The 72,089-nt window shown below is 45.3% G+C and overlaps 3 long non-coding RNA genes and 2 other non-coding genes across 5 annotated transcripts; 4 read left to right on the plus strand and 1 right to left on the minus strand.

Moving 5' to 3' along the window:
* The first annotated feature begins 2,822 nt into the window (after nt 1–2,822).
* On the plus strand, nt 2,823–43,310 carry LOC146184310 (uncharacterized). The gene is made up of 3 exons (XR_014708563.1): nt 2,823–2,917; nt 42,281–42,464; nt 43,176–43,310. It is a non-coding gene; the product is annotated as an uncharacterized LOC146184310 (long non-coding RNA).
* Nucleotides 12,298–12,369, minus strand: TRNAH-GUG (transfer RNA histidin (anticodon GUG)). Its single transcript has one exon. It is a non-coding gene; the product is annotated as a tRNA-His (tRNA).
* LOC146184312 (uncharacterized) lies at nt 20,450–21,901 on the plus strand. Its single transcript, XR_014708865.1, has 2 exons — nt 20,450–21,161; nt 21,267–21,901. It is a non-coding gene; the product is annotated as an uncharacterized LOC146184312 (long non-coding RNA).
* On the plus strand, nt 38,746–38,960 carry LOC146184313 (small nucleolar RNA U3). Its single transcript, XR_014708989.1, has one exon. It is a non-coding gene; the product is annotated as a small nucleolar RNA U3 (small nucleolar RNA).
* An 11,775-nt stretch (nt 43,311–55,085) lies between the features above and the next one.
* On the plus strand, nt 55,086–56,578 carry LOC146184314 (uncharacterized). Its single transcript, XR_014708564.1, has 2 exons — nt 55,086–55,187; nt 55,930–56,578. It is a non-coding gene; the product is annotated as an uncharacterized LOC146184314 (long non-coding RNA).
* Nucleotides 56,579–72,089: the final 15,511 nt, after the last annotated feature.

The raw sequence follows: 72,089 nt of genomic DNA on the forward strand, positions 1-72,089 counted from the left end.
AGGTGGGCTGGTTCAATAGAACCGGGAGATTCCCCACGTAGCAGAGTAACCGGGCGCGGAGACGGATTGTAGATGAGTAGCTTCGTGAAGCCACCGTGAACATCGAGAACAGCAGAGGGCAGCGGCAGGTGCTTGCGATGGATGAAGGATGCAGACGGCGTAAATAGAACACTAACGGCTGACACGGCAGGACACGAAAGAGGTACAAGGGCACAAGCCTCTGGAGCTACGTCGACATCTGCAGCGATGGTCAGCTTTTGAGGACACATTGAACGGTTGTCGTCGGGTAGTGCGTCGCACAGTGCAGAAAATTCCACTTCAGCTCGGGCGCAATCGATCACGGCGTTATTTTTAGACAAGAAGTTCCATCCAAGGATCACGTCGTGAGAACAAGACGACAAAACTACGAACTCGACACTGTACGAAAGACCTTCAATGACGACACGCGCTGTACATGCTGCTAAAGGTGCAATCCTCTCGTCGCTGGAAGTGCGGAGCGACAAACCGTTAAATGGCGTTGTAACTTTTCGTAATCGTCGGCAAAGTTGCTCATGAATCACAGACACTGCAGCACCCGTATCGACCAGCGCATATACATCATCGATAGAGATTACTATAACGTTCATGGGCAAAATATGAGGCCTTGAGCTTTTCGCAGAGCACGCAGTTCTCGCCTCATGAACCGCGGAACTTAGTTTCCCTCATCAGCAGGGGGTGGTCGCCGGCGCATTGGTGACAGTGACCTGCGACGTGGAGAAGGAGAACGATGGGTCGTATACGAACGCTGTTCGGCGGCGTATGCAGGCGAAGAAGGAGCAGAACGAAGCAGCGGTGGGGAGTAATCAGAAGACGAAGGCTCGGCCATGCGACGACAACATCGACGGGCCACATGTCCAGCGAAACCACAGTAGTAACAAATTGGCCGATTGTCCGAAGTGAGCCACGGGTTATAATTGCGCGCAGTCTCAGGATGAAGCGGAGCCGTTTGAGGAAGCGGTGCATGGCGTAGGACAGGCTGCATGGGTGGTAACGGCTCAGGCGGAGGCCGCGCAGCCACTGCCGCGTAGGTCAAAGGGGCTGGGACAGAAGGTTGGCTGTATTGTACTGGTGCTCCGACGTATGTCAAGGGAGCGACAGCAGGAGCTTCAGGAAGCGTGGGAAGTGCTTCTGCGACTTGTTCGCGGATGACTTGTTGCAACTTTGGCACCAAAGGAGAGGAAGCGTCAGGACGATGGGGAACGAGGGACAGTTGACGGGCAACTTCTTCTCGAATGAACTGCTTGATTTGTTGCAGCAAGGGGGACTGTTCTGCGTCAGCTGTTAAAGCTGCAAGAGGCTCTTGGTGTGAGAGCGAAAAACGAGTGATTTGACGGCGCTTGCGTAATTCCTCAAAGTTCTGGCATGCATTGATTACGTCGACCACGGTTGCTGGGTTTCTGGCCAGAAGCATCTGGAACGCGTCATCGTCGATTCCTTGTAAAATATGACCAACCTTGGCATGTTCTGTCATTGAAGCGTCCACGCGCTTGCACAGGTCTACAACATCTTCAATATAACTTGTAAAATTTTCACCGGGTAGCTGTGCATGGCCGCGTAAGCGTTGCTCAGCGCGCAGCTTGCGTACTGCAGGCCTGCCGAAGATATCGGAAAAAGTGGTCTGGAAAGCAGACCACGAAGAGATATCGGCCTCGTAGTTGTGGAACCACAGGTTGGCAACGTCCGTTAGGTAGAATATCACGTTATTTAATTTGAGACCGTCGTCCCATTTGTTGTGCGTACTGACCCGCTCATATGAGGACAGCCAATTTTCCACGTCGTGGTCGCCGGTTCCGCTGAATATAGGAGGGTCCCGTTGGCGCAAAGCTCCAGCGCAGAAGACGGGGGACGAGGAGGCGGTTGGACTAGGAGTGGTAGCATCGGTCATGGCTGTTGTCGGTAGTGTGCGGCTGCGAAGCTCCAGGGCGGACGGAAATCCTCACCTCCACCAAGTGAAATGGGTTCTACTGAGGGTTCAACAGGGACCATAAGTTGCACGGCGAACAGCACAGGAACACAGTCCGTCTAGGCACAAACCAGTGAGCTCGAGCAGCACAGCGGCACTTCGTTGTTCTCTTCGTGTTTCGTGACATCCGCGCTTCGTTCACTACAATATATATATATATATACGACGGCCGTACTGAAGCAGCTGCGGCGCGCGCCGTCGCTCGACTACGGCCATGAGGCGCCACAGGGAGCGCAGAGCGGTTCCTTCTCGAAACGGACCAACTCGTCGCGGTTCCTGCGTCGGCCGGTAAAACGTTTCCTTTCGGAGCGGTGGCCCCGCCCCGTCACGTAGCGAAAAACGCGGAGCCGCCTGCGGAAGTTTTGGGGGTCAGGCCGGACGGGACGTGGCAACCAATTAGGAGCGGCGAAAGGAACAAGTTCGTGAACGGAACCGTCGCTTGATCTGGCCCCACTGCAATAGCAGAACATCCTTTACGTAATGAAACGTCATTTTGACGTCATCATTAAATGTTAATACATGACGTATTTCCCGCCACACAACGTCAGCCAATCAGATTTCAGGAGTCGGCTCTTGAGAGTAGGCAGTTCCTTTCAGCCCATTCGTAATACAATTGTCAGTGCTTCCCTTTCTAACATATATACCTCTGTTTTCCCTCCACAATTACTTATAAATACCATACTGACACCATGAATAGCGTTGCTAAAAATCAGTTTTCACCTTGATATAATTTTTACGTCACCGCAAAAAGCCGTTTCAACAAACCGCAATTTCGCGCCACAAATTTGAAACACGTGACTTTTCTGACAACCAGTCAGAGAAACAACATGGCGCCGAACGGCGGTCATATGTGTCGAAGATAGGGCCCCAGGCTTCACTTGCTGGGATGCGTCTCCAGATCACGACTTGCAAAAGGTATGGCTCAAAGTATACGTGGCAGCAACTGCCGCTACCATTTAGCTGCTCTCGTTTACCGCGAGTTCGCATGATTGTTATTGCTATAGTGATGGCGGTCATTTTCTTTTTTTTTTTTTTACTAGTGCAAGATTTTTTCTCTGCGAGTTATGGATTTACGCCTTAATTCGGACCACGCCAGTTTTGTTTTCTCCCAACCATATTACTGAATAATGCCGTTTAGTGTAATGAGGTAGGGATTGAAACTGTCAACTATTTAAAACTATCTGTAGAGCAATATCCTTTGTAGCGAGCCTTACCGCGCTCAGCAGTGCGGTTTGCAACTGCAACTATTGTAGCAGAAACAAGGAAGAGCTTCCAACTTTATTTTGTCTAAAATAACCCAGCCCTACAAAACGTATGCATCACATTTTCTCCATGCCTATTGCTCGGTACATTCTACTACTTCCTTGAATTGCTGCTGGCAAATAATGTTTATTGTTTGCATAACGGCAAAAAAAACAACAACATAAAATCCCCATACATCACAGCTCAACACTGATGGCATTTGTGTTCTTTCAGGTGTTAACTGACTGCACTCCCCTAAATTTGGACTTTGCAAAATATGTTAGGCAGCTATAAAAAAAAATACATTCATAATTAGACAGCCCGTATGTTTTTGCTAATTTGCACAAAACAATTTCGTGCAGAATTTCGTTAGTGTCGAATATCGCAATAGAATGCAGTGCTATTAGTTTTTCTCATTCAAAATCTTCACAAGCAAAGAAAGCCATAAACCTCGTCCCCCCCCCCCCCCCCCCCCTAAAACAAAAAAAAAAAAAAAGCTCTTCTGAAGTGCTAGAAACTGGTACAGAGTCCCAATAGGCGCGGATAGTTGGTGACTGTCTCACTACTGAGCTCATCGAGATCATCGACAACAAATTTTTTTTTTTGAAATACTTCGATTCCGTCAAGAATCACGGAAAGAAAAATAAAAAAAAATTGCGTCATTGGAGAGGAGAATGACTTTGCTGCATAAACTGCGCATTGCTCAAAGCACTGCTCGAATACGCGTCCACAAAGGAACTTGGCAATGCGTCTGGGTATAAGGCAGAACTCTGCGATTTGACTTCGCAGACAGCAGTATCTGTTATATATTGATTTTCACGAACTAGAACCGCGACATGACAGCAACAGGAGCTACATATCTGAGGAGGATCAGGGCGCACGGAATCACGTCGCTAACCTGTAACGTTTCGCCAGCAAATTCACGTGGTTGGGGGTTTTAGCCAGTAACATATGAATATGGAATCTGCTATATAGGGCTGTTTACTCGCTAATGAGATACATCAGCGTCTTAACGTCCAGACAGAAGATGGGAACAGTAGTGCGCGCGCTGTAATGGGAATTGTGAAGCTCCATCGGAGCGCAGTGTTTATTAGGCATCAGTCCTATATTAAAAAAAAAAAAAGGAAACAACATTAATCGACTTCGTGTATACGTAGTACGTACAACGTACTATACGGAACGACAATGATCACAACCAAGCACCGGGCGAAGTAGCAAGTTGAGCCTTGCCCGTGCTGGACTCGAAAATATCCTGCGGCGCCTGATACAGCGTAATGACATCGCAGACATCTTTTACATCAGGAAGCAATATAAATATTTTTTTGCACTTTCATGGACGCGTATTGAAGCAGTGTGTAAAGGAATGCGTCGGAGCAGCACCGAAGGTTTTGCCATTTGTAGCTACGCTGGTGCAACCATTCGTAAGAAGTTTTGACAGTGCAGGATCGCTTCACAAAGTAAAATTGGAATGTAGGCAGCGTGGACAAGTCAATCGTCGATTATTCCCTCATTTTTTGCTCTGAATGCGAACAAATAACGTGGAAGCCACAGCACAAAGGAGACGCAACTAACTCGACGGCAGCAGCCGTAAGCGCAGCCGACTCACTCGACCCTTCAACATATGGCGTCGCGCTGCGATAGCCGGAGCCATAGAGCTAATACACAAACTCTAGAGGGAAAGCTGCCCGTTCAGCCAATGCATTCGAGTGGTGACCACGTGATTGCCGCCATCGTTATACTATTTAAAGGTTGCCAGATGATTTTACATGTCAAATCTGTCACATGAAGATGGTTTGAAGCTGGCAACGCAGATCGTGGGAAGATGGCGGCGTGCAGTTAACCGGCGGCTACTGTGGCTACTGTAGAGTAGGTGCTGTAAACAACGGCAGTATCGTTGCGTCTGGAGCATTTCTGGTGGTATGTTGCGTTGTGTACCTACTGTAACATCACATAGGTGTCCTGCTTCTTCTGAGTTTTTATCGTAAGGCCGGTTATCCCTGCGGTTGTTACGCGCTTTACATGCATTTCGTCCGTCGAGCACACATGCATCTGCTCTGTGCCCGATCACCTGAAAACACGTCACAAATTTGCTTTGTCGCAAGACAACAACCACAGTATATTAAAAAAAAAAAAAAAAAACTGACGAATTCCACAGCAACGGCTCTTCTTGGTCTTTCGGGGATGGCTAGTGCTGCATGCAGTAAATGTCAAAGGGTGATCGCGTGTGTTTACTGTTGATCTATATGTCTGCTCGCAAACAGGGTTTTCAATCGTTCTACATCGTTACTTTACGACCAAGAAGGTGCCTGAAAGATCATATAATAGGCTTGAAACTTGAAAACAATGTATAGAAATTCCCTACAGTTGTGTTATCTGCAGCAATTTTTAAAACGCTTGTTAAAGCCTTTGTTCATTTTTGACGCAGTGAGCAGAAACTGCGCTGACCACAGTGGTGAGTTTGGTGATGGCGGTGAACCAGTGGGAAGCGCGTTTCCCTGCTCAGCTTACCCTCTAAAGTTTGTGTATTAACTCTGTGGCAGGAGCCGATCGCGGCGGCCACGCGTCGCGTAGCGCGGTTCGCTGAAGTTGCGATAGATGGCAGCAATTTTCATAATCTGCCACGTAAGCACGATGCGGTGGCGTTTCTGTCGCCAGGCTAGGCGGACTGGGGTTGAAAATTAGATTCAGCGTCGTAAGGAACACATGGTACAGGAATATTTTAAACCAGTTTTTTTATTTAACGAGCAATCTATGATGCCATTATTCGGCACAGAGCAACCATAAACATCCTAGAACAGATCGTGAAAATATGAAATCTCATTACCGAGGCGAAGTATTTTTAAAACACCGCGAAACGTATGGGGGGTACGAGTTAGGAGGGTGACCAATATAAATGCATGTAAACACAACTTACCGCAACATTTTTCCCATTTCGCAGAGCACCAGAAGTGGCGGCCGGTCGTTGAACGTTGGCGAGCGCTTTGAAGAACTGTGTAACAAAGTATACGCTGCTTGAGTGAGTGAGAAGACTTTATTTACACCGACATGGGCCTCGGGGCAGGGGCTCAGCCAGGGGGAGGGTCTCCTTGCCGGCTTTCCTGCGCCGTGGCCGCAGAGAAGGTCTTCGAGTAAGCCTCCTCCGCTGCTTATACGCTGCTTCACTGCAGAGGCAAACTACTTTTAAAACGCATCATTGTCAAGAATCTGAGTTAGAAATGCACTGAGGTAGCGTGGCCCATACAAAATATTTGTAAAGAACGGTTCGCAAAGAAGCTAACTTAATTTGCGCCTGCGAAAGCAGTCGTTTGTTAAGAGCTGGTGCATTCTTTTAAGAGCATGAATATATATATATATGTGTGCAACAAGATTTCGCGCATGACATCTCTGTAAAGCATATTTATCAATCAATATGTGCTGCGCGTTCCCAGACAAACAAATATCCCCCCCCCCCCCCCCCCCCCCCCCCCGTCTAGGAGGCTAGTCGCTCAAGCGGCTTTTTTCTTTCTTTTTTTTTTTTTTTGTGAACGCCTTGTACCACGCCCCGACATCATGTTGCATGATGGCGGAAGTAAAGAAAAAACCATTCCAAGTGCTGGCGACGCGCATGAGTCGCGTAACGTAGTGTAATGATGCCGTCGAGACACGGTTCATTTCGTAAATTGAGAGAATAGAACACAAAATAACGGGCATGCCGTCATTCCGTTCTGAAAACATCGATCGTGGCTAAGTAGAGGCGGGAAGTATTAAAATGAATCCATGAAGTGCGTCGCGATACAGGCATGTGGTGAGCAAATCCTAAGCAAACATTCTGAGAGACTCTATATTCCGACGTACATGCACGCGTTGAATGGTCTGCGCAGTACGGAAAAAAAAAAAAAAGACGAGCTAGAAACCGCAACAGCAAGCGCAGAACGATATATGAGAGCCATATAGCGACCCCCCCCCCCCCCCCCAACCACGGAAAAAAAGAAAATAAACGAAAAAAATAGTTAACTAGCATATATGCCCGTTGATGACCTTGCACGCAACCACCTGATTCAAAAGAATTGTATGCCTCCAAGGACCTGTACGCTTGGACGGTCTCTGCGGTGAAGCGACTCGGAGAAAAATTCAAATGCACTACAATGTTTGCCCCAATGGTGGTAGAGCGCATGCGTCAGTCTGGAGGACTTCCCAATGTGTTTCAGGCATAGCAAATGGGTCCGGGTGCACAACGCCGTCAATTTACAGCTTCTCATTGTAGTGCTGTTTATCCGATTCCAACAAGTTTTTCGCGTAGTCCGACGTTGCTGCAGCGCACACTACGTTCCCTTGCAAGTACTGCAAGTCTGACGATTAACGGGACTGTTTACAACACGATAAAATTACCGCACACAGTTGCAGATGACCACCGGCGCCGTCGCTAGCAGACGCTCCGGAGCTGGAGGCGGCCGCGATGGGTAGCTTCGCCGTTGTCTGTTGCAATGCGCGATTTTCGTCCGGTCGTAAGTCATTTGACAACTGCTTTTTAAATGTAATTTTGTGTAGGATGTATCAATTGAGCGACAGTATTATAAAGCTAATTTATCCCATGCGGCAGCATATCAGACTGTAAACAAAACTGCGCGATTCGCTACATGAGCATTTTTGCGGTGTCCGGATTCACAGCATAGATTATTCGCGAGTTTCAAAACTAGACTGCCTCCGCAATGACGCGGCATACTTTGTCATCATCATCATCATCATCATCATCATCAGCCTGATTATACCCACTGCAGGGCGAAGGCCTCTCCCATATTTCTCCACTTAACCCGGTTCTGTGCTAGCTGCATCCACTTGACCCCTGCGAACTTCTTAATCTCATCCGCTCACCTAACTTTCTGCCGCCCCCTGCTACGCTTTCCTTCCCTTGGAATCCAGTTTGTTACCCTCAGCGACCATCGGTTATCCTCTCTACGCACTACATGTCCTGCCCATGTCCATTTCTTCTTCTTAATTTCCACTAGAATGTCGGTAACTTGAGTTATTTCTCTGACCCACTCTGCACGCTTTCTATCTCTTAATGTTACCCCTACCATTTTTCGTTCCATAGCCCTCTGGGTTGTCCTCAACTTAAGTAGAACTCTCTTGGTTAGCCTCCACGTTTCAGCCCCATAGGTGAGTACAGGCAAGATGCAACTGTTGTATACTTTCCTCTTGAGCGATACCGGTAAGCTGCTAGTCATAATCTGCGAGTGCCTGCCAAATGCGCTCCATCCCAATCTTATTCTTCTTGTTATTTCCTTTTCATGGTCCGGATCTGCCGTTACTACCTGTCCTAAGTAGACATATTCGCCTACTACTTCCAGTATTTCGCTACCTAATGTAAACTGCTTTGTCATACAGTTTTTCAAAGCGCTGACCAACGTTTAACGACCGGCCACCCCTTCTGGTGCTCTGCGAAACGAGAAAAATGTTACGGTAAGCTGTGTTTACACATGTGTTTTTATGGGTCGCCCTCCCAACCCGCACCCCCATATGTTTCGCGGTATTTTAAAGATACTTCGACTCGGTAATGATATTCCGTACTTTCACGCTCTGTTCTAGTATGCTCACGGTTATTCTGCGCCGAATAATGACATCATAGGTGCCCCATGAAATGAGAAAACTGCTTTGAAATATTTCGGTTCCATGCATTTCTAGGGGCGCGAACCCTACTTTTCACACCCAGTTGCCCCAGTCGGCTGCGGCGCCGCGAGCGCCCCCGTTGTTGGTCTATAAACACTGAGTACAATGCAACATTTCTAAACAAAGTAACTTATGTGTTGCGACGAGACGCGCACCTTTCAGGTGTCCACCCCGGTAAGCTTTCCGCTGGGGCATACAAAGTCACTAAAGGATACCATATACCCTGCACTTTTTGAGTCTGGCAACTGTGTTGGCTAATTTCCCAAGAATCATTGCGCGCAAGAGAGAGGAGGCAGCGGCGTCAGAGAAGGTTGGCTGGCGGAGGCTGCGCGCGCTCTCTCCTAGTTTTCTTTTTCCTCCATTGGGCATTGCGAACAGCCTCCGCAAGCCAACCTTCTCTGATGCCGCTGCTTTCTCTCTCTTGGACGCAATTTTTCTTGGGAAATTAGCCAACATTGTTGCCAGACTCAAAAAGAGCAGGTTACATGGTATCCTTTTAGTGGCCTTGTATGCCCCAGCAGAAAGGTACCGTATTGGACAACCGAAAGTTGAGTGGGCCGAAGAGATCGCCGACAGGACGCAACTGGCGGCCATCTGGCGTGGCCAACAATCCAACTGAACCCTCAGCTCTAGAAACCGATGAAAAAAGTTTTCCCATTCATCCATCCATCCTCTATGATAATGGTGACAGTAGCGACGACGATTACATCTGCAACAACGTTACTAGAACAAACTCAGTTTCACAGCTCCCCATACCGCCCAGCGGATGAGTGTCCCAAGTGGCGGTAGCGAGAACTAACGGCGCTGCAGTCAACTCTTAAGGCTGCTGTACGGTCACTATTTGGGCGCTGCGCCCATCCGCTCGAGGGCGCATCCGCCAGGTCCTAACTAAGCCTTAGTCCTAACAATGGGGCGGACGGAAGCATGCGTCCTCCACCCGGCTGCCGCATAGAGTTGGTCAACTTCAACTTTTGTCGCATGCGTTCTCGGAAGCGATTCGCAATCTCCTCCTACTTTTTCAAAGATGGCCGCCGACCGAGCGTAGGCGAAAGAAGGCCTAGGCGGACGGTGCCTGTCGATGAAAGATAGACTTCATGTCGCTATTGCTCGTTTATTACGATTATTCAAAGCGACTTGGAAGTTTGCCTTGCCATGTGCACAAGCATCGAGTGACAGTTCCCCCAGTTGAGTTGGCCTGTACCGAGTTGACAAGTGGCCGACAAACCTACGGAAGATGTACTACCGCTACATAGTTGCAGTGCCTTGAAGTGTTTATTTGGTTTCACGGACAGTTTCATAGCAGCGACAATTAGTGGGAGCGAAGCGAAAGTGATACGTTCGGAACGATTGCTGTTTTGCCAAGTTGGTGAAATCGCCTGCAAGTATCTATTACGAGCGAAAAGCTCACTGCGTACGCTTTGTTTTCCGAACGTTGATATGAATTGGGAGCTTTGCTAGTCGCATTCATTCGTCTATGTGCAGCGATCGTGAGCATAAGATGTTGTTCGTGTTACGTGCCGATCACTGATATCAATCGTGTTTCGTGTATGTGCTGTGCTTCAGAACTGCCGTGGGTGTGAAGTGTCCTTTCTGAAAACTGTGTTTTACGCGCGCGAAACAATTTTAGCTGTACGGAGAAGCGTCGGGAAGTCGGCACCAAGCTGCTGCTTGATGCTTCGTGAAGTATGTTTGCGATGGTTGCTTGTTATCGTTGCTTCGTGTGATGTCTTGACTGATGCGTTTATTGGGATTAATCGTTGTACTCCGAATGCTCTCATTACAACCGTGCGCGGACGGCATTGTTGTTAGTATTCTTGAGTTGTGGGCACACAACCACGGCGGGCTCGTAACCAAGTTTTAGTGCCGAGAAAAAAAAGACACATTCTTGTTCTGTGAATGGTACGATTACCGTAGAAATGGCTGAGAAAGCTAAGAAGGTCTATGCGATGTTTTTGGACAAGTGTAGTAGATTGGGCAGTGTTATACGCCATGCGCAGCGCCTATAGGGGCGCCACTGAAAGCCGCGTAGCGGCGGCCATTGGAACCCGAGGCGGGCCCCATGCGGCAAGCGGGGCCGTGGTGCGCGCGAGCGATCAGCCGTTTGTGCGCGTCTCGCGGGCTCTTCCGCAGTGAAAGCATGCGCAAGGGGATCGCACTGTATAATAGTGCATATGTGTTCGATATCACGGCCGTCTGGGACTACATCGCCTCCATATGCATCAAGTGTCTGCTGAAGACTAGCGTCAACAAGGTTGCGTACGAAGTGGAGCTCATTTTGAGTTCCCCGCTTTCATTACATCGCCTCGCCAATTCGTTCATTCCTTCACCTATGAAACAATGTTCTTTCTTTGCTTAATGATACACGTTTGCTTCGTTTACATGCAATATATCGCTACAGTAAACTAGGCAGCATCGTCGAAACTGCGAGTGGTTTCGTACCAGTGCGACCGCAGGAAAAGCCAGCGAGCCTGCAAACCAGCATTCTGAGCATCACAAAAATAGCGCATATTGTGCTCCTGTAGAAAGAGTTCAGATTTTTCATGCTTGTGCTTTATCATGGCCTGTACAGCATGGATTTCTCGTCCGTCGTCAAAAAGGCAGAGCGGGTAGATACATTCAAGGGGGAGTGAGATATCAGCAGAGGAATTATCTGAAAAGCTGCATCACAGGTTAGTCAAGGGCATATTACAGTTAAATTTTATATCCTATTTATTATTGTAGTATCATCTTATCATACTATATACTGTGTGTGTGTGTGTGTCTGTGTCTGTGTCTGTGTGTGTGTGTGTGTGTGTGTGTGTGTGTGTGTGTGTGTGTGTGTGTGTGTGTGTGTGTGTGTGTGTGTGTGTGTGTGTGTGTGTGTGTGTGTGTGTGTGTGTGTGTGTGTGTGTGCGTGCGTGCGTGCGTGCGTGCGCGCGTGCGCGCGCGCGCGCGCGTAAGCCCGGAAAGAAAAGAACGAAAGCAACACAAATTGCGAACGTACGGAATCGGCGCTCACACTACATTCCCGCGCAGCTGCCCTTTTGACTGAGCTACGAGCCTCTCTCAAAGAAAAAAACAAGGTAAAAAACCACGAAACACGGGCCTACAAAAATATTCTCCCGACCTGCGGCCACATAGCACACGTAGTTATCACAAGTGGCGTACGATATTGGTTCCTGTAAAATTTTGCTCAACAATGTAACGAATTTCTGAGGCGGGCAACTGGTATGATCAGAGCTAGAAGCCAATCTGGTTAGGCATATTCAGGAGAAAAATGGGCAACATATATACCATACGACCATCTCCGAGGGCGATGCTCCGAGCTATCTAACGAGTCTAGGAATTCCTCTATTACACATGTGATTACAGATATTGATCGCAAATAGACGTGTTCCTCCTCCTACATAAGAAAATGAAAAAAATTATGCCGTGACCAGGATTCGAACCTGGGTTATTGCGGCCACAACGCAAGGTACTAACCACTATACGATCACGGCACCAAAGAATAAAAACTGGTTCTTCAGATTGCATTGACTGGTTGTTGCTATTGGCCTCGGATGGATGGATGGATGGATGGATGGATGGATGGATGGATGGATGGATGGATGGATGGATGGATGGATGGATGGATGGATGGATGGATGGATGGATGGATGGATGGATGGATGGATGGATGGATGGATGGATGGATGGATGGATGGACGGACGGACGGACGGACGGACGGACGGACGGACGGACGGACGGACGGACGGACGGACGGACGGACGGACGGACGGACGGACGGACGGACGGATGGATGGAATATAGGAGCGTCCCCTTTGAAACGGGGTGGTAGCAGTAGCTATCATGCTCATTTTTCTCCATATATCTTAATTATTGATTTAGAATTGTTAACTAAACCATCATTCTATTTATTAAATTTTGCTCCTACATTACTAACATTATGTCACTTCTCTGCTGTTAAGCCGCCAATCTTCCAGCCGTTTTTTGCTGGTTTCCACCGCTGGTTTATTCACCCGGCCACTGTTATCTCTAAACCACAGAGCTTCAGGAACAGTGATTGCGCCTGCATCAACTTCCGGATGGATACCATTGCATTCGATTATAATATGGTCAATTGTTTCACTGGAGTTTCCACATACAGCACATGCGTCATCTCCATTGTTAAACTTCTTTTTGTAGCTGCGTGTTCTAAGGCACCCTGATCTAGCTTCAAAAAGTAGGGCACTGCCTCTTGAGTTATCAAAGAAATCTTCCTTCCTGATCTGCATTTTCCACTTTCGGTATAATTCCACACTCTGTTTTTTTTTTCCATCGAATTTATCCAATTTTTACCTTCTGTGTTTTTCACCTGTTGCTTAATGCTCTTTATTTCTCCGCCCTTGTTACTAGCATACTTACTAGTTAGTTTCCTAGTTCTTTTCCTCCATTGTGAGTCAACGCTTTTTAGGTACAGGTATTTAAATACCTTAGCCGCCCATCTGTTACTGTCAAATTTCCTCAGGCGTTCCTCATATAATATTTTACTCTGAGCTTCCCGTACTTCGAAAGATGCCTAGCCCATATCTCCCTGTACCGCCTCATTTGTAGTTTTGCCGTGGGCACCTAGTGCTAATCGTCCAACGGATCTCTGATTTGTTTCTAATGTCGACTGTACCTCTGATTTCAGGCACAAAACCGCATTTCCAAAAGTAAGTCCGGGCACCATAATTCCTTTCCAAATACCCCTCAATACCTCATACCTATTGTATCCCCACAATGCCTTATGCTTCATTATCCTGGCATTCCTTCGCCCTTTGGCCTTAAGTGATTGCTCATGCTTTCCAATGTATGCCAATCCTTCGTTTACCTATACCCCCAAATATTTATATTCTGCTACTCTAGGTATTTCAAGGCCTTGTAATTTAAGACCCTGATCAGTTGAGCCGTTGAAAATCATCAGACCCGACTTAACTGCGCTGAAACTGAAGCCTAGAGCGTCCCCTTCGTCTCCGCAATACCTAACTAGAGTTTGCAATTCTTCCAGACTCTCAGCTAGCAGCACAATATCGTCTGCATACATCAAACCGGGGAGGCGCTGCTCTACCGCCTTTCCACCTAATCTATATGACAGGTTAAAACCTAGGTTACTGTCTTGTATCCTCCGTTCCAGGTTTATCATATAAAGCATGAACAGCACCGGTGATAGAGGACAGCCTTGTCTTAATCCTTTGCATACTTTGACATCATCCGTACTTCTTATCCCTTCCCACGTAATTTCTACTTTGTTATCCCGGTATATTTCCTGTAGGAACTCTATTATCTCATAACCGATACCTTCTTTTAATATGTTCCACAGGAGTTCCCTGCTTACGTTGTCGTACGCCCCGTTTATGTCCAGGAAGGCCAAATACAAAGGTCTATTTTCCACTCTAGATATTTCGATGCATTGGATAAGCACGAACAGGCTATCATCTAAGCGCCTACCATTTCTAAAGCCGTTCTGAAGTTCTCCGTGTATCTTGTTACTTTCAACCCATGCTTGCACCTTTAATTTCACCGCCTGCATGGCTAACCTGTACATTACAGATGTAATGGTAATCGGCCTGTAGGATTTTATGTGCATCCTTTCTCCTTTCCCTTTATAAATCAAATTCATTTTACTCTGCCGCCAGCTGTCCGGAATTTGCTTATTCGTTATGACTGTTTCCAAAGCTTTTAACAACGTTTCCTTACTTTTTGGACCGAGTTCATTAATCAGCTTGATCGGAATTCCATCTATTCCTGTAGATGTGTTTTTAGGAATATTTTTTTTCAGTCTTTTTCCAGTTTAGATTGGTCAGTTCTAAGGTGCTTTGTATTCTGCTACCTTGTGTTGCTTCCTGATTTGCGGAGATTACCCTATCGTCGCTCTTAAATGACTCGGCTATAACTGATGTAATGTAGTTCACTGCGTTGTCTCCCTTTAAACAATTTCCCTCGTTATCTTGAATCCGATCTTGCTTTCTTTGATTCTTCTTCCCTAGCCAGCTGATATGGTTCCAGAATTTTCTTGCTCCGCCTCTAGAGGCATCGTGTATATCAGCCATCCAGCGATCGGTGGACGGTCTTATTTTACTTTGGACGAGGGCCTGCACTTGAAGTTTCCTTTGTCGATATGACTCCCATTTTTGGTCGATTTCCTCCTGAGAAGCCTGTGCTTTCTTTGCCATTCGGTGTTCCCTTGAAGCAGCCCGTCGTTGTTCAATAGCTTCCCTGATTTCCTTATTCCACCAGCTCCGTGGCTTCCTCTTTCCATTCCAGCGGTTTGCTACTTTAACCTCCTGAATTTTACTCCTTATAAGTAGTTCTACCTGTTGATAATCCCAGTCTTCCGTGGGGCTTTTCTCTATTGCTTCCTCTATGTCTGCTGCTATCTGCGCTATTTGATCGTCGTTTAATTTTGCGTTTACGTTTTATCTAAGTTCCATTTCTCTTTTTATCAAGGGCCCCATCCGCAGACTAATACGTTTATGATCACTTCCCAGTCTACACTCCCCTTCTTCGTCTATTCCCATTTTTGTGACCTTGCTATAAATTTCCTGCGACATTAGACAATAGTCAATGGTCGTCTGCCTGTTGCGGAATTCCCACGTGATTTGGCCTTCACAGATTGAGCAGAGTCGCCACCTTGCGGCTCAGTGGCGAAACCTACTCAGTGTCGATGCGTTTTCGCGTCGCGTGCCAGCCCGCAGTGATTTATGCGCGCACATGCGGCATGCACAGGAGTGCTTTTGTTTATTTCGCAGTTCCTGTGGGCTTTTGTTTACCTATATGCCTCTTAAAAAATGAATATGAACAGTCTATAACCCCACGCTTCATTAAAAATAAATATACTTGTCCGTATCGAGCATGTCATGCTTGGATAAGGACATCATCCATCGCGGTCTTCGGCGCTTGAGATCCTTTGACATGCAATGTCTGAAACGAAGTAGTACTGTCGTTACCGCCGTGTCAAAGCAAAACAGGTCGTTGCCGTCAATAAAAGTTAATGCAAACGCTCAGAAATCGCATATTCCAGTTTCTGTTTGGAATACCGCAGCTGCCAAAACATATGCCACCGCAGACTGCTTCATATAGCAGAATGCAGTTTGAACCGACCACTCTATGCCTGCCATGCCGTCTGTATTCTGTATGCACGATAGAGTTGTGTGAGTACTAAATTTGTTTTTTTTTGTTTGTTTTTTGCTTTTAAACCACTGTCGCGGTGTTTCAATGGTAAGGGTACTCGACTGCTGATTTCGAGAACGGGGGATTCAATCACAACTGTTTCGAAAGGCGTTTCTCTGCTGTGGGATTTGACTGCACAATAAACAATCCCACGTGGTAAATGTGGTACGTGTTAATAATGAAAAAAAAAACGACACCAAAACCAGCCTCTGCAATCATCCGTCTTAGCCGATGCCGCTTTCATGCGTTAAACCCGGGCCAATATGCATTTATTTTCTTTTCTTTTGTTGTTGAAGGATTCTGTGCATCCGTAAAAGTTTTAGTGAGCACATTTTGCTTTAAATAAATGCTCGAATGTTTGGGAAACGTATTCCCTGCACCTAATTGTTACCCTAAATATTACATAATACACGTAGATCAATGTACACAACTGGTAGCCTAGCTCCCTGCACCTAATTGTTACCCTAAATGTTACATAATACACGTAGATCAATGTGCACAACTGGTAGCCTAGCTATTATAATAATTATAATCCCTTTCCGTCCAAATGCTGTCTTCCGACAAAACTCGTCATTTCTGACAAGGGGAGTAAAACAGCTTCATGCGGGAATAAATATCAGTGTTTAGTTCGGGAATAAATACATTTTTATAGTCGCATGATAAGAGGACCTCCATTTCTTTTGGAATAGTTTTATATCCGGCATCTGTTTTGGAAGCAACCCTAATATTTTACTTCGCATAAGATTTAGTCACTGCTAAATAATTAGTGATAAAGAAATTTTCAGCCTGTAAAATTGCTTGCCAGAACATGACAGTGCCCATGCGCAGTTTATAACGATGTCTACGCAGCGAGTAATTCGTAGCTTGCACTTCAACGTTACTGAAAATTAATCGCTGATTATTGTATATTCTGTAAAGTGTGTAAAAGTTCTCTCACAGGTAAAATTTATTCGCGTTGCAAAACAAAATAATTACACTACTAATTTACCGTTATATAACATCACACACATCAGAAATCCCTTATACTTTCCTTGGTTTCAGGAAATCATTTACAGTTAGTGGCGCATGCCACTACACTATCACATTCTACACTATCACAGTAATACACTATCACATTCTATGACAGTGGCCGCAAAAAGCATCTCGGCAAATTCAATCCACTCATCACTCTACACGTGGGCAGTCAGATTTCCTGTGCGGCGAGGTTTCCTGTATACCCACTGAGCACAGAATATCTTGTAGCTGTCTTGATATATCTATATTGGTCACATACATCTTGAGCTATCAAAGACATCTTCGAGACGTCGCTTGGTGCTAGTCTAGAAGACATCATCGGCAAGATGTCTGGAATCTGTCTTGTGAAGAATTTTTACGTCTTCAGCTACACAAGACAGTTATTAGCCGGCTTACACCAGATGTCTTCTAGAGTTCTGCTTCAGAAGTCTACCATACTTCCTCACAAGACGTTTCAGGGTCACATATGCGCCTGTAGTGCAATATGTACACAATTTAACTGGACGACACTGTTCTGCATACTCTAAGTATAAATTGTCGAAGGTTTGTGCTAGCAATTTTTCAGCTTGCAAAACGCTGTATCCAAAGTGACTGCGCTTTTGAATTAAGCATGCAATCTGGGCTGTTTCCAGCATGCAGGACCAATATGGCACCAAGAAATGCTGCTTAGGCGATGGGTATCTGAACATAATGTACAAAAGCCGCTGACACCTTCATTTCTGCATCGTTTAGTTGGTGCAGCCCATAGCCACACAAGTGTTCGACCTCGCTGGGCGCAGTCCGCCGGAAGACTCCAAGCTCCGAGTGTTCACTACGACAAAGTAAGCTAGAGATGTATCCGTGTGGGATAAAAGCCAGTAGCTCGCACAGAGGAACGATTTGCTGCGCCGATGTTAATACGGAACGCCAGCTATGCACAATCCGCCATTCCCAAACTTCGCGCGCCGTGGCCTTTTTGCACCCCTCCTCTTTACAGCGATATAGAAAATAGTGCGCCAAAATAATTACGCAAGACGCAGGTTGTATTTACCGTTTTGAAACAAATACGTCATAAGTAACAGTTAAATTTTACTTGTATAGCTTGTTTTATGAAATATATTTCAGATTTCTATTGTTTTTAAAGTTATTGTATCAATGCGCTGCTCGGCCGCTGGCCATTTCGTCGTGTCTAGTCGTGTCTGCACGTTAGGCCGTTGGTTTGTGACTGCGTTGAAAATGTATCCCGCACAGCGGCTGCTACTTCTGGCTGCAAGGCAAGCTTCGCTGGCAGCAGAAGGCTACAGAACGGGCCGATCTCTCAACATACTGACGGACTCGAAGGAGACGTGCAGGAACTACACGAGGGGCAGGATCAGCAGAACAGCCCTTAAAATACTCAGCGGGGCAACCTCCGCCGAGGAGAAACCCAGGCATAACCTAATCTGGATCCCGGGCCACACGGGCATAGGGGGGAACGAAAGAGCAGACAGCCTAGCTCGAGGTTACGCATTCCGAGCAGGGCAGTCAAATGCTCCGGAGCTCCGCCTACAGGCTTGCGAGGGGGGATACGCAGAGATCTTGCACTTGCATAGGGGAGCTAGAATTAGATATCCACCACCACACAAAGCCCTAACAAAGGAGGAAGCGACCGGCTGGCGCAGATTACAGACCAACACCTTTCCTAACCTACACATACTTAATAAAATGTTCCCGACACAATACAGAGCCACCTGCCCTTGGTGCGATGCCACACCTACACTTTATCATATCACGTGGGAATGCGAACGCAACAAAGCATTCCACCAACACGAAGACCCGAGTGCGGAGCAATGGGAGAGTCGGCTCACCAGCGGCGAGCTCGCGACCCAAAGGGCCTTAGTGCAGCACGCGACTGATGCAGCACGACTCAGTGGAGCCTTGGAATAGGGGCCCACCCTTGCTGACGAGAAGTCTCAAGTCGCCAGCGCCAGGGAAGACGACGGAGACTTCACAACCGCGAAACCCTTAAAATATTCAATAAAGTTTTCACTCACTCACTCGCTGGGTGAGTAAGAAATTTGTTCTTCTAAATGAGTCACTTAATGGAGCAGTAAAGTGACTGAGTGTTTTCTTTTTCCGATAAAAATGCTGCAAGGACCGTTGTTTGCATCCGCCGGCGCAGGCTTGTATGGGCGATCAAGATAGCGCGCGCGGACCGTTTAAGTCAGTACGAAAGGCGGTGTTTTATGGCGCATTTGTAGTTTTGTGCATGCAGGAAGGTTTTGCGCTTGTAATTCCACTCGCTGCGTTTCGTGAACTGCCATTGGCGGCGGAACCTCGCGATGTAATTCTTCAAAATGAGCTTGGCGATCCGACGTCTTTCGTTGATTGCCGCTGGTTCTAACACTTTCCCAGGAAACACAACTGAGCACGAAAGTCTGCATGCTTAGTGTTGCCTTCACTCTGCAGCAAGATACAGAAAATACGCACCGTCGAGTGGAAGCCGTGCCATTGTTTATGGCAGCCTACAGAGCTCTATACGCGCTAAGTTATGCCGCGGTTGCGAAAAAGAAAAAGATCTCAATAAGCCGCCTTAGAGGGGAGGGTAAGGTGCATTCTGGCCACAGCGACTCTCCCAACTACTAGCAAAATACTCTAGGCCTGTTCACAGGCACAAGTTGAAACACATGGCGAGATAGAAACGGCGTACAAACATTCTGCAGTGATTTAACTTTAATAGTTCATAAAATGTTTACAGTCAGCCATTACATTGCCTCAACAATACTATAGTCCGTATATATTCAGTGATTAAGTGATTTTACATTTTCATATAGTCAGAAAGCACAATTTAGTTCTTTTTAAGTTCCTGAACTGCATGCTGTGTGATGTGCTAGTGCTCTATTTGCTTTGGTCCTCAGGTTTTCTTTTTTTTTTTTTTCGGAAATGGTTTAAGAAATTAAGCTTCAGTTCAATTGGTACAGAAAGAAGCCGAAAGCAAATCTTTCGGAGGGACCTCGTATAACGAAAAGCCTATTAATACACAAAAACATATCAATTTCATTTGCTTTCTTGCTTCAGGGCCAATAGACTCTTCCTGTCCAGAACTGGGAAAAGAAAAGAGAGTACTGAATCTTAACTTACTTTTAAAATGTGTAGAATGTAGCCATGTTATAATATGGGTTCAGTGCATGCCTTCTGGCTGTCCTCAACAACAAAGCTGTGACTCACGCAAACCTTTTGATAGCATATGGACTCCTCCCGAAGTAAAGGTGTTTGGCATCAAAGGTGAAATGCCTTCATTTAATTTAATGCTCTTTTTCACATTGTGCTGTTGTGTCTGCGTTTGGTGCTCTTGTTATTTTGTGTCTGCGCGAATTTTCATGTAAACAAAACACTTACCCAATAGCTCAAGCAAGTGAGCTATGCATTCTTTTTTTATTTTTTTGCTCTGGGTGCATGCTCACTGTTTAAAATATTGCTTTCATTTGTTCTAGGAAAAACTGGTGAGATGCATACATACATAGGTACCTACATATATACATGCATAGATACATACATAGGTAATGCATCCATACATAGATACATGATACATAGATTTATTTCTTCTCTACATATGTCGAATGTAACACTTGGCAAACTCAGAGGCAGAAACCTTACCCAGCATAGAAAGTGACTCTCAATAAAAAAAAGGAATGTATAAATCAGGAAAATGGTGGTTCTCTTCAGGTGTGTCTGTTGGTGAAGACAAGGAAATGTTTTTGCCTTCGAGGTCATCAAGGAGTTATTAATATACATATATTATACTCAGCACTATTTAGTGCTACTAGTACGTGTCTTGGTTAAACATATTTATATTGTGTACTCAGTACTCTCAACCTTATGTGACATATTTTGAGGTTAAATTCTTATCCTATAGTGGAATTTGTGCCAGTGTTTTGTAGTCAGTGATTTGCTTTATTAAACTTCACAAGAAATCTTTAAAGCATTGGAACACCTTGCAGGTTGCCACCACCTCCACGGCTGCCTAGCAACTATCCTTTTCCTGTCTGTGCTGCAAACACAACTTAGCGATGAGGGCCACAGGACTGACATCTCACTGGGCAGTTGCGGGCTACTGACAATACACAGGTATGGTTTGACTGTGCCAAAAACTTAGTTGCCAACAGTGGGACTTTTTCCTTCTGTTTGGGAGCTCATATATCTAAATCGTGCTTTTGATTTTAATCCTTGCAGGTGTGACATGGAAAGCCTTCAACACCAATGAAACTTAGTTTTGCCGACGTCACAAAAGAGTGGTTGGTGTTTGCCTTGTGACAAAGACCAAGTCCACATCTAAAGGCGCTGCACAGCCACCATGAACAGTGCCACAATAGCAAGCAGCTGTGATCAAGGCACCTTCTGTGCTCATTTACAACTCAAGTTTGAAGCTTTGTAATTTTGCAAAGGTAGGCCTCCAACAATTGACAGAGAGGAGCCTCCCAATCAATTGAGCCACAAAGGAATTCTCCCTTTCATGGCAGTAGGTGACAAAAAAGGGGCAGTGCAGCTGGTGTTCAGTACCGATAAAGAAAAAGCTGCCCAGCCTAGTTAGCTATGGACAAGGGCTGGAGTGGTACCAGTGTTGAGAACGATCTGATTGGCAGAAAAGCCTCCTTTGAGGGATATTCGCCCCTTCATTCTTAATTTGTTACTGACTGCAGTGGATCTGATAGCACCGGAAGTTTTCTTTCTTTTTTTTTCAATTTTCTCTGCCCTCTAGGGGTTGTACAGAATAACAGATGCACAACCCATGCCAGCTCCCTCATTTTACAATGCTTTCATGCCAGAATGTCGGCAGTGGTATTCAGACCTTGTTTTTTTTTTTTCAATGCCTTTTTTCCATGCATAATAACAGGCTATTTAGCATAACACAGTCACACACAAGACAGAGGACACCATCAGCACTTACAACTGTTCAGCGGAAAGCAGCCGATATACATAGCCTACTCAGGTGATGTGCACGGGTACAAGGCAACATGGAAACAGCACCAATTTTGTCAAACTATGCGTGATAAAATTTTCTTCAGTCTCATAAGAAAAGCCAATTTGCTGTTGCTGCTGACACAGCTGTAACTTGCTTTTTTATATGAAGGGCTTCTAGTGTTTCATGAGCCGTTACCCACAGTTTTCACAATTGGTGCAAACCCTACGGTGCAAGACAAGTTGCTCACCTTCATTGTTAATGTCTTTTGCATGTTCCCTAAGTTGGCCATTGACGCAGAATCCTGCCTGTGCAAAATAAGATTTTTCTACATGACAGTAGAATTTTATAGACGGTAGTGCACTTTACGAAATGCTGGCCATGTCTCTTCTGACAGCCGACCTGTTTGCTTTCGTAGCTTATGTGATGGCTTAGCTGAGCAAGCTTTCAGGGAGCAGAGGATACCATCTATACATTAAACAGGTTCGAGCTGTGTCAGTGACACTTCAGCTTTTTCTTTGAGGCTGAACAGATATTTCTCATACCTGCTTTGATAAGATTGGTGCTGTTTTCCTGTTGCCTTGTACATGTGAACATCAGCAGTGAAAGCTATGCATCGACTGCTTTCCCCTAAATAAACAGTTGTAGTAAGTACACGTGGTGTCTTCTTTCTTGTGTGTGTCTGTGTTATGCTAAATACCTTTTTTTATTTCTGAAAACCAACTATCTCAGCAGTTAACTTCCTTCTTTTTATACCAGCAGAGTGTGAAGAGCAGCACCATGTGCAACACTGAATTTTATTCTTTTTTTTGCTGTGCCTTCTGTACTCCTCGCAAGCTGTTTGCTGCACTACAAAAGGTAAGGACAGTTTTTGCCATCATGGCTGGTTCATGCTGCCCTTATCTTTTGTAGTGCTGCAAACAGCTTTTGAGATGGAATATAGTGGTTGGTATGTACAATGACAGGGATGCAAACCTTTTGCTCCTTCCTTTTTTTTTTCCTTATGGTGCCTTCTAGTGTTTCTTGTAGAGTGATGTATGACCCTTACCTGCTACCTTTTCCTTAGTGCTTTTTAGTTATGATAGTAGAATGTAACTATGACAGGCATGCAGCCATTGCATTTTTTTTTTCAGTGCATTCTAGTCATGCTAACAGGAACAGCAGCAGTGAAGCAGTCATTGCTTCTTTTTTTTGCAGTGTAGTTTTTTAATGGATTTGATGTCGTGCCTAATGCTCCAGCATTCAGTTGGTGACATGCATGCACATATAGTATTATGAAATTCAACACTGGTGATGATGGTCCTTTGTGAAAGCACCTTTTTCTGTATACTGAAGCTTTTTCATTCGAATTCGTTGCTTTGTTTTATTTTGTAGAAACATTATGCAGATAGTTCGTTTAACCACTCAACCAGTTTTGTACACTTTTGCATACCTATCCCTGTTTATTTCTAGTCATTTCCTGTTCTTGTTTGGAGTATGGATGTTTTCATTGTTTTGGTAAAGAGATCATTTTAAGCTTGGAGAGAACTGCATTATTATTTTGTCATTTTCATACAACTTGTAGTGTCTAGTTTCTGTGCTTTTAACTTCGTAGTGCATTATTGAAAAAAATCAAATATATGATTTACACATTTTGTTTCCTAGCACCTTTTGCAGTTATTGCCAAATCTCCCAAAGAGCACCCAACCATGGCTGTCCACCATGCAGTGTGGCATGTTTTGTAACAAAGAATGTGTACAGATCTCATTTACTGTTCGCAGTTTTAATGTCTGTGAGAATGAATGACAATGTGCATCATTCTTTACATGTCATGTGTTCATGAGTTGGCTCTTTCTGGTGTTTTCTTCCTTGGTACAATATTAGGCTTCAGAGAACCAAATTTTTTCATTTGCATACTGTTGCTTGTGGCTTTCCTTGCTTTTAACATACGTGAGATTGTTTAAGTTGCCTATTTGCAATGTATAATGTTGAGGAAATTAAAGAGTTCTGTAGTTTACTCATGTCATTTTCTAGCATTGGGTGCAGTTACTACCAAACTTTCTAAAGAGCACCTGATGGCCATTAACAGTGAAATGTGGCACGCTTTGTAATAAAAAACATACAGTTCTCATTACTAGACAATAGTTGTAGTGCGTGAGAATTAATGATTTACAATTGTACATCAGTTTAGCTTGCATCATAACTGAATGTGTGAAAGAGCACTGTGGGTGCGTGACGGCAATGCAGCTTTAGTTGTAGTAGCATCTGATGTGACTATATTGTATGTCTGGCAGTGGTGTTGAAAACCTCTGCAAATACATAAGCATTTGTGAGAAATAGCAGGGAATAAATAATTTAGAGCATTGCAGGAGATTCTAGAGCTCATTTTAGACATTCAGAATCTATTTTAATGATTTCTAGATGATGACTTGCAAGACGTCTTGCAGCTTAAAAAAGTGGGTGCATTAGCCGAGCTAGAAGGCAGCTACAAGATGTACCAAGACGTATAAAAACGTCTTTCATATCTTGTCAAAGCATCTTTTAAATGTCTATCACCTGTCTCGGGTGCCACTTCAGATGTCTATAAGGTGACTTGTTTATCTTGGGCAAGATGCCTTATAGCTATCTGCTAGACTGACTTACATTTAGTATGTTATTTGTCTTCCAGATTTCTAGGAGATATCTTGCAAGACATCTTGTAGCCTAAAAAAGTGGGTGCATTAGCTGAGCTACAAGATCACTACAAGAAATATCAAGACATCTGGCAATGTCTTGCATATCTTGTCGAGACATATTATATATGTTTAGTAGCCATCTAAGAGGTCTACTGAGACATCTATCGGGCATCTTGCTTGTCTTGGCAAGACAGTTTATAGCCGTCTCATAGATGGGTTCGTGTTTACTGGGTAGTGTCGGCGTGGTCTCATTTTTGGGGTATACTTGTACGTGGTTGTCTGGGCCAGAGTTGATGTGCACTCAGTCTAAAGCAACTCGCCATGCAGTGCGCTGCCAATGCTACATTTAGCCTGCTTAATCGTCGAGTCAAGTACGATATAATGAACCAGGCTTTCTCGATTCAATCTAAAGTACTGCAGGTCAGAGCACGAACCTTGTATCGGCGTGGACTTGCCACTAAATTCGCCGGTCTCACTCACATGAGACACGTGCAAACTGTTTAAAAGTCGATAAGAAAAACAAAGCTGTCATTAGGCAAGCCCAAGCATTAGGCGCTTGAGCGCGGTACAGCGCAAGAAACGTGCAAAATAAATCTAGAAGACTGGTGGCTGCGTGCTTTGTTTTCCTAAAATCCGCTCTTCTTCTGCTGCACTGGCGAAATCCTTGGATTTTTTTTCTGCAATATTGCAGAAATACTGCAGAAGACACGTTTTCATTGCCAACAAACCCGCCGTAAACTCGCAAGCAGACCTACGCAGCGTGCGTTTCTGCGAGCGCCGACGGCTGCCGATCCACACTACCGGAGTGACGGTGGCGCCACCTCTAGGTCGATCTCGCGGCGAATGGTGTCTAGAAGGGGGCAGTGTGACGGGCGGGAGCCGGCGAGGAGCACAGGGCAGCGATGAAAGCTATAGATGGCGCTACTTGCAGCTGGTGTGCAGCCGTCGCGGCGGTTGGAGGGGGGTGGCACAGGGCACCAGGCACGCGTGTCGCGTGAATTTTGCGTCGCGTTTGAATTTTTATTCTGGTGCGATGCCAACATGACGAAATGTTTGCACATCAGAGATGAAAAGATGCATTGTTTTCTCCATCAGTACGCGCAAATTGAGTTTAGCGACGCAGGTTAGGAAAAGCAGGTTGTAATAGAACGCATATCAGAATATCAACTCTGTACGCGTTTAGTTTTCACTAAAAGCTTGATAGCACAAGTGAATATGGACAACGAACACGGACAATTCGGAACTCTGACTGGGAGCTTTGGAGTTCGGCTGCAGCCGCGGCAAATATAATGAGTCGCCACAGAAAAAAAAAAAAAAACGGACGTACTAGCAAATTGGTTCTCAGCGCGCTACGACACGCTAACAAGTAGAAAAACGTAAAACAGACAGGACGACGAACAGAGCGCTGTCTGTTCGTCGGGCTGCATGCGCCAGCAACATGCCGTTTATGGCTACGTTACTTGGAAGCTGTAGCTCATAAATAATAGGTGCGCTTGTGGATGTTCTGGCGCATCTCAAATCATGCATTAAATATTTTCGATCACTGCTTTTGCTGGACAAATCCACAAGACCAAAGGAAACACTTCATTACAAGGCAAAGAAATCATTTGCACCAAATTTCCACAAGAGCATAAATGACGCTTATTTTATTAGTACAATATACAAATGCAGACGTCAGAGCGACCGAACAACGAATTAATGGCTCTGCTTTGAATTCACTCTGTTTATAACATCAAATGTTTCTGGCGCTTATTTTGAAGAGCCTTGTCCATTATTCAGAGTAAAAAAAAAACTGAATCCATAGTTAGCACCACAAACTGGAAACATTTTGCAGTAACCTCTTTACGATGAACATCGCGTATCCCACTTGGTGGAGTTTTTTAGACTGCTGAGAAACTGCGTGAAATCATGCACACTGAAAGCATAAAACGTTTTCTGTTTTTAACAAAAAATGTGAATGCGTCCCCTACTAACGCCGGCCAGCATAGTTCTATATGCTACAGCCAGGAACAAACGTTTGGGGGAGGGATTTGTGGGAAAAATTTATTTCTTCTTTGCCTCGCTAGTTTGTCTTCTGATATTTTTTTTCCTCTGGATGGAGCGTGCATGTCCCCTCGTGACTCCACAAATTTCTTTCTTCATAATTGTCCGACCACACACACACACACACACACACACACACACACACACACACACACACACACACACACACACACACACACACACACACACACACACACACACACACACACACACACACACACACACACACACACACACACACACACACACACACACACACACACACACACACACACACACACACACACACACACACACACACACACACACACACACACACACACACACACAATTCCACGAGCCAGTATCCCTCAAACTTTTGTCCCTGGCTGTAAAATAAGCCTCCCCTATCAAATTGTTGCGTGCACAGCGATCTTAATTGCATTCAGCTGCTGCTCGGGTGACTTTGAGGCCAGAATCACAATTCTGGCAAGAAATTGTGCTGCTAAACTTCTGTGTCACACATCCTGCCATGTAAAATATAAGCTGGCTATCCCTTGTTTCACCCTCGTTATTGTGGCCTGAACTGAGGCACAGCTGAATACGAAAGCCAGCATCACAATGCTCCCATCATATGTCCTGAAATATAAACATGTCCAGCGTATTAAAATATTTTTTTCAGCTGTTGATCAGCAAAGTCATAGCGTAACAATTAAGTTTGGCTTGAATATTCTTCTGTTTCTGCAGACGGTCAAGGTTATAGAAACTAGGGCAGATGATAGTTACGAGCAACTTCGCAGGTCTTGGGAGAAGATTTGTCTCGAGTATTCTATACCGAAAATGTTGTCCTGACTTAGTATGCCATGCGTTCGCAAACGAGACACAATTAGTCGTCAGCTCCTTGTCAGCATGTTTGATATTTCGCAACCTCAGTTCGCGTTAAGCTACATATTTAGGTGGTCTGAAAAGGGGGTTTCGGCTTTGCGCGCTTTGTACCCGCTACTGCGCCCGGGTGCAAAACATGTTCGCTCTTTTGCGCCACGAGTGCGCACAGCGTTATCTACTGCATAACACGGGATGAGCTTGAAATCACCCACTTCGCACCTCAAAAGGATCACTGTGGTACATGTGCGACTACCAGCTTCGAATCGCTCGCGGTCCACGTGCAAACAAGCGCAGTCCACGCGTCCCTGACCTCGCCCGCACTCGCGCTGCTGCGCTCAATCACGCGGCAGCGGCTGGTTTCCCATGCACACCAGAGGGCTGCACCTTCATCGCGGATCGCGCCTCCCTCTCGCAAGGCGCGGATACGTCGCCCGTCACACTGCCATCATAGTTGTTGCAAAGTTACATAGCATGGAAGACCAATGCTTGTTGTGTGGTACGTCAGGAGCTTACCACTCGACGACCGAGTAGCTCGATCCGTTAGCGTGCGTGAGATTCGTCCTTTACTCGAAACTACATTCGAGCCTTCGCGCTAAGAGGCCAGCAAAACGAGATTGGCCAGATTCCATATCTGACGCACCACAGACAATTTTTTATTTTGTAATTAACAATTTAGTAATGAAGATATTTTTCTTATATACTGATCTGCAAAGTTGGAGAGCACCTTCTGAAAAACCCCCATTATATTTATTTCCGATAAAGAAAGCCTGTGAATCGTTTTTCCGAGCTCAAAATATATATATATATATTTCGATATATTTCGCTGGCTCTATTTTGAGCTTGGAAAAACGATTCACAGGCTTTCTTTATCGGAAATAAATATAATGGGGGTTTTTCAGAAGGTGCTCTCCAACTTTATATATATATATATATATATATATATATATATATATATATATATATATATATATATATATATATATATATATATATATATATATATATATATATATATATAGCCCCTGCCCCGAGGTCCATGTCGGTGTAAATAATGCCTTCTCACTCACTCACACTAACGCATTCGCAACGATTGTGGTGCTGTCAATCGTGGTTTGAGTGACCGAAATTAGCTGCGGCCTTGATTCGACAGCCCAGTCTCAGGGTAGGCTGGTATGTTGGCGGTGGTTACAGCTTGAAGCGGACGAAGAAACCACCACAGACATATCGGCCTGCCGCTTGCTGCAGCGGGGTAGTGGAGCCAAAGCTGCAGCTGATTTCGTTCACTGAAATCTAGGATGAGAGCAGTACAATCGTGGTGCACGAATGCGTCAGCCACGTGATATTTTTTTATTTTGTACTTTGTGGGCTTTCTTTAAAGCTTGAAAAAATGTTTCACGTACTAGAGACTTTCCTTATAGGAAATAAATAGAAGAGGGGTTTTGGAAGGTGCTCTCCAATTTTGCAAATCCATTTACTGTCTAAAGGCAATAGTTAAAAATTAGAAAAATTATCTTAATTACTAATTAATTAATTGCAAAATAAAAAAAACCTGTGGTGCGCCAGATAGCTGGCAGCTGTACACAAATGGTTTCTCTGGCCTACCTAAAATGTTTCATTTTTTAACCCTTGGCTAAAGGTAGCTTTTACACCCTGTATATATGCTTATCAATAATAATTAGGGCAGCCTCATACGTGTCCACATTAATTATGCATTATAAGGTTCCGTTCACATCGCATCTTCGTCCAGACAATTAATTCACCACAACGAGAGAGAACACCACAAAATCGTGAACACCCACACTCAATTAGGTCAAGGCCATTTGAAGGGCAAATTCAGTGTCACACGAAGACCTGCTATACATGGCGTAGTGAAGGTTTTGTTTCTATCGTAAATTGGTTTGTAAGAAAAGAAAGGCGCAGTATCTGTCAAGGTCACTTGAAAGTGAAAATTGTGCATACCCGACGGCTCGAACAACCTGGCGTAGTGAAACTTTCGCTTCAAAAAAATTCGCTTAGCTCGGCTATGCCCTAGCCTCCACGCGCGTGCGCTTCGTTTTATTAATGTGACTCGCCACCTGAACATTTTTATTCTTATTATTAATTAGTTCACAGGAAGGGAAAGGCGCAGTATCTGTCACACTTGCTCTGTGGACACCTGAACCGCGCCGTAAGAGAAGGGAGGAAGGTGGGAGTGAAAGTGGAATGAGAGAAAGGGGAGCCGTAGTGGAGGGCTACGGAGTAATTTCGACCACCTGGGGATCTTTAACGTGCGCTGACATCGCACAGCACACGGACGCCACTTCGTTTCGCCGCCATTCTCATGTTTGGCGATTTCTGTCGGTGACTCCAGAAAGGTCAACGTTGGACCACATGGGGAATCATTTGGTTCAAAATTGTAGTCTATATTCGCTGGACACTCTAGGTTCAGACCGATGTTAGGCTAATGTACACAAAAGTAATAGTCTAGTCGAGTTTTAAAATGTGTGAGGGAGCCATACCGACCACCTCCTCTGGTCATTGAAACCGTAACTAAGGGTGTTACTTCCGGGGGCCCTGCGGTAAATTGTTAAATTGGTTTAGAGGAAAGGAAAGGCGCATGTGTGTATCTGTCACATTTCTCGGTGGGTACCTGAACCGCGCCGTAAGGGAAGGGAGGGAACTGGGAGTCAAATAAGAGAGTTAGCGGGGGGGGGGGGGGGGAGCTGCAGAATTTCAACAACCTGGGGATCTTTGTGTGTGTGTGTGTGTGTGTGTGTGTGTGCGCGTGTGTGCATGTGCTGTGGACATCGCACAGCTAGCGGACGCCTTTACTTTTCGCCTCCATCGAAACGCGGCCGCCGCGGTCGTGATCGGTACTCCAATTTAGTCGAGCGTATTAACCACTGAGCCATCGTTGATGGCGCGGGTAGATTTCTTCGGAGAATCCGACCTCCGTGCGCCTACGACCCAGTGAAGAACTACTTTAAACTTTATGTTTTCGAATATTAAAGTAGACAAAATTTTGCACAATCGCAAACTATTTCACCGACCACCACACAGTGTTTGCAATTGTCAAAAGGTGTGAATTGTTGATGAAGATGTTGATATTGTCGAAGAACGTGATGAGTGATGTTTGAGCAAAAAGAAATGTTATCGAATATTTATTGATGAAGAATGTTACGTTCGAAGAAGATGTATGAGTTTGTTTAAGCATGATGCAAAAAATGAATAAAGAATGTGACAAAACATGCACGGTGTCATATTTATTAAACATATATGCTTCAATCATTTGAACATGACAGCTTGCGCTCTTGCATTTCAACGCCTGTTGGTGGTGGCTGCATTTTTTCAATGGAAGGCGAGAAACAGAAAAATAACGCCAATAGCGTAAATTTCAAATTTTCGGAGATCATTCAGAACACTCTAAAAACGCACTGAAGCAAGGCTGAATGGTGGGCCTGTTGGTAATTAATATTGAAAGTGTAAACCAGCTAAAAAAAGACGCAAAGACGAGAGAGAACGTTCGTGTCCTGTGAAGTTCTCTCACGTGTTTGCGCAGGCACCCTAGGGAGGCTTGAGTAGAAGCGTCCTCTCTCCTCCTCGTCCGCACGTTATCAAGACCACGAGGAGCGCTCAGAGCATTTCTAACTACCATCACTCAGGACATAGCCTCCTTTATGCTATGCTGAGGATAAGCTGAGATTTCGGTTTTACAGACCGATAACTTCCCTAACTGAGTTATGTACTCCATCTCTGAAAGTGCACAATTCGATTGTACCAGAATGTAGGCAAAGAATTTGACAAGTCAGTAAAGATTAGAATGGATGGATGGACTAAACTTTAATGTCCAACAGATAAGGTGATCTACCCACCCCCCGACACGCAGGTCAAGGGGCGGGTGCCGCCGCCTCAGAGGCAGGCCGGGAGGTCTTGGGTCCCAGCAGCCTCTTCAGCCAGTTGTACGAGTCCGAGCCAGGGTCCGAGCTGCGCAGCAGGGTCTTCCAGGTGTCTCTACAGCCTATATTGTTCGTCCTCCTGGGAGAATACGGGCATTCCCTTATTATGTGGTCGAGGGTCCCTCTCGCCCCACAAAGATTGCACTTGTCACTCCTAGCCTCAGGGAACATGTGGTTCGCCATAACCGGGTGCGGATATGTATAAGTTTGCAGTCGCCTCCACGCCACTGCTTGTCTGCTGTTTAATTTCGGGTCGGGGGGGGGGGGGGGGGGGGGTACCAGTCTACGATCCAATCTGTAGTGCTGCGTGATCTCCCCATATTTTAGCAAGCGCTCTCCGCTTCCTCGGTCATCAAGTGGCCCTGCAGCGGCTCGGCGGTAGAGATCTCGAGCCAGCTTGTGGGCCGCCTCGTTGCCGGGGACGGCTTCGTGCGCAGGAGTCCAAATTATTTGAATTTTCCTATCCAACTTTTTCTGGCCTAGGATTCTGGCTGCTAAGGGCGAGATTTTTCCCTTGCTAAAGTTTTGTATGGCAGTTTTGCTGTCACTGATGGCAAACTTCGCCTTCCGTTCCGACGCAAGCTAACGCGATCGCAGTTTCCTCGGCTATTTCTATGCTCCGCCCGCGCAAAGTGGCAGCTGTCACGGGATTGCCCCGGCCGTTGACTACCGTTGCTACCGTGAAACTGCCACCACCTCCCGCCGCGTCTACATAGGCCACTTCATGTTCCGAAATTTCGCCGAATCTAATTTCTAATGCTTCGGCTCGTTTTTTCCTCCTGTCTTTGTTATATTCCGGGTGCATGTTTTTTGGCAGCGGGGGAATCACCAAATTTTGCCTGACTTCTCTAGCTACCTCCACCTTGACCGTGGGACCCCTATCCGGATTTATTCCAATTTTCGTCAAAATGACTCTTCCTGTCTTCGTGGTGCTAAGTCTCTCAATTTGAGAGGTTCGCACCACTTCCGGCAGTTCTGCCCATGTGTTGTGTACCCCTAGAGCCATCACTCTCTCTGTGGATGTGCATATGGGCAGTCCCAGAGCTCTTTTTACGCATTTTCTCATTAGAGACTCAATTTTTTCTTTTTCCACCGCTTTCAAATCTAGATACGGCGTTGCGTAGCTCACTCGGCTGAAGATGTAGGCCTGTATCAGTTTCATCAAATTTTTTTCCTTTAACCCTCGGCCTCTGTTGGCCACCCGCCTAATTAGGCTCAGGGTCTGCATCGCGTGATTCTCCAGCCTCTTGATGGTCTCGCCATTATGTCCGTGTGACTGGAGAATCAAGCCCAAGATTCTGATTTGCTCGACTATTGGTACCTCGTTACCCGCCACTTTAATTTTGATCTCCGACGGTGCCTTGCACCTTAAGTGCTTCGGATTGTATATAAACAATTCTGATTTCTGCGGCGAGCACGCTAGGCCTCTCTCTGCCGCGTAATCGACTATAATGTCGGTGGCGGCTTGGAGCAGGTATTCGACGCACGAATCACTTCCCCGGTTGACCCAAAGGGTGATATCATCCGCATATATACTAAATTTTAATCCTTCGAGCTTTGCCAATTGCTCGGGGAGTTCCCTCATAGCCACGTTAAAGAGTAGGGGGGACAGCATTGATCCCTGGGGCGTACCCTTACTCCCTAGCTCTATTGCGGGGGATTCCAGCGTCTGGAACTTCATGCAGGCCGTTCTACCCGTCAGAAAGTCCCTGATGTACCGGTATGTCCTGGTACCTACATTAATCTTGTTCAGCCCTTCCAGGACCGCCTCATGTTTTACGTTGTCGAAAGCCTTCGTGAGGTCGAGCCCCAAAATTGCTTTCGCATCTTTAGACTTTGAGTCTATTATGTCATGTTTGATTTGGAGCATGACGTCCTGCGTACACAAGTGAGGACGGAACCCGACCATCTCATGTGGCCACAGATCACCCTGCTCCATGAAACTCATCAGTCTGGTCTGGACGACGTGCTCCATCAATTTCCCCACGCATGAAGTTAAGAAAATTGGTCGTAAATTTGCCAGTTGAGGAGGCTTCCCTGGTTTCGGTATTAAAATAATGCTTGCCGTCTTCCACTGTTGTGGGAGCTCGCCTTTCCCCCAACATTCCTGCATATACTCCGTTAGATACCTAATGGAGTCATCATCTAGGTTCCTGAGCATTTTGTTCGTTACTCCGTCAGGGCCTGGAGCCGACTTCGTTTTAAGTCTTACAATCTCCGCCCTCACTTCCGCTTCTGTGATGGGGGCGTCCAGCGCCTCGTTAGGCGCTCCACCATAGTCAGGAAGTGGGGTTCGTGAAGTTTCCCCCACATTCGTCTCAATTAATTTGCTCATGAAATCATCATCGTTCCCTTCAAAAGCGTGCCTCGCTTTTGCCAATCTTATACCAGATTGCGTCTTCGAGTTGTCTGGGTCCAACAAGTGCCGGAGGAAGCTCCACGTCTTGGAGAGGTTCATGCTCCCCTCCATCTCGTCACACTTGTTGTCCCAATTTTGTTCGCATAATTTTAAAGTATAGTCTTCGATTTCCTTATTATGTCGCGCAATCCTTCTTCTGAGGTTGCGGTTCCATTTCTGCTTTTTGAGACGACGCTCCATGCTCTGTTTAGCTTCCCACATATGCAGAAGACGGCTGTCCGCAATCTCCTGGTCGTTATCACCTTCGAGCAATTTTGTTGCGTCTCTAACGTCCGATCAGAGCGCCGTCGCCCATTCCTCGATGCTTCTGATGGGCTCTAGTTTCTGAGCCCTCCTGATATCTCTAAATTCATCCCACTCAACGACGGCCGGCGCGCGAGCCCGGCGTGTTTTAACGCCTTTCCTCAGTGTGGAGACAATTATGTAGTGGTCGCTGCCAAAATTTAGATCCGAATTATGCCATTCTAGACCTTTTACGTTTTTCGAGAATGTTAGGTCTGGGGATGTATCCTAGACGCTATTGCCCACCCTCGTTGGGCTCTCGGGGTCCGTGTGCAGAGTGAGCCATAGGTCATGCGTATCCTCCCACAGCTGTCTACCTTTTGGGCACTGGTGCGGGTACCCCCATTCCTGGTGATGTGCATTAAAGTCCCCCACTATCAACAGTGGCTGGTTGTTTCAAATTTTGAGGGCCTTGCGAAGCAGAGCTCTGAACCTCACCTTCCTTTGCCTGGGTGAGCTGTATAAATTTAAAGATTAGGAACGCGTTTAAAAGAGTAGAGGCGTGGGCGATATGAGAGGATATCGATTCAAGAATAAATTCAGGTGGCACTTTGGCTCACTAAAGGCTTCGGAGCCTTCCCTGGCGCACCCAGTCACACGGCACTTCTCCAAGGTCTTTACTGCAAAGGAGCTCTATTGCATTAAAGGAGCAAAACTAAAAAGGAGAAGCAGCGCAGCTACACGGCAAATGCAAAGTAGATAGATGGCGATGATGATGCTGATGATCAGATATTCTTCGTGAGCGTCATCTGTCGAGCGGCAATCACAACGGATGTCAACCGCTGCGCTTGAAATGGCGCTAGTAGCAGCCACCAAAATTTAAGTAGACGATATCTTTCACCTTAACTGATAAGTGAACAAGACTGGCCTTGTTTATGTTAGGAAAAGTAACCGACTCATTATTATAAAAAGACTCTGAAGGTTTGATGAAGGTTTGAAGCGGATGTTTAGTGACAAGAATTTCTTTTTTCCTTTCCATTCTGACCACGGTAGACACGCACTCGTCGTTCCGCCTGGTTTCGCGTGCGAAGAATACTTTACTTGTGCAAATTTCGAATAAATTTTAATAGGTTGTGTTCGATCAACGTAATCAACGTGCGTGTTACGACCATGAGCAACGAGACCCAGGACGTGAAAGTATGGTGGCTGTAGCATAGTGAAAGCAAACGCGAAATCACAAGGAGACATCGTATGTCGATGCGACTGCTGAAACGTTCGAACTCTTCTATCAACACTCGGAGATTTTTAAAGTTCATTGAAATGCAAAGTTAACGCCTAAAAGGCCACCCCATGGAGCGAACTTTCTCTGCGAACTTCATGTGGTGCGGCGCAACGCTGACGCACCGTCGCCGTGTCGTACCACATGCAGCTTAAAACTGGCGCCGTCGGCGCCCGAGTGAGAAAACCCACGAGCTGGTCCGCTTCAACAACGCACTTTTCACACTAAATGACATTTCAAGAGCAACACATAAAATAGGCAACGTCTAAAATTACGCCCGAGAGCGCTTGCATACAGCCTTCGAGTACGCCTGGCGCCGCAACAACAGCGTACTGTAGGCGCGTCGCTTTGCAGCAGAGCTTGAGCGAGTGTTGTTGAGCGGAACGTCGAAAAAGGTCCCGCTCCGGCAACATTATCACAGTAGGCAAAATTGCAACGCTCACAGCACCTTATGACGCGACCTTACCAAAGCGGTGCAGGCCGCTAGCGCGGCGGACAACAGTGCTCTGGCCGAGCGCTGCTCCCTATAGTCGTCGCTAGGCCTGTTTTGTTTCGCATCGATGGCACATGAAGCAGCGCTATGAAATTCCTTCGTGCTATAGTAAATGGTCTACTCATAAAACTGCCTAACTCTCAGTCCCATTCTCTAGTAATAAAAGCAAATTATGATTAATTTCGGCTTCATTTTTTGATGGAGCTGGCGTGCAGGCGGGCCGCAGCACCTGCTCCGCAACGGCGGCAGCCGGCTGTGAGCAGAAACTTGCTTGCAAGTTGTCGCTTCTATACCAGTGACCAGGTAAAGCTCAGCGATCCTCAAGAAGGACTCAGTTTTGACATTAAACTTATTATTTACGGCAACAACAAAACTTAGCACTCGTTTTCTGAGTTTTTTCTTATCGCCGGCGCGCACGACTCCAAGCTACTGAATAGCCGGCTTGGTCTGCGGCGAACGGCTGCCGGGCCGCTGTTCGCAAGGTTTGCCGCGGGAAAATCGCTCCATGTGGGTCAGCGTCAATTAGGCTTAAATATAATGTTAAAAATTATATTTGTGTCAACTTTTTTTTTTTGCTTTTTTTTCTTGTTTTTTTTTTCTTTTTTTTTAGTCCGCTCCGTGGCGTTCATGTTCGGGCTGCTCCTTTGCGAAGCTGAAGGTCGCTAACGACCGCCTTTCCCGCTACGGTCCTTTATCGCAAAGGGCCAGCGACTTTGCCATGTAGCTGCGCGTCAACCGCCTTTGGAGCAAAGAATCTTAATTCTCAAGGCCTTACAGTGCCCGTGTGAAATGGGTATTAGGCATGCACTGCGAGACTGTGGTTGACTAGTGACTTATTTGGCTGTATATAAGCGCACGTATTTACAGGCAACCCAAAGTCCCGGTTCTGTAAGCGTAAACTTTCACTAATTGCCTATAACCAATTGCTTAATTAGCACAAGCATACTAATGAACTGATTAGTGTATTGTGCTTCAGTCAATTACCAGTGCAAGGTATACTTATCAGCAAACCTTAGTTCCTGTTCAGCAAGCGCAAACTTTAGCTGATTGCATAATTAGCACTACTATGATAATTAGCTGATTAGTGTAATTGACTATCACTTAGTTCAATTGTAAGTACACCCTCGCTTGACTACGTCCACATATAGGAAACTAATTAATAATTATTTACCTGTGTTAATTAGGCTAATTTGTTAAACATCTAAACTGTCCCCACTTGTAGCATCACTATACAATCTCTTTAATTGATTGCATGGTTACTAGCCAAAGTACAATTGGCCCATTTTGAAAATCACGCACAGTGACATCACGACCATTTAGACCAATTGAAAAGCGGGACATTTTTGTAGACAACTGCTTTGTGGGCCTTGAGTGAAGGATTACACGGATGACAAGTCGTTCCGTGAAAAAAAAAAAAAAGTTAGAAACCTTTTGGGCTGGCAGTTTGGGTATTTCGAGCGGCATCTGTGCTGCCATGGTCAATAAAAATGAGATAGCGTCGTCAATTGTGTTCACGGGAAATCTTCGCACATATATGAAACCAGTTTACTCAGGACGCCGGTTGGGACGGCGGCAAACGAGGATCCTACAAAGTTCGATATATTAAATAAAAAAAAAAAAGAAAAGAAGCGCGCCGTTATATTCGACCATGGTCGTTTCGTTCTTATCTTTTAATGCGTCTGCGTAGAGGACTGGGAAGGAAAGGGAGAGAAACATGCATCGCGCTCATGCAAAACAAACGAAAATGCTGCATAGCACGGCTTCGCGCCGCGCACACGCACGTCAACCTCTGGCCGCGATCTCCACGGAGGGCATTGGCGCAAGTTTCAGGTATCTAGTTTGAGGGGTTACGTAGCTGCAGTGCCCTCGGGCTCTGTGCACCAGCTGACACACCCAAGCCAGTCCACCAACTTCTTTCCCTGGGCCACGTGGTCAGGTTTGAGACCGATTAAACAAGAAACACATGTGGACATGGCGTGTATGCATGTACACATGTACTCCACCGACGTACGTGGCGCGTTTGCTCGAAGCGCAGCTGAAGCAAAGCAGACATGCCTCCCTCTCCTCGAGCTGCGCAAGAAAGGGTAAACAGACGCCAGACTGCGCGGCTTGATTGAACCACTGGAAAAAGAAGACATCCGCCATAAAGAGGAGCACGGAAATCAAATTTCTCAAACCACAGAGCAACGTCTCAACGTCGTGTAGCGAACTGAGGTTGGCCCACACGTTCATTCCTTCAAGAAGACTCAAAGTGTTGCTACCGCCACTGCGTTATACCGCTGAATGTAGAATACGCGTGTGTGCGCAACATATTTATCTCACGGCTCAGAGAGCATTAATTCGGCATCGCGTCTGAAAGTTGATAGACAAGTGATAGACAGGCAGATCGACTATGCAGATGTTTGAAAGGTAAAATGAAGATGAAAGAAATAAATATAAGTAAATAAAGAAATAAAGAAAATTTGACGCCCCCGGGAGGGCTCGAACCTCCAACCTTATGGTTAACAGCCGAACGCGCTAGCAGATTGCATCACGGAGGCGGGACGAACTGATGTGCCTAAAATGGCTTATTTATCGCTAGGCTTAGCAATTTACCCAATCGGTTAGAGAGTATACTTTATTTGCATTCAGTGCACTTTTAACGTTTTATTTTGACTATGTAAACGGTTATTAGTTGTTTAAAATAGCACTTCAAGACTAATTAGCCGTACGAATTTAATTTTTGAAGGGCAAAGTATTTGAAGAACATAAAAATGTCAATTTCGGAACAGTTTTTCCACCTTTAATGTGCACCAAGTACGTGGCCAAAGGGAATGGCTTGAGATCGTGAGGATTACCTCAACAAGATCATTCTTCATAGGATCATTTCTATAGAATGGTCGCCGATTCGTAAGTCGCGATTTCGGAATACACTCATCCACGATGAGGAGGCGAGGGTCTTCGCCTGAGCGCGAAGCCGGCTGTGGAACTTGGGTTCCTCAACCCGGTTCCTGCAATTGATGACCGTTCCCTCAGGCGTAACAGCCTGGTGGGAGGGCGAAGACCCAATCTGAGTGGTTGAGTGTTAATTTTTAAAGAAATCTAAAGGCAGAATAGTGCGCTCTCCAGGATACTTGGAGCACTACGCTCCTATCCACGGTGCTCCTGTTACCCATTTCGGCCGTAACAGCCTGATGGGAGGGCGAAGACTCAGTCTGAGTGGTTGAGTGTGATTTTTTTAAGAAATCTAAAGGCATAATAGTGCGCTCTCCAGGATACTTGGAGCACTACGCTCCTGTCCACGGTGCTCCTGTCACCCATCTCGGCCGTTGTTCAGAGTCCTAGGAATGCACCCTGCGCAGGTGCGGGAAAGCGAATTCGCTGCGCAAGAGACTCGATCAATTCACTGCAAAGTTGTTCATGCTTGCTGCCAATTTCCCGCGCGTCCAAGGCTCAGCTACCTTAGCGCATTTCTCGTGCCTTGTCCTCTCTTCTGGCCTCTGGCGTGGCTTCGTCCATTTCTCCAAGGTCCAACGGCTCTTCGCACTCAAAGGAGAGTACGTATTTTCTGAGAATCTGCATTGGAGTGCCATTTTGCATGTCAATTGGCGGATCCGCATGCTTGGTGCATGCGCTGTGCAGTTATGGTGGCTAGGTGCATGTCGTTCTGGTTCCAGCGCTCATCGCGTTTTTCACTAGTGGTCGAATGTAATTCGTCTGCCAGTAAATATGTATACATTGAGCATGCTGTCTTTGTAGATGTGAGTTCGAAATAGTAGAACCTTTTCATTTTTTGTATACAGGTATAGTTCGCTTGTTATTGGTTTCATTTCTTGTTCCCGCCAAGCCGAATGTTCGGAAAAGGGCTCGGATGGAAGTAAACGCGTGTTTCGAAGTTTCAGCTCACTCAAAAAATGTGTGTTCACTTTCGGGACCAACTAACCCAGTTGAACAGGACTCTGTGGAAGTTGCGGCGGAAGTTTCTCCTGGTAAAATGTCGCACTCATTAGGTGTTTCCAGTGAAACCATCTACTCATCTGAAGCAGGTACTTCTGGTGAAAGCTTGAGCGTCACGAACTGTGGTAGCGGCGTATTTTACTCTCAGTCTGTCGGACTTCAGATTTCAGGAGTGTCATACGAGAGCGATGACAGTTCCAGTAGTGACCGCAACGTATCTGGACCTGAGTTACTTGCTAGTTAAAACGACGGCGGATTGATGTCTAGCGGGTTGAGTAGAGCGGCCGGGAAAGTTTGTGAGCGAATTGTAGAATGCATCAACAGTGGCTCTGACCTTGTGGCAGGTTTAGCAAGGTGGGCGGTGGAGGAAAACATATCGCATCAATCTTTGCACTCACTTCTGGCTTTGTTAAAAATGCACGGCTGCTTTTCAGACCTACCGAAGGATGCTCGCACGCTACTTAAGACACCGAGGACTCAGCATGTAGCTAATGTTAAAGAGGTGCCCCTGGACATTACTGTCACTTTGGCCTAGAGAGAGGATTGATGGATGTGCTTCTCAGTGCTTCACACTTGCATGAAGTAGCCAGACTATCATTTAATATTGATGGCTTGCCCCTCTCAAAAAGTTCGCGACAGCAGCTATGACCAATCCAGTGCTTAGTGCACTTCAGTAACTGTGACAAGCTTGGTCCATTTGTAGTTGGTGCCTACGCTGGTGGTCAAAACCAAATGATGCTAATGTGTTCCTATCCCCTTTTGTCTGCGAGTTGGGAAGATTGATTGAGAGAGGGATTACTGTCTGCAGGCAGAGAGTTGAAGTTGAAATCAAACATTTCATTTGTGATGCTACAGCACACGCATTCATCTTCAAAACTAAGGGACACAGTGGCTACTCTGGTTGTCCAAAATGTGTCGTTGAGGGTGACTTCGGTGGAAAAATGTTTTACCCCACTGAACCTGCAGCACTTAGGACAGACAATTCTTTCCGCAGTCAAGCTGATGCAGAACACCATCTAGGTACATCAGTTTTGACTGAGCGTCCACTTGATTGCATTAACATGGTGCCTTTGGACCCGATGCACTTGGTGTACCTTGGTGCAATGAGGAAACTAGTTAACCTGTGGTTTTCAGGGCCAATATCTGTTCGACTTGGTGCCACAGACCGGAAAAACCTGTCGGCAAAGAGTGCAGCATTAGAAAAATGTGTTCCTAAAGAGTTTGTCAGAAAGCTAAGAACACTAGATGAAAAAGATCGCTGGAAAGCCACAGAATTTAGAATGTTGCTTCATTACACTGGACCAGTAATTCTGAAGGAAGTGCTGTCCACACCTGCTTTTTCAAATTTCTTGACATTGCATGTGGCTACAACTATTCTAAGCACACACTCTCTTTGCCGTGACTTTACGGACTATGCTGACAGCCTTCTCAGGCATTTGGTAGAAGGATTTGCAAAGCTGTATGGTGCCGAAGAGGTGTCATATAACATTCATTGCTTATTGCACCTTGCAGCAGATGCGCGTCTACATGGCACTCTAGATTCATTTTCTGCCTTTCCGTTTGAGAACAACCTTCAGTCTATCAGAAAGCTTCTGCGCAAGCCTGGCTGTACGCTTAGCCAACTCTATAACAGGCTGGAGGAAAGAAATGCACTTGTGAGATCATCATCAGTTCAAGGTGGAAAGAAAGATGAGTTTGTTCTTTTGGGAAGTCATGATCAAGGAGACCTTCCCCCTCAGTGCCAGTTCCCCATGTACACCCGTGTCAAGTTTGAGTCATTTACTCTAAGCTTATCTCGAGGTGGCAGCTGTTTTAAAATCAAAGATGACTTTATTCATATTGAGCACTTTGCTCACAGCAAGTTGGATGGAAAGCCATGTATAATTGGAAAGAAATTTTGTTGCATTGAGCCGTTATATCAGTATCCACTTGAGTCAACTAAACTTGGAATTGCTGTTGCCAGCAAACTGTCTGCTACGAAGTGCTGGCCTGTTGATAATGCACAGAAACTTGTCAGGCTGACATACAAGGATAAATTTGTTGTTTTGCCCATGTTACATGCTGCTTAAATGCTTTTTCCATCCCTATTCTCTTTCCAGTCGCGTGCTGCTTAAATTTGTTTTTTTCTTATGACAAAGCTAGCTATTTCACAGGGTACAGAGCATAGAACATAGCAGCTATTGCCAACTTCACCTTAGTACGTGTTCACATAATATTTTAATTGTTTATATTTTACTCGGCTGTGCAATTACATAGCTATGTGCTTCGGCCAGCTCGCATGTTTGGTGCATTGCAGCAGAATTTTCGCTTCCCACTATTTATGCTGTGGTGTTGAAGGCCATGTCCATCTGCTTTTTGTGATGTGTGACGTTCTGTTGAGCCTTTGGTCCTTCTGTTTGTATTTTTGCGCACATCAGATCACCATATGAGGTCATATTTCAGATGAGGTACTGCATCGTTGAATTTATTGACGAAGAAACCATTGAGCTTGTCCCAGAAACATGGGTCGTAGGCGGGAGGTGCTTTTGGCCACCCGGCCCGGGGAACAAAATGACACTTATAAAGAAGGCGCAGGCACCAGGCTCAGACTGGGAGACATTCCGGATTGCGCTAAAGGGGACATACGGTAAGACCTTTTCATAATATCTCAAGCACTACAAGGTGAGGGTTGGGTTCCTGAGTTTAAATTGAAAAAGCATTAAATCATGCTTGATTTAAATTTTTCTGTGATTGCAATAAAAAGGTTAGTATTCATGTGCACACAGAAGCTAACTGGTTATCAAGCAATAGTTTGCAATATGTCAAAGGATAGGAATAATTTATGGAAGTAAGCAGCATAGTGAGACTGCGTACAGTTTGATAAAGTGCGAGGTTATAAATCTTGAGGTATCACTTTTCTCGCTTAAACACCTTTGCATGTTTGGAGGCTCGAACTTGTAGCCAAACATTGTTTACTAACTCAGTGCTCTTCAATGTCATCACCTGCTAGAGACCTGTACTGTTATGCATGTTCCTCCATTCAGTCCAATGGCTCTCACAATCGTTCATAGTGGTTACTAAAAGGTGGCACGTTCTAACTGCCATGAATCTGTGTGTAGGTCCCATCAGTGGAAATATATCAACTCACATTTTGACAGCAATACCATGTTACATTACAGAAAAAAAAGCCAATCCATGCACATAAAATATTTCCTGAAGGAAAAAAGACTGAAAATGAGTACATAAACACTTAATGAGTGTCAAATCTTCGAAAAATATAAAACGAGAAATCCAGCCTCTGGATACCAACAGACAATTTGCCAAAGCAATAGTACCCCTTTCTGTATTTTACTTGCAGACAAATATGAAGACGGTCGGAGAAAGCTCAGTTTAGCGGAATACACATCTGACCGGGATTCTAATCACAAGGAAGCGGAGAATTCCAGTTCGCTATGCTGACATCTCTCAGCCACCAACACCGCCATCAAGCTTCCCTGGGACATCAAGTAAATGCAAGCACTTTTGAGCAAAGAGCTGCAGTACTTATGACAGCTGGTGGCGTGAGCTTTTCTCAACCACCCCTACCGCCTCAAAGTTTCCCTACGACTTCAGCAAGTCAATGTAAGCTGCTTTTTGGATGAAAAAGCCAGGTGACTGATGAATGTTTCCTTTTTCATGTTTTAGCTGCCACCATGGACCTTTCAGAAGAAGATAATACTCAGTGGCAATGTTACATCGGATATAAATTACTTATTAGCGATGCTTATCACTTATGTCACTGCTTTCTTTTCTAGATGAAGAATGCAACACAACAACGCACGACTCCAGTTGTGGTAATTATATTTTGATATTCTTTAGATTCTATGACTGCACTAGCACCTTATTTGTCTCGGGCGGAGAAAATCAAGTGTTTTTCAAGAGTTGTGGAGCTTTTATTTAGAATGTCCAAAAAATGAAGCAAATGCTTTTAGAATAAGAAACAGAAAATAAAAACGGTACCACTTATTCTGTGTTAAGAAGTAGTGGATGCTACTACAGCCTGAAATTATCGAACATTACGTCATGTAGATTAACGATGGTGGCTCAGTTCAGGAAACCTACTGCGAAGTTTTGAATTTTATATTGGTAATGCATGCAGAAATGCAGAATTGTAATTCAAAACAAGAAAAGGCACTCCATGCATTATAGTATAGAGCACACTTGTTACAGTACTTACGTTACACGACCTATAATAGTTTGCCTAATAACGGACTATTACAATCAGTTTTAGATGAAGCTACGCCATTTCTCTTAAAAATGTCTTCTGGGCAACATATCCATAGTATTCGAAGCTTCTTTTCTTATTAGTAGGACTGCTGATATGAGATGGGTATACGCTTTGTCATTTGAATGTGTGTGGAAATTTTGCCATTACCGAAATTTGGCTGCTACAAAATCAATTCAAATTCAGGACCCTGTGTTGAGCAGCAAGGTACTTTATGCACTGAGCAAGCTCCTGCACAATTTTATGCACCTTACTTGGGGTGAAATACTTAGAGAAATAGTTTTTGACACAGTCTTGGTTGCACAAAAGCACATGCAATGGAGCTTTTTGGCCAGAGTTGCTGTAGCAGCATGAAAAAACTGGTTTGCAATGTTAACTTAAGTTGGTGGCACTTTTTGTATATGTATCACAGGAAGCGTCAGCACCAATCATGAAGCACCAGGCAGGCCTACTCCAACAGCCAAGCAGCAGAGCCGACGCCGAGAGAGATAGATAGATGGATTTATTGAAAGGAAAAGGCAGAGAGGTTGGCCGGAATAATTCAAATCTGGCCTGCTACTCTGCACTGGGGAAGGGGAAGGAGAGAAGAAAGAAGGTCATGATGGGTGACGATGTGGGAGAAGGCATATGCAATATATATACAGACACAGCAGCTTGCTTTACAAGCGCGAATCAAGTCCGCTGGCGCTCAAATAACGGCAAAGAGCACGCACTGCCTGGACGCCCTTCCCCTTGTCCTGCCAAGCGCCCAGCAGCAGTTCCTCCGACAGAGGCCTCTTGTCTAAACGCTTCAAGGAAGCAGCTAGCACATTTCTTTCGTTCGCATACTCTGGTCCACAGTCTCTGGGAAGCCACAAGTTGAACATTCCGGTGAGTCCATCTGTCCAATTAAATGTAAGTACTTGCGCATGAAAGCCACGTTTAAACGAAGTCTATGTATCAAGCATGCCTGATGACGCGGAATATCACGCGGAACATTAAATTTAAATGTTCGATCGAGCCTTCTTAGACGGATGTGTCGGGCGTCTGGTTGAGCCCAGTAAGCTGCTGTAGCAATATTCATACAATTCTTTAGAAGACACGTCGTATCCGCTCTTGAAAAAGGCACAGCTGTTTGGAAGCCATTGATGAGTGCGCTTTTCGCTTCAACATCGGCCTGCTCATTTCCATGGAGGCCGCAGTGGGCAGGGATCCATTGAAATATTATCACGTGGCCTTACAGCTGGGCAGATGTGATGAGCTCCATAATGTTTAGTGCCAGGGACTGATAGGCAGTGTGGCGTAAGAAGTTTTCCAAAATTTGTAATGCAGTCTTCGAGTCCGTGAATATAAACCATTTTTGAGGTGGTTCCCCACATATATAGCGAATAGATTCCCGAATGGCTACAAGTTCAGCAGCGGTTGATGTAGAGGTATGTACCAAAAGGAAATGCAGAGTCGTTTTATGAGCTGGTATGACCTCAGCTGCAGCGGATGCCTGTGCTGACGCAGATCCATCGGTGTGTACGCGAATATAATTAGGATATTCTGACCAGATGTGCGCCAGAGTAAGTTGTTTGAGTCGACTAATTGGCACCATTGATTTCTTTAGTATACCGGGAACACGAAGGTGCACCAAATGTTTATCCATCGTCCATGCATGGTGGTTGGGCGGGACGATATGGGAGGGCATATCCTGTCGGTACTTGCGACTGATGGCAGCGGAGTGCACTTGTAAAACTGCAGTCCGGCCTCTCATCCAGAATCTTGCTGAGTGGGTGAAAACGGTGTCTTGTAAGTGGTCGTAAATATACACGAAGTGGTTCGTGTGACAAGTATATGGACACTGGGCGAGCGTGTGCCTCTTCAATTGTGCCTTTGTTAGAGGTGCATCTGGGCAGTCCAAGGCATATTTTCAGTGCCTGCGCTTGCACGCTAAAGTCCGCAAGCAGGAAATGCTCATACTGGAGAGTACTGGGAGACTGTACCGGATGTAGCCAACAAACAGAGCCTCGTAAAGCCGTATTAAGGAGCGCTCAGTTGGACCCCATTTGATGCCAGGTATGTAACGAAATACATGGCAAAAATTAATTAGCCTTTTCTTCACCATAGCAATATGTTTTGACCAAGATAGTCGGTGGTCAATAATTACTCCCAAGAATCTGTGCCTGGAGACGTATGGTATTACGACTCCATGAAGGGTAATCGGGTAGCGGCTGACACATTTTCCCGTAAACGCGATCACTGCACACTTTTCTGCCGCTAAAAATAAACCTTGACGCCGTAAGTACATCGATGTTGATGACACAGCTCGTTGCAGTCTCTCACGTAGTTGTGGGCGCGTCGAACCAGAGGCCCAGATGCAGATGTCGTCAGCATATGCACTTATGTGGATGTTAGTTGGCAGTTCACTCACCAGGCCAATTAGCGCAACGTTAAATAAAGTTGGGCTGAGAACTCCTCCCCGTTTAACTCCACGACCGACCTGAAAGCGGGTAGTATCTCCTTCAGGCGCAGTCATGTGAACAGAGCGGCCGCTGAGATAGCTTACAATCCACAAGTACAGCCGGCCACCAACTCCCACGTCGTCAAGTCCATCAAGAATAGCTTCATGAAGGACGTTGTCGTAAGCTCCCTTTATATCTAAAAATGCAGCAGCTACTAGTCGACGGTGACGCTTTTCGTGTTCTACTGTCGCCGCAAGGTCGATGACGCTGTCAATGGAAGAGCGTCCGCGGCGAAATCCAGTCATCGTATTCGGATAAAGATCATTACTCTCTAGATACCACTCAAGTCTTGCCAGCACCATGCGCTCCATAACTTTTCCAACACAGCTTGCTAGGGCAATTGGCCGGTATGAGGTAAGTTCGAGAGGAGGCTTTCCAGGCTTCAAAAGAGCAACCAGGCCGCTAATTTTCCAGTGTTAAGGAACAGTACTAGAAGCCCATATATCATTGAAATAATTATGTAGTGCAGTTCTACCATCCTTGCCTAGGTTTGATAAGGTTGAATAAGTAATCCCGTCAGGACCAGGTGCAGATGAATGCCGACAAGAAGCAAGAGCGGCGTCTAATTCAGCTATTGTAAAGGGCACGTCGTATTGATCATTCGGCGAAGGTGGTGCAAAAACCTCTGAAATTGGTAATTTTGCCTGGTTTGTGCTCACAACCATTTTACAAAAATCTTCAGCTACGTCAACTTCATTGCGGCGTTGGTAAAGGGCCAGGGCACGAAAAGGGTGCCTTTCTCGCGGAGGTGTGCGCAAGCTTCTCGCAACATGCCAGATACGCGACTGGGGCTTACGGGGATCCAGTGATGAACAGAACTGTCTCCAACGTTGTCTTCCTAACCTCTCCAGGTGGCTCAAAACGTGTCGCTTAGCTCGGCGAGAAAGTGCGAGATCTTGCGCGGATTTCGTTCTTCTGTACTTCCTTTCAGCCCGCCGACGGATCGCGCGAAGCCGCTCGAATTCCACGTCGATGCTGGACACTGACACCAGCACACTAACATAGCGAGTGTTCTCACTGAGAGAGGAAGTAATGAGTCCCTCTATTTGAGATGGTGACTGGAGGTCCACGCTGGAAGTCTCCACCGCTGCCCTAAAGGCGGGCCATGTATTGCACACGAGATGAAGTGGCAGGTGCAAACCACTTGATGCATATGTACGTTGGTATGTGATCACTCCCATGTGTTTCCACATCACTACACCAAGAAATGGAGGGATGGAGGCTTCTGGAAACAAACGCCACATCCAAGCACCTGCTGTAGGTTGTTCCGCGTAGAAACGTCGGTGAGCCGTCGTTTATATTGACGAGATCTTGCGTATGCATAAAGTCTGCCAGGTCTCTTCCTCTATTACTCATTATGGCACTACCCCACTGAGGGTGATGAGCATTAAAGTCCCCCACAATAATACGAGGAGCTGCACAACACTGGATTGTTGAAAATAGATATGATTTGTGCAAGCCATCCCTTGGTGGAATATAAGCGCCAATTACAGAACATACTCGTCCTTTCAGGGTTAACGTCAAACAAATGCAGTGGTTCGTGTAGTGGGGCTGCAGAGCATGGCGGACGTGCGCAATGTCTTGGCGTACACATACCAGCACTTTGCTTGTTTCGTCTGCTTCTCTAGACCATAGCAGAACATATCCAGAAAGGCGAAAAGCAGCCGGCATGTTGGGCTCACAGATCACAATCACCGGAAAGCAGTACTTCTGTACCCGCTGTCGGAAGTCACTCAGCCGACCACGCAGGCCTCGGGCATTCCATTGCATCACTACACTGCGGCGCAAGTGCATCGTCACAGAGGTGGTGTTAGTTTGTTGCGCCATTGTGAATTATTGCAATGCCGCCAAGAGCGGCTCAAATGCGTCCAAAAACTGAACAGCAAACTTTGCTGTTTGCGTGTTGATGCTGGAGATCAGCACCCGCATTGAACGAACCAGCTGTTTCAGCATTTATTTTACCTGCTGGCTGTCGGGGTTGTCGGAATTTTCATTACGTGTGGCAACCAAACTGGGATGAGGCCTGGCGTTGGCCTTTGATGGTAGAGCAGGCCACTCAACATCAGAGGCGGTAGGTAATACAACAGCTTCTGTCTGATCCTTGGCCTGTGACACTGTCTGCGACATTACAGCAAGAGTACTCTTAACCGGATTAGACTCAATCTGTTGTGGCACCTGATCTGACGTTAACTCTGAAGTTGACTTATCCAGGCTAGGCTTGCCTTCCGATTCCTTGTGTCGGCGTCGGGAACGGTGCTTGCGACGACGAATAGACGCGGCCGCTTCTTGATGAGTCGAGTTATCTCTCATCATCTTTTTTAGTATACGTTTTTCGTTCCGAATTTTAGGACAGTCCTTAGCCGTCGCTTCATGGGCACCCGAGCAGTTCGCACACTTGACAGTCTCCGTCTGGCATGTGTCATGAGGATGCGTACCGCCGCATCGACGGCAGGATACCTCGTTTCGACAAACGGCGCTCACATGCACGGTCTTGTGGCATTTGTGGCACTGAACAGGTCTTGGAACATACATCCGAACTGGGTGTCTTACATAGCCCACTTTAAGGTGGGATGGGAGGGATTCCGTTTCAAAGACTAATTTAACGCACTTTGAGCGGCCGAAACGATGAAAATCCCCTATGCGCACCGTAGATTCGATCAGCGTGCAGAGATCGCTTTCACTTATCTCGGGGTCAACGTCGGTGATTACACCTGCAGTAGTCCTTTTCCCATGTACAAGAAAGGAACGGACCGGCATGTTGCCTAGCGCACCAATTCCTTTCAGCTTGTCCACTGTAGCCTGGGATTTGACATCCACGGTCAGGACATACTTCCAGGGATTAATTCTGACTTCGTCAACTTCACCGGGAACCAGCTGGTCGAAAAACTGGGTCAGGTGCTGTCTGTTTATCACATTCAGATTCGTCGATGCCGTTGTTGGTACGAAGGCCACGGAAAAGATCCCTTGCTTTTCAGCATTCTTCTTTGGGTGTCTCACTCATTACTGATGTTCGGCGCAGCTTCCTTTTCAGGCGGCGCGACTGTACAGGCGTGTAGCTGTTGTCAGAATCCATCTCAGTCACTGTGGAGTCATCTGCCGAGTCTGGAAGCTCCACGTCCGCGACGTCGAGGTGACCCGTCGAGTACGCCGTAGCCTGTTCGATGGTGGCGGGTGGGCGCAGGGATCGTGCGCCCGCCATCCCGAAGGATGACGAGATCACAAATAGCTCACAGAGATAGAAAATCCAGAAAAGTGGAAGAGCGCTAGCTTCAGATGTTCGGAAACCTCCACTTCTTCTTCCTTGTGTCAATGGCTTTCTGAAGAAGGTAGTAGCCTTTGGAAGTGTTCCTAAAATATCCAGCATCCATCATGTATATTGTCATGCTTTCTAGTGCATAACAAAAGGTATAAGAATTGCTTCTGTCACAAAAATTATGAAGTGCTCAGTAATTGCGGTGTATGTTTTTCATCATATGTTGCATGTAGCAGCCTTGGGAAAAGTTTAAATCATTGGTTGGAACCTGAAATGTCTGTTATCTTTGCCCTCAAAATGCCAAGCGGCATGATAAAGTCACTCGCTGGTATGAAAGACAGGACATTGCCTATCAACACTAGGGCTATCTTAAATTCTGTGCCATTTCTTACTTTCTATTACCAAGTTGCTAGCTTTTCCTGTTTCTTTTTTTTTTGTAAAGGGAGGAAGGAGATGAATATAATATGGAGCTTTATTTAGGCTTAGGTGCAAATTTTTCTTAGCGTGACTTCTTTCTTTTTTGGTAGGCTTGGCTTCTTGGTGTGGCTGATTATTATACTGAACATAAGTGCAAGGTGCCCATGTACTTTGATGTCAGCCTTTGTTCCGGTCAAAATTATCTTGAACCCTCCTTTATGACATATCCCTTACTTCCAGGTTTGCTTTAGAGGGCCACATGCCATAAACCAAACATATTTGTTTAGTATGCAAATTCTGTGTGTTCATTTCTTTCACTTTGCCTATTTTTGCTTCCTTGTGCTAAGATTTGCAGGCTACAAAAAGTGACCATCTAATTGGACTGACAGCGTTTTTATCTTTACAGTCTGGTTAAAGGGCTAATGTCTCTCAGTTTGTGCATACTAGTTTCATTTAAGCCGAGACTTTTAGTTCTTAGTTTAGCAGAAGTCTTTATCTGGCTCATAGTTGCATTTCAGTAAAAAACCCTTTTTGTTTTACAGAATTTCAGCGAGAAGTGCTTACACGTCTAAGCGTACTGAGGATCATACAACAGCAGCAGGGGGAAATATTAACTGCATTAGCCGGCAGAGTCAGCAAGCAGAACAACACTGGAACCTATGAAAATGTTATCTCAGAGCAGTTTGATGATTTAAAAGACCTGCAGTGCTTTGACAGCAGCCTAACGGAAGCCAGCAGAGAAGCCCTTGTAAGTTGGCCTTTATTTTTGATTTTTTTTGTAATCATGTATCTTTGCTCTGCCATGTGCATTTAGTCTTTATAAAAGATTCACACAAGCACTAAAGCTTATACAGCTTTCAAATTATTGTACCAGGCCTCCAAAGAGCCTGTTGTGAATTTTTTTTATGTGTATTAGCTCTTTTCAAAGCCATTGACCAGTTTGGCTTGGCCACAGTTTCTGGTAAGGTACTGATACTTCACTTGATCTTTCTTGTAGCATAACTGTGTTTTCATTTTCAGTTTTAGTTCTTGTCGAAGATGATGTACTTCATTCCATTTTACTAGGTTTAGGGCGGATGTACAGCCTCGTTTGCCTTAAAGGTAGGTATAATATATATATACATATTCTGATATTTCTTTTTTGTGAATTGTATCTGCCAGTGGTACAGTACCGGAAGTCCTGATGTTGTTGCTAAAATTCTCAACTGCTGTGGTGCTGTAGTTATGATGCTTAGCTGCCGATCCCAAAGTCACTGGGCAAAACCCGGCTTTAATGACTGAATTTTTTGCACAAAATTTCTTGTCCTTAACTATGAATGACAACGGTTTCAGCATGCATTAACTAGTAATTCACGCTGAGGCTATCTACTGCTTTGTACTTTTTTCCAGGTCATGTTCCAACTGACTTTCATCCAAATGTTAAGGTGTTCTTGCTTTTTTTATGTTGCGTGTACTTTTACTCCTAACAAAATTTTTGTTTTTTGTTCAAAACATTTATTATTCAAACTTCATAGGTTCACCAGTTCTCCGGCATAGGAGGAACAAATGCGGAATCATGCACGAGGAGGATCCTGCGGACCATTATGACTGACAAGCTAGCGGCATCATTTTCCTGGCATGGAAAGAAAGGAAAGCAACCCTCCAGCTGCCTCACTGTGTCCAAGTGCATTGTTGGTAAGTCAAGCCAAGAATCTCAATGTCAAGCAAAAATTTTATAGATCTCCTTCACTCCGGATTTGTCATGAAGGTTCAGTGGCGCTGTCATTGTCAGTAACTTTCGTGTGGTTGGCAAAACAACATTTCAGTCGCTTTTGCCTACCGTGATTGCGGGGCGGTTTGATCGCTGCTGCCGAAAAAAAAAACACCATGCCGACTAGTTGCCTTGCCGTGGCATGCGCCGCAAGGTACAGAAAGGGAAGTTTAGTAAGCTTGCATAAGTTTCTTGCCAACAAAGGTCATCGTAAACAGCGGGCTGCCTTCACAGCGGCTAATTCTGAACGTCAGTCATGGGCTTCAGCACCGCCGATCGACATATAGACTCGTAGCCGGTGGCCGGGATTGAACTGGGTCACTCTAAGTACGGAACCACTGCAACTGCTGCAGCTTGTAATTGTAACACAACTAAAAGCGAGAATACCCGTAATGTGAACGTGAACGTTAATGCCAACAGCCACCCACGAACAGAGCAGATACAACAAAGACGCAGCGTGATTTCAATGAATAACGCAAGGATAGTCAAATTTGTGCGGTGTCAAGGCGCAGTGCCATTGCTACTGTTTGCTATGCTTACCTAAAAGCCGCTGGACGCTAGTGAGGGGCTGCGTGTTTACCAACGATGCTCATTTACCGCTCACTGTGAAGAATAGAGAGATTTAGCATACCGTGATCCGCGATCCGCCACCGTGACACTCTACCGCTCGTGGGCGGGGCGTACAAGCTGGTTGGTTCCGATGCGCCAGGTCAATGTGCCAACATCAAGTACGTGGCGCCATCTATCGGCATCAAAGTGATCTGGGCATGCGCAATGGAACGCGCGGTGGCGGTCCACGGTGGCGGATCGCGGATCACGGTATGCTAAATCTCTCTAATAACCCGAGAGTGGCTTCCAGCGGATAACTTCGCAACTGGTTTGCGCGCGCTGTTTACGAGCGAGAACAATCACCGTCTACTTACTCGACTAAAAGTAGTTGTAAGCATCTGAAGCTTTGCAGTTCTCGACGTGTTCTGAGGGTTAATTTGCTCGGCAAAAACACCAAAAGTTAACAACGTTGCTCATTTCTCCTGCCGGGCAGCAGCGCTTCGCTTGTGCGCCTTGAACCACTCTGTTTGTACAATATGGTACCCGGGATCGGACGCTGCACGCAGTGTATTAGGCGTTTTTCCATGTATTGCTTTTGCCCTCACTGCATATGCTCACGCCTTGTGTACACAAACTCCACAGAATGCTTTTCGAGTCGATTATTCAAAAGAAAGAGCAAGTTTTGAATTTGAATGGGAGACGATGTGTTTGGTGTTTTGCTCTCTTCCTCTACGTTTTGCCTTTTCTCTCCAAAAGGGGACCCGGCTCGACTTTTGTCGTGTTCATGTAAACCCCCTGAGAACATGCATGGTTACCTCTGCCAAAATAACTCCTGTACATTACAATAACAATAACAATAACACGCTCTTGACAAGCTTGGCCACACTGCCGCTCCCGTGCTTTTTGCCTACCGTGGGATTTAGACTGCAGCACCACCTCGTTCACTTTGTAAACATGCGAGGTCTATGCATTTGGCCGACTATGTGAGCCTGTGCAATGTTGCTATGGGCTAAGATGTGTGCATTTTCTTTTTTAATAGTAGGGCTGCAAACTAGGGTGCCTTTGCACACATTCATGGTCTGGTAATGTATTTTTAGCTATTGCGACGTTTGGCATCTTTGGCTGAGGTGTTTGTAAACACATGGTTTCAGTTACTGTTACTGCCAGAGATCTTGTGATACTACTTGGACATGTTGGCGCAAACTTATTGATAAAACAGCCTGTCTCCCAGTTACAGTGAGAATTTAGTTTATGCAATGTCTTTTTGTTGTTTGTATAGTACCACAAGTGAAGCTATGATAAATGCTAGCAAGACTGCTACGTATCATAGATTATGAAGGTTGTGTGAGAATTTTTTAATGACCAAGAAGAAAGAATTTTGCACCCGGCTATGGAGCTCTGTAGTTAAGGCAATCGGCTGCTGGTCCAAAGGACATGGGTTTTATCCCTGCCACTACATCTGCTTTTCAATACAGGTGAATAGCAAGACACCTGTGGACTGTGCTATGTCAGTGCATGTGGAAGAGCTCTAGGTTTTTAAAATTTCTGGAGTCCTACATTCTGGAACCTCTCTTACATAGCCTAACTGTAATTGGGAAGTTAAACTCTATTAACCAAACTCAATTGCAGCTGAAAAGTTTAGAGCTCATTAATCTGCTGTTAATCATAATTTAAACATTTGTCCTCTTTTTTTTTTCCTGTGGGCGTTGCATGATTTCTGCTTGTCTGCTTACTGTAGAGCTGTCCCTGATAATGTAGTGCCGTGCTCTCATTTCAAAATGATCCCTATATTCAGCACGGTGCCAGAAACAATTTTTTTATTTAAAAGAAAGCCTTTTGTGGCAGACTTGAAAGAAACATTTAATCTGTGAGTTCAAAGCTGACCAATTACTACTGTTTTTTTTTAATGTGGCAAATGAGATGAATGATGGGTAACTGGTGCTCTCCCCATGATTAAATCCCAGGCCATTATTTCTTGGAAAAAAAAAGAATTAGTGGAACATGACATGAACAGAATGAACATATTCCTCTTTACATACCTGTTCATTGCATTACTTTCTTTTTCAACTCCTTACGAAATTAGGCCAGCATACCTTGCAAAAATATTTAAGAACATGCATATATTACTTGATTTCATTCTTAGTTGCTGCACGAATAAAAGAGCCTTAAAGCAAATGAGACATCTTGGTATGACGATGTATACCTGTTTAATATTTTAAAGAAAGCCATTTTGTAATTAGCTGTTTGTTAGCTGTAACTAGCGTTCATCAAAAATGCGAATTTTACTGTTAAATGTGTAGGTCATAGGCTTCTTGCACAGGCCACAACATAAGCTCAACATGTTTTGGTACTAAGCCTGCATGACTGCCATAAGAGTCTGCGAGAAGATGGTAACTCACATGAAAATGGCGCATGTTCTATGATGGGTCACCACTTGTAACATGGAAACCTATGTTGGAATTAATGCCAGCTCCCACGTGTTGCTAACTTTAATATTTTGTTGAAAAAGAAAACCCGCAGGCACATTTTCTCTCTCTTTTTTTTCATATGCTGTTAAAGCAGTGTTTAACTGCAGCGACTTCATGGCAGAAACTGCCATCAAAGGCTGGTTGCACCATGCTCCTGCAAGTCACAGGGACAGCTTAGGAAAAGTGGGTTCAGTGAGCTTTTGGGTATTCATCAGTTTCTTATGGGCACATAAATAACTGGAACTTAGCTGTGTGCTGCTTTAAAATGAGCTACAAAATAGATTCCTATGGTTTAAACTCTAACTTCAAGGAATTGGACAAGTACAAATTAACAGATAAGGGAAAAAGTGCCATCGTTGCACTGCACTAACATACAGGATGCAAGCCCGCTGGGGTGGCGCAGTGGTTGCAGCGCTCAGCTACTGTGCTCAAGGATGCGGGATTGAATCCCGACCTCAGCGGTCGCTTTTCGATGGAGGCGAAAAGCACGGCACCCCTGTGCTGTGCAATGTCAGTGTACGTTAAAGAACCCCAGGTGGTGGAAATCACTCTGGAGCCCTCAACTATGGCATCTCATGTCTTGAGCCGCTTTGGGACGTTATACACCCACAAACCAAATTATCTTCCTTAATTTTATCTTCTACCTTGATACGGGGGCATTTTTTGCGCTTTTTGCTTGTCTTTATGAGTGCTAAAGTACTCACAACTCACATGGCAACCTACTTATTTAAAGTTGCGTGCTTATTACTGTAAAAATTCGGTTGTACTGAGAGCACACAATGAATGATCCTTCAATAGCCTTAATTAAAACACTGAAAGAAGCTTAAAGGCACCCCTGTAAGCTTTTATTGCACCCTCAAAAAAGCACTCAATTAGCTTGCTTGGACCCACAATTAAAATACTAAAATACATTTTGTTTATTTAGCTTGCTCACACCGGCACCCAACAAGTTGGTCCCAAGTGAGAGTTCTTCAGGCGCAGGCTAGCACCCAACCAGTTGGCCCCAAGTGCGAGGAGTTCTTCAGCCCAGGCCACTGTTCTGTGCGTGCAAGCATGCCGTGTGTGAGCTCACATCATAAGCACTCTGGACATCTGAGAGAGAGACTCTCCATATGTATGTTCTAGGTGTCTGAAATTGGCTTCAGCAACGTTGGGACGCTTTTGTTGCATATTAATTTCATGTTTTTAATTTCTTTTATTGTGTATGAAAAAAGCACATACTTCAGAACTATGATTTAATATTTATTTCAGCGTGAAAATGATGTCTTTATTTTTGTCTGATCTCTTGTGGACTCTTAAGGACTGCAGGGTATTTTATTTTGCCTTTAATATATGAGTTTTATGTTTTCAAATTTTTTACTCGGGCCTTCATTTTGTCTTAAGGTGTAGACCCTTTTGTGTAACAGCTCTTTTCCTTGGATGTCTCATTTTTTGCCTTTTTTATATCTTATTTGAGTTCTTTCAATGTTTTAAATTTTGTTCTTAGGGCTTTAGTTTTGGTTTAGAGGTACAGACCATTTTTGTAACAGCTTTTTTCCTTGGATGTCATTTTTTGCCTCGTTTAATTTTTTTTTCTCACTTTTTCACTCAGGCCTTTAGTTAGTTTTGTCTTACAGGTGCAGCCTATGTTATGTAGTAGCTCTTTCTCTGGAATGTCACTTTTTTGCCTTTTTTTAATATTTTATTTGAGTTCTTTTATTGTTTTAAATTTTTTTCTTAGAGCTTTAATTTTGTTTGAGGTGCAGACTATTTTTGTAACAGCTCTTTTCTTGGATGTCTTTTTTTTTTTGTTTATTTTGTTTGTTTTTTTCCAATTTTTTTTTGTGGGCTTTAGTTTTGTCTTACAGGTGCAGACTATTTTTGATAGCAGCTCGTTTCCTTGAATCCATTTTTGCCTTTTATTGTATGTTTTTTTTTAGTGTTCCCATATTTTGTTCTCACGGCTTTAGTTTTGTCTTCAGGTGCAGACCGTTTTGTGTAACATACACCTTTTCCTTGATATGTTTATCTGGTCATTCTTCTAGTCATTTCTCTAAGACATGTTTATTCCATTACTTTTGTAGCCATTTGTTTTAAAGGTCAACATTGTCAAAGTCGATTGCATACTTTTCGAATATATATGTGTATAAAGTTTGATTTTTAGCTTGTTTTGTTGCAAAGTTTCAATAAACAGTTCTATTCAACCTTATTGACTTCATTTTGCTGCTGGATGCCATTTTAAGCAATGTTTCAATGCATGATTAGATAGTCACCAATTTTGCCGCAGCTGTTAAACTTCCCTCCTAACACATCTGCTTGCAAAGTGACATTTTTTAAGTCTGCACGATCCGATTAAAAATTTAAAGGCAGCTAAGCTCATATTTTAACTTAGGTTCATTTAAAAAAGAGCACTGCTGGCAAATTATGTGTAGCCAAAAAGCGTGCACGTTGGGATATCCCTGGTTTGTGTGTCGCTTCGAAGCAAGATCGAGCTTCCTGCCAAGACGAAAACGCGCGTAGCAGAAACCATTCGTCTCAATGTGAGTAGTCGTTATTGCCTGCAGATATATAGCCTTTAGTGTCGAATCAAAATACAGGTCTTTGGTGACAATAACAGCTACAGGAAGGTCAGATCTAGCATCCTTTGGCTTAAACTAAATGTCTATAACATGTCTCAAATGTCCATGAGGAAAGTCCACGGTACGTACCAGATTACAGTTCCGGATGAGCTTCCAATGGTCCATTGCATGTTAGTATAATGTCGGGTGGACAAATCTGGATATCCACTAGACCTGTCAAAGATCCAGTGCTCTACATTTTTTAGATGTCCCAAGGATGTTTGTGGTTTACTGGGTAGTAACAGATACGAGATGCTACAACTGGGGATATGCACATAACTGCTTAAGCTTGCTGCTACAGACAGGCAACATTCATTTTTTGTTCATGGTATAGCATGCAGAAATCTGGATAAAATATCCTTTGCTTTGTTCAATTTCCTGGCTTCAACCAGAGCATTGCAGCATTACTATCAGGCAACACAAACAGCCTGAAATCTCAGAAAAGCCATGTTACAGACATCTAAAATCACTGGAGTGCTTCTAAGTACTCCACAGATATGGTTGTCAAGTGACAATTCATGCAGTTGCGTCAGCATGCACCTAATTAGCAATCTCGGACTGATCGAAAGCTTAGTGCGCTTCACGACTCCAGAACACAGCACCTTACAGCATGTTATGTGCCCTCTCAGAGCAATGTACTTCTCTTTCCCTGTTGAGCTCACTGGGTACATTTATAATGACCCCCTAAATGAAGATGTTACTGTACACACTCATTGCAAGGACCCCTTTGTATGGAAAATTCTACAGAGCCTGTCTGCACATGGAACACTGCACAAGTGTGAAGAAGTGAGACTACAGTACAAGGCGCATGCGTGAAGAAAACACAATTGCAATGAATGAGCAAGAGTAGTGCTTTGCCAACTTATTTATTTATTCAATTTGTGATAAAAAAGAACCCAGCAATATGGTCATCCACACTGCTCAAAGGCGAAACAGCATTGTCTGCTAGTTTACTAGGTGTGACCATCAGTATTATATGTTGTGCATATTACTTAGTTTAGTGGGGTTTAACGTCCCAAAGCAACTCAGGCTATGAGAGACGCGTTGTGCATATTATTATGCATCACTGCTGCATTAAAAAAAAAAGAAGCCTCCCCCCTCGTCTACTTGGGGACTATGCAATAAAGCAGACAGGTTCTATCAAGTGTGAAACTGCATGGACTAGTTTCTATCCAGTTTTAAGGGGAACAAAGTGGAAACGAAAAGCAAAACAAGGCGCACAAGAAGCAGTAGTGCTGGCCAATGTTATTTAATGCAGCCCAAAGGCCTGGAGAGTGAATGAAGGGAAATGACAATTGCAGAGAAAGAAATGAACACACTACAGTGCAGGTAGGAACGCATCCACAAAGCTTCACAGGAATTTGTGCATGATCCTGGAAACATCTAAAAAGTAACATTGATACACAGGCAAAAAAAAGAATACAATCAGGAATGCATATAGAAACCTACACGCATCTAACACGTGACAGGATGACATATCATGCAGCATGAGCTCTACAGGCGAGCAGAATCTGGTGGGGCGATCTAAACCCAGGGCTATTGAACCAGGCACAGACTAGAACCTTCCAGTGGCAGTGAAGCGAGGGCGCTTTTACGCATTCAAGAAATGGTAACCCAGCATGACATGATCAATAAAACGGCACAACAACACGATCACAGGAAAAGAAGAGGGATTGAAAGGCGCTCTTTCTTTCCATCTTCTTTTCCTGTGATCATGTCCTTGCGCCGCTCCATTGGTCAGTGTGAACCAACTAGCCATACAGCAAGCACTTGACTAGCATAAGATGGTCAGCACGTGGAGCATCCTAGCGGCATGTTTCCACTGCAAGGCAGATGCTATTTAAGTTACTAAATGGCACATATGGAAGAGTTGCGAATGACTATTACATATGCATGCGTCCTCTGGCAGTTATGTGAAGCCTCACTGGTCCATACATTTACAGTCGATGCTTTTGTACAGACAGACTTCCTGACGAAGGATCCTGCAGCGGTTGGCCAAAGCATGAAATGTGTTTTTTACAGTACACCTGCAGCTTGGTGATATTGTAAAATGACCCAGAAGCTTCCATATGCCTGTAAATACACAAAATTCAGTGAGATGAGCAATCCAAAACACAAAGCTACATTAGATGGGTTTTTAAGCACAGGTGGCATTGAGGAACAGTTTCAGTTGATTAAGGGAATAAGTGCAAGTACAAAATGCAACCATAATTTCAAACGGTTCGATGGTGGGCATCGCCAGCATTCTTTTAATCAGTCTCAAACAGGCCAGGTGATTGTAAACAGTCAATAAAAGCATTTTTCTTGGATTGACAAGATTATCTAGAAACTTTCTCATTATATGCAATTATAATATTGACCTAGTAAGCCTCTTACAGTTCAGTGCTGCTTTGTTTGCCTCTCTGTCTTAGCATTCGTGACTTGCTACACAAGCTACTGAGTACAAAACATCTGGGTTTGCAAGGCATTTAGCCTCCCGTGGCAAGGACTCCTAACATCCACACACACTCGCTTTCTTCCATTTTTCTTTTATTTGACAGTTCAGAGTTCCAAGCACAGTTTTCTTTCTCAGAAGAGTATTGAATTCTCAGAGGAGATATTTTATTTGATATCACAAGGTGTAGTTTTGTCATCACTCTTTTGGAGAACTGCACTGTGTTTACATGCCACTACAATTGGTTTCTGATGTTTGAATTGTATTGAGGATCTGTGTACTCCCTCCACAATGAACTTGATGTATGGGCTTGCAGTATAGTTATGTAAATAAAGCAAAGAACTCGGATAGGTAAGTACACAAGTCATAGAAGTAAAGTATTTCATGTTGACAGTCAAGTCAAAATTCCATCAAGTCTGCATGCTGGCCTGGAAACTAAGTGGCTTGCCATTACACTTGGTCACTGTTTTACAATTAGCCCCTAGACAGTTTTCCTCTACAAGTGGGAATCCTTAGCTGATGCAAGGCAGTGGGGACTTAGTATTTCTTGGTGCCAACTGACCGCTCCGGCCATGCACTATTATCCTGTCGTGCAGTGTCGCAACTTTTCAGTGCTTACTCTTTGCTGTATTGTTTTTAAGCATGAGAAACACTTAAATAAAACTACAACAGAAGAATAAAACACTCATTCCACACAAAACATCCAATATTTACATATTTGTACTTAAAATAGTCATTTCATATCATGCAATGTTTCGAAAACTTTATGGACTCTTCCTCAGCAGCAGCACAGTTGTGCCATAATTCTTGTTTATTTGTGTTCAACACTAACTGTACAAATATTTCACTTGAAATTTGGCTGGTAGAGGCTGTCTCAATTGGTAACAATTCTTTTTAGTACATTCCGCAGATGAGTAGCTTGAGCTGTGTTGCACGTTAACACTCAATCGCCAGATTTCATTTGCTACTTTCAGTGTCTGAAATGACAAAAGCAGTGCACACACATGAAACCTAGGAAGACCAAATGGCATAGGTCTAGAAAAGGAAGTCTATGCAGCACTTGACATGAAGGCACTCATTATATAGGCAGCACTGAGCACAGAGATGGAGAAACTGGTATTACGTTCTGGGGGCATGCAAATTGTAGTTTTGCCAACCAAACTGATTATGAATAGCATAGTCTTGCTGCTGAATCAAATATGAATAGTGCTGAAAACCAAACTGAATACAAATAAACTAGTTGAGCAGCTATTTTAAATGTCTTTGAAGAAGTAAACACATTGAATTTTAGAGATAATTTGAACATGCGCTGTTTGAATCATTTGTTATTGCATGGATACCATAGCAAATGATTCCATGCATTTTTGAAGATTTGTTACTGTCATGAACCTCGACACAATTTCTGCATCTCATATGCGACACCACAGCTGTACATTGCAGCCAGAAATGAGGATTACGTGGCGAAATGTACGCCACTAAGAGATTGCTACCACCGGGGAGAACCGCACGGCAAATAGTACTTCTGTACATGTTACAAATGATGTGCATGTTTTTTTTTATGCTTTGCAGTCTATTTTCTCACAATAAAACAGGCTTGTTGTAAAATGCGCTTAGACTGTAATTTCGGATGAAAACATTAAATTACCAGCTCCTGCATTTTTGCCGCGAGCGCTATATCAAAGTGAACGCGCGAATACAGGCGGGGGATATGAATATATACACTTTACCTTTCAATGTATACGTCCGGGAGTACTTGAAAAAATTCGTGCTGTCTTCTCCTCATACTAAGACACGCCAAGTAGACGTCGAAAGCAGGCGCCGCTGGGGCATGCGTGCGTCTACGCTGTTGCTGGACGATTGCATCGCCGGCGACTTAATCACTCTAGTAAGTCAGTTCATACTGTTTGTGTTGAATATGCGGGGCTCAATAACTCTACAGCTAGGGTGCAAATTAATTTGATAGCCGAATTTCGAGAGCCACCGTGAAGAGGAAACGTTTCCCCAAATCAGCGCCGCAGCCGCCATATGCAGTTTCGACGTTTGAAGGCGGATGGTCGCAGCGCCAATCTCTTTCTCTATGGCAGCGCCTCTAAAAACGACCGTACGGCTGTGCCACCATCGTACGGCGGCCTTTACTCCTTGCCGGTCGCGTCGCCTGCTACACGCGGCGCGAAAGCATGGAGCGGCCAGCACACATGTAGCTTTTGCGTGCTGCCGTTGCACTGTACATGGCTGCGGTATAATTATAACTACATTAAGACAGCTTTGGCTTCGAAGCGACGCATTGCCTTGGACAACGCGTTTGTCTTATGCGAAATTCATTTGAATTAATGCTGTGAAACAAGTGTGAGCGTCGTCGGCTTGTTCACAAGCACTGCTTATTGCTGTCACGCGTTAATAATTAGGGGGATTATTAACGATACGCCCTTAACGGTGCGCACACTCCCAGACACCCTTAGAGTGAGTGGGGGTAGCTGTTCAAGTCACAAGGGAGATGCCCTCGACCTGCGTGGCAAGCTCAGCCGGAATTCAACTACCTTGTAGTGACAGAAGGGGGTGGCCGTTTGGTGCCCAGATGTCGCCGGTTCAAGCCAGAGTAAGGTTCAAAGTCAGACGTAACAAACAAAACAAACTTTGTACACAGCAAGAGACGATACAGAGGAATACACAAACACTAAAATTGCACAGACGAGAAATTCACAGAAAACAAACGATAAGCATGCAACTACATAGGTATTCAATAACACAGAGGATTTACAACAGATCAAACACGAGAGAGTCACAAAAACAAACACCAAATTGTTCACCGGGCACTGTTGCAGTCCGACGCCTCGAGAGTCACGATGTGGCCGCCATGCAAGACGAGCGCCGCTCCCTCGCAGGTCCGTGGGGTTGCCAGCAGCGGGTGATCCCCGGGAGTCCAGTCGAAGCACTTGCGAACACGCCGCAACCACTGACTGACTGACTGACTACACAAGCGGCGCGGTCTCTTTAAATAGGGCGCGCCGCGTCTGTCTGTTAACACGCGTCAAAGCTAGCGCGCACACACACTTAACTTCGCTGGTTAGAGCGCTCCCTTTTCCTCCCGTCGAGCCGCACGTCGTCATTGGCTAGGACCCGTAGAAATTTCTGGATGGTTCTGGCGTATTCCAAACTGGTGAATCACCTTCATCGCCGGGTGGTGAGAAAGAGGGCGACGGCGACGCGTACAAAGCTACGCGCTCTCTCACGCGGGGAAGGAGGTTTTTCTCGAATCTTGTGGAAGGTACCATGCGGCGACGCGCGGGCCTCGCGCTGCGCCGGCTTAGTAAAAATGTGCGCCGATTTCGTGACAATTGCGTTACTCCCTGGCCTGTGTTTTGTAGTATGTTCTTTCAGGGCATAGATCCTGTCATGCAAACAAATGTCAACTTTTCAGTGCATAGGAGCACTCTAACCTTAAAAGGTAACGCAGAGGGTACCACGTTTACTACTGCGCTGCGCAGATTGCCTCAATTACACGCAGAAATCTGCTAGCTTGGGCAGCCTGTTCATACAGAGCATGAAGTCTGGCTGCTAGCGCCAAACGATGTAGTGAACACAGAATACGCATAAACGGCCTCCGTCGTCGCCTAATCAGAAGCGATTTTCGTAATGTCTAACTTTCGAGGTATGGCGTGGACCATATCTACGGATCGGCACTCTCGCACTCCCGTATAAATGTAAAAAAAAAAAATATTCCTTTGTCATCTAAAACAACGTCAGATTTGAAGGGTTATTTAATGAGTTCACTAAAAGAGGAATAAGTGAGAATGGGCGTGTGCACTGCGAGAGGAAAAACGACTGAACAAGCGCTTTAAAAAAACTTATATTGAGAGCAATCAGGTCGCACCCTTGAGAGATTCCCCTCCCCCTTTAGACACACACAGAAAATAAAAACGACATAATTTTGCTGCTTGTAGGGGAAGTTAATGTAATTTCAAACTAGCTATAACACAAGATTGCAGTTTTAAAACACGATATTCAAGGTATCTACAACGCCGGAAAGAGCATTAGAAGTGAATTGCATGAACGTAATTGTTATTTATTACCGCAAGAAAAAATGCAATATTGTCAACAACACTAATGCCAAATGCTAATTAAATGCAGCAAACAACCAGAACTTGCCTTATTTATTTATTTATTTTACAGGAACTGCCAGCCTTGTTATCAGGCCTTTGGCAGGAGGGTTAGTTCAGGTGAACAAAAGCAAAAAACAACAAACGAGATACTAGGCACTGTAGAATAAATCATAACAAAAACACAGGAGAATATTTACATGATGAGGTCATTTGACGAGGAGAGGCACATGTAACTATGACTTGGGCCGATGTGCGCAGAGGAATGAAGAAATAGTTGGGGAATCAACAGTGTCGGCGGGTAACGCATTCCATTCACAATAGTATGCGGAAAAAAAAAGGATTTTTTAAATGCGTTAGTCCTGCACGAATAATCTATAACTTTTTTGGTCAACAATCAACATAGAAAAACATTGCAAGGTTACACGCAATTAAGAGGAGCTTTTTGGGAAATATTTGAGTAGGCAGCATAATCCCCGCACGCGCGCGTGTGTGTGTAGTGAGAAATGAGCGTTAGCGTTGCTAGATTCCTCTGACCATCTTTCTTTTTTGGCATGTGATTTTCTATTGCTTCAACAGCGAAAACCATATTTGTAGCGAACTCACTTCAATACATGCATTAAGGAGCTCATATGCTTGGTTGGTCGCATCTTGAGCTCATTCAGAAGCTTATAAATGCAATTACGAAGCCGTTCGACATATCATACTCCAGTCCAGGCAGGAGCTTGACGTACCAGTCATTGCAAGTATGGAAGGCCTAGCTTGTAGATACCGATCTAGATCATCTTGTGAGCTTTTTAGATGCTTATCTTTTAACAACGAGAAACAGATTGAAGAACAGTGAAGAAGCGATAAGCTACACTACCATCCCAAGCTCCTAACTCCCTAATTACCCAACAGCGGCCGAGAGTCATCCCTTCAATCAAAAATTTAAATGCTTATTTGATTCATTATCTTTTTTTTTTTTTTTTCTTGTCAGCTGCTGCAGCTCGCTGCGTTTTCTACGTCGCATGCTCAGGTATTTTGGAGATGTTTGAATTTTTCTGTTCATCCGGCTTGTCGAATTGCTCTGCAGTTCTAATATGTCTCCTCTCTTCGTATTAGCTTTGAGTTGGAAGCCCCGTGCTCAATTTTGCTTCATTGAGATGCTTCAGAAGAGAATCAACGCTAAATTCACATGATATGAGAACTTTATGCGCAAGATATAATTGCCGTGACAATTAACCGCTCAATGACAAAAGTCTGCTCAACAAGCAAGATTTCTCGCCCTTATGGCTCGTCTATTTCCTCGTCGCGAAAATACTCAAATTTCCTTCGAATTGCTGGTATGGCGACGAACTCAAAATGATCCAAATCAAAATCCATTTGTGCAGCTAAGCTGTCCGATTTGCGCTATGTACACTGATAGGCTCTTGGAATCTTGCATGTTCTCTACTGGCATTGCTGTCGAAACACACGGGGCAGCGCGATTATTAGGGTGCTTTATCTTCGGTATATATAATGCCTTTTTCATTAGAAATATGTGCCAGCAAGAAAATAAAGAGCCTTGCTACACGAACTAACACGAGAGTGCTTGAATAGAGTTCCTTTTCTAAAAACAGATCAGAAATTGTTCACTTCGAAGTTATATCTCTTATGTGCAGAGGTTGTGTCCACATTTTAATCTCGAGGAAGTCTATTAGTGACACGAACAAATGACGGATTTTCAATTTATTTCAATAGGCTTCGTTGCCCACGATGCAAAGCATGCAGGCCAGCATGAAGGGGCCTTATGTTAAAAAAAATATAGCAGAAAGCTTCGTCTTGAGAGAGGGCTCGATAGCGCGTTTAACGCTGTCTCTTCATTTTGCCAATTTTAGGCATCTAATGGCTGGCACGTACCTGGCAAAGCGTACGTCTATTTGTTTTTGATTTTAGGGTAAAGACACAGCATCTTGTCGGCGCACACTCTACGTTTACACTGAACGGCATAAAATTGGAGGCACAGATGTCAGCAGCTTGGCTCCCTGTCACAAATTGAACTGAAATTGAAAATAAGGTGGATGCTAAATAAGAAGCAAAAATTACAGCACACTTAACGCTGCGCAATGAGCGGCTACGTCATATTTTTTTACGAAATGATTTGCGCCTCACGATATCGCGTAATAAAAAGAAATGAAACCAAAGAGCAGAACGTTACTAGAACATTGGTTCTGGTGAGCAAGTCGACAACGCTGTCACAGTTGTTTCAAGGCATTAAATTTCGCATCACACAAACGCTTTTACTGAGGTAATGTATGCCTTCGAAGCCAAAACTGTCATAATGTAATCATAACTACAATGCAGCCGTGTAGAGTGCAACGGCAGCATGTAAAAGCTACGTGTATGCCTGGCGCTCCATGCTTCCGCGCCGCGTGTAGCAGACGACGCGCCCGGCAAGGAGCAAGAGTCAACTGCAGCGCCGCTAGTTCACGCGACCGCCACCGGGGACAACTCTCCGGGCGGAGCTGTGAAACTGAGTTTGTTATATCGTTTCACATGTAAGTAGCACATTTTGAGCGTATTAAAAACATATCTGCATGTTGCAGGGCATGCCGACAGCTCGCACTACGCCACATATTACATGTCTGACGGCCACATTTTTTTTCTAATCAGGTTTCCCAAGGACCCAAATGTGCGAAGCATGTGGGAGCGGGCTGTGCGGCGGGAAGGCTGGCAACCAAAAGACGGGGATCACTTATGTTCGGCGCACTTCACGCCGGATTGTTTCGACCGGACCGGGCAGACAACGCGGCTCCGACCGGGAAGTTGTCCGAGCGTGTTTGCCGCATTTCTACAGCACCTGCAAAAGCCGGTGTGTACTCGACCTTCTAGTGTTCACTGATGTCGCGGGTGCGAAGAGCGAGTAGGAAAAGAAGCCACAGCTTGTTATTCGCTGGAATAAAATTAATTTGACTTCCTAGCTTCCGCCGTCGATTGCTGTGTTGTCTAAAACCTTTGCTCGCAACTACGAGCTGTTAACTGGCGTATGTTTCAGCAGCATAAGAGCAGCGGTTCTGTCTTACATGTGTGCTTTTTGCTCTTATATTTGTGCTTGCTTTACGCGAATGCAGCAAGTAAAAGGAGGTGGTTTAAAACGGTTTGCAACTTTCGTTTCAGCTGAAAAGAAAGCGACCACCACCGAAGCCCCGAAGCACTCCGGCCGACGAAGGCGTCGCAGTTACCAGTGCTGTTGAAGATATGGCTGTTGCATCACCTACAAAGCAACATTGCAAAGAAAGGCTGCATGCTTCTGAAGAGGAAATAGCACAGCTCAAGAAGAAGATGAAAACGCTGCAGCAGAGCAAGCGGAGATTGACGAAAAAGAACGAGACTGCTCAAGAGATAATAAGGGCTATCAAAGACCAAAAGCTCACGTCTGAGGAGGGCATAGAGGTTTTCAGTGCAGCCTTTTCTCCGGATATTCAACAACTCCTTAACAGGGCGGGAAAAGACAAGAAAGGCACGTACCCCTCCGAACTGAGAGCGTTTGCGTTAACGCTGCACTTCTATTCTCCGTCAGCTTATGAGTATGTACGCTCGAAGTTTAATGGAGCACTGCCAGCAGAGCGCACTATACGAGGGTGGTACAGTTCCATCAACGGGGATCCTGGCTTCACAGCTGAATCACTGTCTTTCTTAGAAAAACTTGTGCGAAGCCGCACGGAGACACTGTACTGCACTTTGATTGTCGATGACATGTCAATCCGGAAACATGTTGAGCTTGTGGGTGACAAAGTTGTTGGATACGTGGACTTTGGCACTGGAATGCACGATGATAGCCTGCCTGAAGCCAAGAATGCGTGTGTGTACAATTGTTGGCTTGAACTTGCGATTGAAGTTGCCAGTTGGGTATTTTTTAATTGATTCATTGACAGGAGCAGAGAGGGCCGAGATAACGAAACAGTGCATCGAAAAGCTAACGCTAATAGGTGTCGAGGTTGTTTCACTGACATTCGATGGCGCTGCATCAAACATCACCATGGCGAAGTTGCTCGGTGCAGACCTCCGACCATACTCTGAGAACCTTTCCACGTGCATCTATAATCTTGGATGCTTGTCACATGGTCAAGCTCATCCGCAATTCATTGGCAACCGTCAGTCATTTGTTTGATGGTGATGGAAACTACGTGAAGTGGGCATACATAAAAGCCCTTGAAGCACTCCAACGAAAAGAAGGGCTGCGGCTGGGCAACAAACTGACGAGTGTCCATTTGAAATGGGAAAAGCAGAAAATGAAGGTGAGGCTTGCAGTCCAGGCACTTAGTTCGTCAGTTGCTGACGCTCTAGAGTTCTGTGAGAATGAGCTGAAGTTGCCCGAGCTCAAAGGTGCAAGTGCTACTGCAAAATTTATATTGGATTGGTTAAACGTTTATTCGGGGCCTGCAGTAGAACGCGCGCTCGCGCGCGCGCACTCCGGACGGGGCCTACGTCGTCGTCTGGGCACCGGCCGCGCGGCCTGGGTCCCCGCTCGCCGTGGCCGGCTCGCTGGTTCCCTGCCGGGCCAGCGCCTTGATGACCTGCTGGACGGCCCAGAGTTGCTCCTCTTGATTGTCGCTCCCTGCGGCTGCTTCCAGTCGCGGCGGGATCCTCCCAGACTTAGCTTCTTCCTGGTACTTGGTACAATTCCACAGCATGTGTGCGAAGCCGGCCGTCTCCGTTCGGCAGACTCTGCATTTGTCTGTCGGGTGCGTCTCGGGATACATTCTGTGCATCAGCGACGGGCTGGGGAGTGAGCCCGTCTGTAGCTGTCTGAATAAAACGGCTTGCACTCGACTGAGCCCCGAGCAAGGGGTGGAAGAGTTCTGCGAGCTATGCGGAACACCTTGGTTATTTCGTTGTAGTCGGTCATTCGGTCTTTGGTGCTGAACCACAGAGGCCAGTGGACCGAGGCGCGGTCCGTTAGCGCGCGCCTCGGCGTGTGCCGTCTCGTTGTGGTTGGCGTTGCGGTCTGACGCCTCGCCCGCGTGCGCCGGGAACCACTTGATTCTCACTTGTCTGCTGCCATCGTCGTTTTTGGTTGCCTGCAGTATGCGCACAGCTCCTTTCGCTATCCTGCCTTTGGCGTAATTTCTCACCGCCTGCCTCGAGTCGCATAGCACTGTGTGGCAGTCGCGGTCGGCGATGGCCAGGGCGATGGCCACCTCCTCCGCTTGCTCTGCCTTGGTGCATCTCGTGCTGGCGGTCGTGCGAACGGTGCAAAATGTATAAGAATTTTTGACCAGCTCTTTGACATACTGAACTCAAGGAACCGACTAGCCAAGTCATTCAAGGCACCATCGAGCAAGCAAAATGAAGCCTGCTGGAAGCTTTTCTTCTGCAAGGCCAAAGCCTACATAATGGCTGTGAAAGACCCAAAGGGCGACCAGTATTAGCAAGTCTGAAGAAGACTGGATTTGCTGGCTTCCTCGTGAGCATAGAAAGCACGGAAAAAATGTTTGACGAGCTAGCCGGCCATGGGAGTCTCAAGTACATCCTGACTCATAAAATGAGTCAAGACCACGAGTAAACGTTCTTCGGGTGCATTCGCGGACGAGGTGGTTTTAACAACAACCCGACCGCAGCGCAGTTCGTGGCCTCATACAAGCGACTCCTGGTGCAAACTGAAGTGCGATCTTCGAGCAGTGGCAACTGCACACAGGACATTGTCTCCATTCTGAATGGGACAGCAGCCCTTCAAGAAAGTGTGGGTACAGCTGTGACTGCAGCAAGGCGGTCTCCAATTATACAGCCAGAGGACTACGACTACACACACCGTGTAGACTACCCCGAGAGCCTATCGTCTTTCGTTGGGTCTGTAGTGTCTTACATTGCAGGCTTTGTTGCCAGAAATGTTGCCGAGACAAGCAGTTGTGAGGAATGTATTGTAGCTGTGCAAGCAGATGAGCAACCACCCCTAGTAAGGAAAAAGAGCCGAGGTGGGCTTATTTCGCCTTCGCAGGACATGGTAGAGATTTGTACTGGTGCTGAGAAGGGTTTACGACGACTGGAAGCTGAGTGCCAAAATTTGAAGTATGTACACGCAAAGTCAAAGCACTTGGTTTTGGAAATCCTGAGCTTGTTGCCAGAGGAGTGGTTTTCAAGCCTCGATGAGCACATTCTTGACTGTGATGCTCTGGACAGTCACATATATATCCTGTGTAAGAAAGTGGCCGAGCTCTATATAAGCATCAGGCTCCATCACATGACGAAAGAAAGAAACAGGGAAATGAGTGCCGAAAAAGTGAGGTCTGCTCTTACGAGGCTCATTATTTTTAAAAACCAGTGAGCCGGGCCTTCCATCAGTGCTCGTACATTTAAAGAGAACGCCGAAAGTAATAAAACGAAGTTTATTGCACTGTTGTCTGCCATTTCGCCTCTTATTGTTCATTACTTCCCCCTCAGTGCTCGCGATAATTTGTAAAAATCACGGCGGGGAAACGCAGCCAGTGCGCGCTGCGGCACGCGCCATGTTTCTTGCCTATGGCAACATGGCCGCCGCGCGCGCGGCGCGGCTTCACCGCCGCCCATTGGTAGGTATAGACGACCTCCGCTGCAGCAGTTTTTTTTAAAACCTCCTTGGTTTGTTCTAGTAACGTTGCACTGCAATTTGTTGATAATGATGATAGTAGCAATAGTGATGATGATAATGATGATAATTTAGTGATGACAATGATGATGGAGTTAGCGATAACAGTCCTATAAAGTTTCTTCTCTCTTTATTTCCGCTTTAAGCAACGTTCTTAGATATAGACGGTTGGAAAACTGCTGGCGCGCCGCACTGCGAAGTGAGCCCAAACAATCGCCATTCTGGCGTGAGTTGATCGCAAAGTGACCACACGCCCCTCTTCCCCGCTGCAGTAGACGAGTGAGACCATTGAGCTAATGCACAGGCGGAAATTTTGAAATACTACTCACCCTCTTCTTTCCGCCTGTGTATTATTTCAATGGCCTCACCCATCTACCGCATCAGGGGACAAGGGCGCTGCGGTCGTTTTGCGATCAACTCATGCTGGATCGGCGATCGTTTTGGCCCACTTCACACCGCGTAGTTTTCCAACTGTCTCTAAGAACGTTGGCTTTAAGCAGACATAAGCACGGCCGGTCTCAATGCGCGCGCTCCCTCCCCTCTTACGGCCTGCGCAGGAGGGGCAGTTGCCACCTATGGCCGCTATTCTCCGGGGCGCTGCGAGCCAACCTCACTTCGCTGGATGGGGGCCGCTAAATGTTCTCGAGGTAGTCTCGGCGCGCGCTGTTTGAGACATTTGCATAGAGTTGCTGAACGGCCGCTCCCAGCGCGTTGAGCAAGAACATGACAACCGTGTCTTATGCAGCCACGACGTGCAAGTGGGGGCTAGTATGTGGATCTGAAACACTGAATTCGGCATTGTGTGAGGGCGAATTGTATCAGCTGGCACGGCTGGATTATTTGCGACTGACAGGAGCAAAAGTGAAGCAAGATATTTCAGTAAGAAACCAGCGTTAACAGCCATTTATTTTCCTCTTAAAGGCCATCACAGTCAATGAGGGTACTTGAAAGTGTGTTTTGGCAATAACAGTATTTGCCGTTCCGAAAAGCTGTTTGCTCTCACTGCGCAAAACACGCCTTATCAGACAGATCATTTGCTCTCTGAAATTCTGACATCGTTTCACCACACCTAAAAGGACTGAACGCAATAACAGGCATTGCCTGTATTGACGTATACAACATTGTCATGAGACTTATAGTTCCTAGGGATATCAATTACAATCTGAAATGCTTTCGTGTTGGTTTGTGGATGAATCCGGATGGCTTGTCATTCTGGTCTGTTAATTTCTTTGTGTAGTTTACGAGAAGGATCCGGAGAAAATTTTCAGAGATGAGATGGGCGTTTGGCGTGACTCCGGTCAACACCTTCTGGGCAGCTTAGGAGGGGTGAATCTTCTAGATTTGGCTCAACTATTAGCTGCAAGGTTTCCA

Source organism: Amblyomma maculatum, chromosome 7 (genome assembly GCF_055883805.1).
Source record: "Amblyomma maculatum isolate TAMU_Amacu chromosome 7, ASM5588380v1, whole genome shotgun sequence".
Taxonomy (NCBI): Eukaryota; Metazoa; Arthropoda; class Arachnida; order Ixodida; family Ixodidae; genus Amblyomma; species Amblyomma maculatum.